Below are 72,089 nucleotides of genomic sequence, written 5' to 3'. Positions count from 1 at the left end.
GATAACTCAATGCATTGGACACATTCTGTTAATCAACAGATTTGTGAAGTTATTTTCCACTAGCTCATGTCAGCAGTTAGAAAAGCTCCACCATCTTCGTTCAGCACTGTTGAGTCCACATTCAGTTCTCTCTCTTATTGTGATAGCCTTAAATAAAGTCTACTTGCCTGTTGCTTATGTTGCTTGTCCAACAAGTTGGACAAGTTGCTTATGTTCTCCAATTCAGATTCCACATCTATAAGAGATTGACCCTAAAATCTAACCTGTTCATCCAGTTTCTAAATTACAGTGAGAAAACAGAAGAATAAATACATGTGTGAGTATCTGAAGAACATTAAATACTATGTTGTGAAGGAGTTATTAGTGTCTATAGTTCAATAGTTAAGTGCCAAATTAATGAATGTAGTAGCTCATTTTATAAATCAGTGTGTATAACAATTATCCACTAAAATATAATTATAGGCTAATTAATATACATCATCCATCTAAAATGATTTAAAAACTAGAAAAGGTCTCCTATTGCTATGACCTCAAGCTTTCCCTTTCTTACAATTGAAGAGAGACAATGAACCCTACATTGGAAGGCTTCAAGAATTTCTCACACAGAAAATAGCATCCTGTCTTATAGATATAAATAATTCAAGTTCTGGAGTCCTGCTTTTCTTCCTGGTGAAGGGAAATAGGAACACTGGGGGCTCTTCTCCTGAATTGTTTTCGTCCATGAAGCAGCTCATGAGACCCTAAGAGTTTTCCCTGTGCCTACTCTTGGCCATTTGATTCTGTGTCTTGTTTTTGAGATCAGCTTGCTTTCCCCCCTTCCTCTGACACAGACCTAAAACCACACACCTGCACCTTGATGGAAGGAGTTGTGTACAGGTTTAATCATCCTGTTCTAGGGCTGCAGGATCATGTTTAAAATATTTGGAAAATGCAGACCCACTTTAGAATGATCAAAGGGGTAAAAAAAAACCTCCTGCTCAGTAAGCTACAGAACAAAATGATACCACTCCTTCTGGTAAAGCATAATACAGAGGCTAATGGGAGAGAATATCAACTAACTGTCAGGAGACCTGAGTTCTGCTTGTCTTGGAAATAAGTTCTTTCTTAGTGATCAACCATTCATACAAAATGAGAACACATGGCTCTTCTCCATTGGAATCAGGACACCTTTGACTAGAACACATGCATGACTCTCCATTGCTGTCAGCTTCTCTAACATGCTCTCAGGTTTAGACCCCAGGTCCTTACCCTCTCTCCTCTCATCTCCCACCTTTCCCCAATTCTCTATGCTTTTCCTACACTCACCATCTTCAAGGACCTCAGAGGACCCAAGTTCTTTACCCTTCCCAAATGCTGTGCCCTTTCTCTGCAATAATCCATAATCTTCACTACCTCACCCCATGTCTTCTTCAGCCAACTAGTTTTCTGTCTTTGTTACAGAGGTATAGTCTGGTTACTTTCATGAAAATCTCTTCTGAACCACTTATAGGTGCAACGTCATACATTGTGTGATTGACTAACTTCTCCTGAACCGACCATATGGTCTCCCAAGCTAGAGAATAAGTTCCCTAAGAGTACAAGACATTTGCATTTTTATTTATTGTTGCGTTCCTGATACCCGGCATAGGCCTAGACTCAGTGAGCATGTTCTCCATCGGTGCCATGGAGAACAGCTGCACTTGAGGTATCCTCAAACAATCTGTAGATATTAAATAGGTGTGTGCACAGCACATAAATTCCAATAATCAATCTCTGTGTGCAGCAAAGAATGATGGCAGATGCTTATTTTCTTAACAAAGAAGGAACTGGCATTTATTAGTGAAAGCCAAGAATCATGGACCACTGCCAGTGGTTAGGTGGTGATTTAAGTGTTATGCTTCCATAAATTCTTCCATCCTTACACAGCTCTGTGAGGTAAGTGTTTATCCCAGTGTCATACATGACAAAACCAAGACATCAAGAAGCTGCCATTGGCTGTAGAGCTTATTTAGCTCCTTATACCATTCTATGCAATACACACAATGTGAGGTAGGAAATGAGATAAAATGGAGGTACAAAGACTACTGTAGCTTAACCACACTCACATAAAGTAGTGAATTAGTAAGGCTAGTAAAGGACACAGAAATAGTACAGGCTCGGGATGCCTGGGTGGCTTAATGGTTGAGCATCTGCCTTCAGTTCAGCGCATGATCCTTGGGTCCTGGGATCGAGTCCTGCATCGGGATCTTTGCAGGGAACTTCCTTCTCCCTTTGCCTACATCTCTGCCTCTCTCTGTGTGTCTCTCATGAATAAATAAATAAATCTTTGAAGAAAAAAAAAAGAAATTGTACAGGCTCATCTGACCACATAGCCCACACCTGAGAATATCATTTTAAAAAAATACTGAAGTAATCCAAAATAAGATATACAAAGAGTAAACAGGGAGCTAAAAACAGGTTTGACAAATAGAAAACAAAATATAATATGGTGGGTTAAAACCAATCAAGTTAGTAATCACATGAAACCATTAAAACAAATGGTTTAAATATATCAGTTGAAAAATCCTAAATTGCTAGGTTAGATTTAAAAGCAGATCCAAATATACTGTTTACAAGAAAACAAACAACAAAAACAAAATAAAAACCCTCTCACTTTAAATATAAAGGTACAGTTATGTTAAAATAAAATGATGGGAAATGATATATCAAGCTACACTGATCAAAAGACAGTTAAATGGCTTAATTAATACCAAAGTGTATTTCAAGGCAAGAATATTGCCATGGATTGAAAGAATCATTTCACTAATAGGACATAATAACACAAAACATGTATAAAACTAGTTACAGAAGTTCAAAATTCATGAGCAAAAATGTATGGAGCTACAAAGAGACAGATACATCCACAACTGTAGTTGGATGTTTTCACACTGCTCTCCCAACAGCGAACAGAACACTTATAAAAATATGTGACAAAATATCAATAAGGATATTGACAGATTTGAAAAGTGGTGTCAACCTTATTTATCTAATGGAGTTATAAAATCCTCAGTCCTTCAACTACATACTCACATTCTATTCACATGCATATGAAATCTTTACCAGGATAGAGTATAATCTAGGCAAAAAAAAAAAAAAAAAGGAAAGAAAGAAAAGAAAGAAAAATCCTATCAATAAACAAAAAATTTCAAACACAAAGATTGTGTTCTCTGAGTACAGGGAATTAAATAAGAAGTCAACAGAAATGTGGAAAATCACCCAATATATGGAAACCAATACACTTCTCAGCAAACCACTGATCATATCATGTGTTGGCAAGGATGAAGAGCAATTGGAACTCTCATGGACTCATAGTGGGAATTTCTTAAAAATGGTACACTTGCTTTGGAAAGCAGTATGGCAGTTTCTGAACAGTTAAAGTTATTTGTACCATATGACACAGATGGTACACATCTAGGTACTTACCCAAGATAAATGGAAACATATGTTCATAGAAAAACTTCTACATAAATGTTCACAGCAGGTTTATTTGTTATAGGGCAAAAATGGAAATGACCCAAATGTCTATCAGCAGGTGAATGGATAAATAGATTGTAGTGTATCCATACAATCAAATTATTCAGCAGTAAAAGGAATGAACCATTAGTAATGAAAAAATATAGATGGATATCAAAACACTGTTTGAGTGAAAGAAGCCAAAAAAGAAAAGAGTACATATTGTGTGAGTCCATTTATACATTAAATGAAAACTAAAGTATCAGAAAGCTGATCAGTGGTTGCCTGGGCACAGGGGTGAAGGGATGAGAAATCGGAGAAGAGAAGGGAGGAAATAATTATAATTGAGGATTTCAAACAAGGAAACTTGTAGAGCAATAACTGTTCCCTGTCATGATTGTATTGGTGGTTTCATAGTGTGTGTCTATTCAAAACGTATCCAATTGTCCAAGTTAAATATATGCAATTTATTGCAATGGCTGTAATAACACAATAAAAATAGTTTTAAAAACCCTGTGGAAATATTAAAAAAAACAACCTACAGTGTTTAGAGGTACACAGTTACCTACCAAACCTATGATGAAAGGTAAAGAAGTAACGATACTTGATTCATAATAATTCACTAAGTTACATGTCTGTTCAATGTGGTTTTCTGTATCTGTTATATTTTATAATAGGAAGTTTAAAATTTTAAAGACTATAATGCCAAGTTACACCTAATCTTCCAATTCACTGTTTCTACCAAAGAACATGTGGTCAAGGGGCAAAAGCTTGAATTAAAAAAATTTATGATTATTTAATGTAGAATGTAATACATTATTAAACTATGTCTCAATAAAATAAGTAGGACTCCTCATTTATGTATTTAAGAATACTAGCCTTTTTGTTTGTTTGTTTGTTTGTTTGTTTCAAATGTTATTTTTTACTTCAAAAACTACTTTTTTAGAGCAGTCTTCAGTTTTTGGCAAAGTTGAAAAGAAAGTGAAGACATTTCTCATACGTGTCCTGCCCCAACACATGCACAGCCTCCCCTATTGGTATCCCCACCAGAGAGGTGCATTTGTTGTCATTGTAACACACCACTCACTCACTCAAATGTAACACATCGAAATCACTGAAAACCCATGTCATACCTTAAGATTCACTCTTGGAGTTGCACAATCTATGGTTTTGGACAAATGTATAATGACAGGTATCCATCAGTATAGTATCATAGAGTGGTTTCACTGCCCTGAAAATCCTGTGTTCTGCCCATTTATCTCCACTCCCCAAACCTCTGACAACACTGATCTTTTTCCTCTCCTCATTTTGCCTCTTCCAAAATGTCATATAGCTAGAATCATACAGTATGTATCCTTTTCATATTGGCATATTTTGCTGAGTAACATGCATTTAAGCATCCTTCATGTCTTGGCACGACTTAATAGCTCATTTCTTTTTAGCACTGAATAATATTCCTTTGTCTGGATGGAAATTTATCCAGAGTTCATTTACCCATTCACCTACGATGTCACCTGAAGGACATCTTAGTTCCTTCCAAGTTTTGGTAACTATAAATAAACTTTTATAAACATCTGTGAGCAGGTTTTTTTATGTGTGTGGTCACAAGTTTTCAACTCTGGTTAAGTGCCAAGAAGCTCAATTGCTGGATCGTATGGTAAAAGTATGATGAGTTTTGTAAGAAATCACCAAGTTATCTTCAAAACTGTTTTTTAAAAAATAATCTGTACTTCTATGTTTATCGTCATTTAATAAATTAATAAATCTCTAATGTTTTTATAAAGTATAATGCCTGTTTTTTAAGTCAAAAAGTATGGAAAAGTGCACTGAAGTAAACAAAAAAAATCACAATCACAAATAAAGTAATATTTCTAGAAATCAGAGGAAGGGATGATTGTCCAAAAAAACAAGGATACCACCCCTGGAACCACTAAAGGGCCTCATAGCATGTTTAGTTGTGATAATGGAACTCTCTTGGGCAAAAATCATCAGTTCATAATATTGATTTTTGCTTGTGACTAATGAAATCCCAGAAGCTCAGGAGCAAGTGGAGGTAGTGGGTAGAAAATTCTAAGGTAGATAGGGTTGCCATAATAACAGAGACAGTCATTTCAACCTCAATGATCTGAACCATCAGGAAAATGATCAAAGAAACAGGCAAAGGTCATAAATAAAAATGGCTTACAGAGGTACAGCTTGCATAGCATCACATGAAACAGTAATAAATTCAATTTTAAGTGACTGCTGGAGAAGAAATATTTGCACAAGACTTATCAAAAAATGGAGTGTAACTTGGAAAGGACATGAAGACAGTCCCCCAAAGAGTTCCAGTCACAACGATGATGTGTAAAGCACCAAAACTTGCTCTCCCAACCTCCACCCCACAGGAAAATATGTGCATGTCCTACAGCAAATGAGTTACTAAGCACACCATGGGAAGAGTGACTGGGGGAAAAATGTATTTTCAGCAAGAAATAAAAAAGTATTGGGTTTAAATGAAATGGTATTCTTGGAGCAGAGTAAAGTAGTAAATAAAGCTGCTGGTACAAATTCCTAAAACATTTCACGGAAACAAGGTGACTTGCACGTGGGACCTGAGGATGCAGCAACGATGATTAAAATCTCCACAAAACCTTCGAGCGCTGATAGCTGGAGGTGGAGACTGAGTTTCTCTAGACCAGCACAGTCCAGTGGAGATAAATTACAATCTTCATAAGTAGTTTTGGGTTGTCTGGTAGCTACAATTAGAAAAGTAAAAAAGTTTATTTTAATTATAAATTTTATTTGACCCAATAAAACATTAGGACTTACACATATAACCATTATAAAAGATTGAGTAATGACATAGTTTGCATTCATTTCTTTCATGCAATGTTTGAAATCTGATGCACCTTGGACTTAACAGAGCATCACAGTTCAGATGAGCCACATTCCCAGTGCCAAACAGATAGCCTTGTGGCCAGTGGCCACAGCTTTGGTCAACAGAGAGTCAGACCTTGGGAATCTATGGAGGTGTCCCCATGCCACCCTGGAGAACCAGGTACTCAAAACTAAAAAGTTGAGGGATTCACAACAACACAAGCTTCATTTGATTGCATTTCACATATTGAAATCTGCATAAAATTTCCTTTGAACAGAAGATTCCATCTCTAAAAATGTTTGAAAATCCCCATGCTAGACCTTCTATTGCAGGTAAGATAATCCAGGTTCCCAATGGGTAACTGATAGCTCATGGTTACCCAGCCAGTGAATGCAACGCTGGGTCTGAAGCTGGGTCCCAACCCCCTCTCCCTGGCCACTTGGCACCACCCATTGACAATGTGCCCACAGGAGCAACAAGTGTCCTGTGAGAGAGAATGAGAACATTTCAGAAGCTTATGGGTTGCCACAAAGCAACCATGAACATTAGAGAAGCTTCCTTCTAATTTTTGTTTGCTTTGTAAAGTTTCGTTTTAACTAGAGGTCAAGCTAGTCGCTATTTTTCTTTTGAAATATAGCTTCTGACTCACTTTTTCTGAAATACAAAAAGAAATAAAAAAGATCCAGATCAACCTACCAACAGAAGAGGAGGCCTGCTTGCTTTTGTTTATTTTGGAACATTTTTACTTTGAAGTAATTATAGATTTATAGAAGGTTGCAAAGAGAGTATTGGGAGGTCTCAAGAACCCTTCACGTAGCTTCTCTCCAAGAGTTACGTGGTACATAATTATAGCACTACCAAGACCAGGATATTGACATTGGTGCAATGTGTATAGTTCCATGTAATTACCATGATTTGTGTAGTTTTGTGTAACCACGACCATAGTCAAGATATGGACTCATTTTATCACCACAAAGATCTCCTTAGTGTCACCTTCCACTCTTCCACCATCCCCAACTGATGGTAACCACTAATCTAGTTCTCATCTTTATAATTGGTCACTCTGAGAATGTTGTATAAATAGAATCAGAGGTATAGATCCTTTTGAAGTTGACCTTTCTCACTCCATGTAATACCCTGGCCATACTGTTCTCCATACTGTTCTCTGTATCATTAGTTCATTCCTTTATATTGCTGAGTAATATCCCCTGGTATGGAGATGCCATGGTTTGCTCAAACATTCACCTATGAAGGGACATTTATTTTTGTTGTTTTTAGCTTCTGTCTATAAAGATGAAGTTGTTATGAGCAATCATGTGCATGTTTTATGTGGACATAAGCTTTCATTTCTTTGGGATACATGCCAAGGTGTGAAATAGCTGACTGATATGGCCGATGTATGTTCAGTTTTCCTAGAAATTGCCAAATTATTATCTACAGTGGCTGTATCATTTTAGATTGCCATGTATGAGAGATTAACATTTTTAAACTTTTTTCTTTTCATTTCTCCTCCTGTTTTTGTTATAGTTTAAGGGAACATTGATGCTTTCTGTGTACTGAATATTGTGAAGAAATTATACATGCCTATGAAATAAACAGCACCACAGAAAGTGGCCATTTTTGGCAAGGCATAGAGATTCACTGCAGAAACCAAGACTGCTAACCCAGAATGCTAAACTACTTTATTTCAAATTGTGTAGGGTCTGGGTTGGCATTATATGTGTTTCCATTTGATTTCTCACTGCTCTATCAGAGAGATATTTTTAGTGTTTGTCTCATTGACCTAGAGATACAGCAGAGTGAAAGGAAACCTTTTGTATTTGCATCCATTACTGTTCCAAGCATTATCAGTGAGGTAATGATGAAACGCCCTCTTCCACTCACTGGGCAGCATGTTGCCATAGCAATAGAGCATTCTATACAGTCGATCAATTCAGCTGGTCATTATCCCAAAGTAGCTGACCACTAACATATTTTGAAAGTTCTTGCTCTATGTTGTAATTGAACCAGTGAATTACATTGGCCTTGGCACTGGGAACTCAACATCACATTTATATAGTAAAGGGGAATTAAAAGAAGAAAACAGGTCTTGGTTAGCATTTACCTGAACAGGAAATTTTAATTAACTCAGTTTATCAGATTCAGCTCATGGCTAATTTCTTCCCAGAAAGAATATGTTAGCTTGCTTAAGTATGTTAGTCATAAGTTATATACAACATTCTTTTTATCCCAAAGTATTATTTTAAGCCTATTCCCACTTTCTTTCCCTTGGTAGAGAAGCTCCAGGGAGGCAGGTCTTGGGGGATATAGCCTGGCTTGTTCACTGTGATCTCGTTGGCATCTGGAACAGTGTCTGATACACAGTAGGTGCTCAAGCAAAGCACAGGGTTCAGAGGGTGGACTCTGGGACCGTTGGCCCAGGATAGACTCCTACTTATAGGCCATGTGGCCAAGAGCAGGCCAATCACACCTCTGTGTCTCTTCACCGTGGAGTGCAGTTCATAGGTCAGTGGCCATACAGTGAGGTTCTCTGTGCAGAGGGCCTGCCCATTGCCTGACACACAGGGCATGTCATGTACGCACCCACTACTAGTATTTTCTTGCTACTTCTAGCCTACGGATTATAAACCCTACTCAAGTTCTGTGTAGAAAGAGCAAGCTGCTGCCAGTCCTCGCCACGCCCGAAGCTGGAGGGGAGAGGCTACCTCTCTTCTAACAACTTCCACTGCCTTGCACAAAAACAAAATCAAACAAAATGCTCTTTTAAGCATGCAAAATCATAAGCTGATAGCTTAAAAGAAATTTGCCACTACATTTTCTGTGAATGGGAACCAAATTATATATAAAACAAGAGCACAGTTAGTCGAGTCCTCTGGGTGTCCTTTCTAAGCTCTCATCCAGTTCTGCAGCTTAAATGTAACTCCAGCTAGACTGAAGATTATTCCGCTAAGGAGGCAATTCAAGGTTCTGAAAGGAGATTACTTGCCTTAGATTTATTATATCTAAATTACCCAACAGCCACCCCATTGGCAGAGTCGGCAGCCCTTCCCTGACAGTCACCGGGTGGGAACACAGAGTCTAAATCAGCCTCACACCCCAGTGGTGAAATTTCACTGCGTCTGGTCCCATCAGTGTGAGTTGGGATGGTTGAGAAAAATCTGTGCTAAGCACTTTTACAGTACATTAATTTAAAAGAAAAAAGGGAACTGTCTACTCGGTAGAATAAGAAAATCAAAATGTCATTTTCCTGAATTGCTACATTATGCTAATTATGAGCTCTCCAAGTTATCTGGGAGAGTTTCCCAATGCTTTCTTCAGGCATGAATTTATCCATTCCTGTGGCTCCAAAGCTGGGCTGAGGTCACTATTACTGATTCAAACCTTTCTCTTTACCTTCAAAGAAAAATCCTCAACTGACTGTCAGACCAACCACAGGCAACTGGAACTCAGGATGTTCAAAACTCAGCTGTGTTTCCTCTCCATTGGCCCACATTTGTTCATACATCTGAAATCCTGAATTCGCTTGTTAGGATACAAATTTTAATCTGACACATCTTACCCTTTAGCTTCATCTCCTGTCTTTCCACCCACAACTGCAGCTAACTTCAATTTCTCGCCTTTTCCAGAATATCCCATGCCTCACTATGACTATGTCTGTGCACCGTCTGTGCCTTCATCCAGCAAGATCCCTCCAGACCTCCTCCACCAGACAGCCATCTCTTCATCTTCTAAGACCAGCTCTCATACTTCTCCTTTGGGAGGGGAATGTGTTTCTGACCCTCCTGTGGGGTCCGTGTTCCCAAATCTCTGTGCTCATTGGAGGTTATTCTTACTTTACCTAACATGGTGCATTGAGTCAAACTGTAAGGAAAGTATCTCTTTTCTTGTATGGATATGATTTTCTATGAGGTCAAGTGCTAAGTCTTACTCTCATCCGTAATATTTTTATTTTCTCAGCACATGGTAAGCTGTCAGTGAATGATTACATAAAGATTTCAACTGAATCTGTGCCTCAGAAGTCAATCATTAAGCTAAGGGCTGAACTTCTATCTTTCAATCTTCCTGGTTATTACCAAAAAACTAGCAGAAGAATGATCGTATTAAAAATTCTATCACTGGGCAGCCTGGGTGGCTCAGTGGTTTAGTGCCACCTTCTGCCCAGGATGTGATCCCGGGGTCCTGGAATCGAGTCCCATGTTGGGTTCCCTGCAGGGAGCCCACTTCTCCCTCTGCCTGTGTCTCTGCCTCTCTCTCTCTGTATTTCTCATGAATAAATAAATAAAATCTTTTTTAAAAATCCTATCACTTATTTTGATAACTTCAAGGGTCTGAAGTACACAGGTTGTCCCTAAATTTCTGGGCACCCCTCTTACTGTGCATTCAGCTGAGTTACTTGACAGAGGAGAAGCAGAAATAAGATGGGGTCAGGAGCAGAAATTTGAAAAGACAGGCATGACAGGAGATCTATAGGCACAGCAGATTGGTTCTCAAATCTCAACCACCATAAAGGCCCCTCAGTAGAATTCCTCAAGGAGAAATTCCAGGCCCAACCCCTGAGTGGGGGGCTCAGGAGGTTTGCTACGAGGCTTGGGGACTAATGTCATTAAAAAGAATTCTAGGTGAATCTAACACAAGTGACAGAGGATGTTTGTTTGACCAACAATGAGGGGCTGTTGGTTCTAGTCCACATCATCAAAGATGCTGACAGTAATGGTCAGATGTAGACACGCCTGGAGATTTGATGACTATCCATTAACTTCCCTAAGCTTTGTTAGCTACTACATGGAAAGTGCTTAGCACAGTGTCTGGACCCCAGGGAGCTCTAACTGCTTGAGCTCCAACTGGTGAGGAGGAGGAGGATGCCATGGCCACAAGCCCTCCTTCTACTCCAAAAGCTCTTCCTTTCCTATGTTAAAAAGTAGCTCCTAATAGATCAGAAGTGGATATTATGGACCTTCTAACAGGCTACATGGTAGACTCACTTATGGGGCTATAAAATATTACAAATGCCTGGATCTTGCCTTCTTTTGCAGATACTTGATGTAACTGGTCCAGGTATCAGTATTTTCCAAAAAATGTCAAGGTGAGTGTAATGTGGAGCCACTGTTGAGAACTACTGACATCTGTAGCAGGGGAGAGTAACAAGAGAATTATGGGTGATATACAATTAATGATTAGAGAATTAATCCAGTTTTCTTCATCATCTAATTTGGTCCTAAGTATTAAGCCATACACTTCAAAAGTTTGAAAGTCCTATACTTCTCCAGTATGTTTGGGAGACTCTACAAGGTCTACAATTCTTGGGGCAGACGTGGAGGTGTGTGAGGCAGGACTTCTACTCTTTGCCCAGCTTCAACCAGTATGGGCACCTGACAGCCTCCAGCTATTAACTCTTTCAGGGACTGCATTAGCTTTCAAATGAGGTCAAAATGTTGTCAGAGAAGTCCTCGGCCTGAGAGAGACAGTGGTAACCGTGGGCATGTTATTCTCAGGAATTCCCACATACAATGGCTGGGCAAGGCAGTGAGACAAGGTCCTCGCCATTTCTGCTCAATTTCTCCAATAGAAAAATTTGCTTGAAGATCCACTGTGCTAGCAAAGCGCAGATCTGTGCCAGGGTCTGATGCTCCCCTTGCCCAATCCTGCTTCCTTCCTTTTTCTTCCCACAGGTGTCACTCCCCACAAAACCACTGATGCCCCAGGTCCATGTCAGTGTCTACATCTAGGAGAACCCAAACTGCAGTATGAACAGAGCCAGAGCAACACAGTAGTGAAGACATATACGTGTACAAATCCCAACAAAGCCAATGGGTAAGTGATGGAAGATGTTTGAACTTAAACTCGTAGGTAATAGACTTTCTATGTGCATCTCCTCCTTATTCTCATTTAAAATGTCACAGAATAGTTATTGTGATTACTATTTGACAGATACTGAAACTAAGACTTACAAGATCTGGAAACTTACTAATGTCACATGGCTTATAATAGGTGGAGGAAGGATATGATCTCAACTTTTTTCTGAAAGTAAAGCTTATCTTTTTTCCCCAGCACTCCATATTCTTTCCAGTTCCTCCATGTCATAACAAGTTCCTCTTGGTCTTAACTCCTAATACACTAACTTTCATCTAAAGACTTACATTTAACACAAATTTGCACCATTCCAAAATGGCCAGATATAATCACTCTCAATACCATAACTTCAAACACCATGAAGTTAGGAACCATTATCTATGTTTCTTGTATATCTTGAACTTAACTTAGTAAATATGGGTCCTCTATCCATGCTTGCTTGTTAACTATGTATATAACACATATATAATGGGGTTGGCCATGTTCAGGGAACTGGATGACATCCAAGACATGTAAACATGTTGACTATGCTGGGTGGCATCTGACAGATTAGCATATGTTTGAGGTATTCTCTCTTCAGAAGCCAGGCTGTGTAATGTGCATGTGATTGGAACTTTACACAGGACTTGTCCGGCTTGCTCACCTGTCATCATTCTCCTATCGTTTCCCATCTGTTACTCCACAAATGAAAACTTTGTGTGTCAGATGGTCTCCCCTTCCCCAGTCGGGCAGCTGGAGTCGAAAATGTAGCTGAGCAGCTTTGGCATGGCCTCTGATCAGGACTAGAACCCTTCTAGTTTCTCATTACATTCAATCCAAAAGGATATGAATTATAGTAGACTTTGCCTCGTGTGAAAGCTATAACACATACTGATGCAGTGTTATTTTACTTTGACACATGAAGTTCTGCATCTTAAAATTTAACAGAATGAAGCATCTCAGTATCCTCATTCTGTACTTTGACTACTGAGGACACTTTGCTCTAATATTTTTTACTTTGTAGTAGAGTTAAGTCTGAGATGTAGCTGACTTGAGTGCCAGACAGGGAGTTTATTAATTAGTAAAGTGAAAAAGGTCACAGTTATGCAGTGACTCTGCATACATATCCTTGCATTGTGTAGCATACTTTATACATTCAATAAATATTTAAAACAAAACTGTGTTGTAGTTGGAAGCTCTGGATATCCCTTAAGCTCAAAGGTTTTATGTTGACTATCAGGAGATGGGCTCCATGATGTTATTTCAAAATAATATGGTTCAGGGGGCTAATTATACCATATAGGAAACAAAATAAAAAAGAACCACAAAATGGGGGGCAGGGGCGGTATATACTCAGAGCTTAAGTAAAATGCCTTTGTGGGATTGTATGTTGATCAGTGGCCACCAAACTCTGATTCTAAGAAGGTCTAGAAGGTCTTGGAAATACGAACAGTCTTTCCTTATCATTTTGCATCTCACTACTCACTGCTGTCAGAACTTTGCAGTGCCTGAACTAAAGAGGCTTTAGTCTTCCCAGATCCTGCCCAGATGGGGAAATCTATGAAAAGAATTGGGAAAATGAATGTACTGTCTCTTAAGTAAAGATCATATTAGACCCTTTTCATCGTAATGTATGCCAACCTTTCCACCATGACTTTGGCACATTGAAGGTATTTATATTGATAAAAATACACCACATTATTTTTTTTTACAGATTTAAAATTATAGGCAGCCACTCCTGCTTTCTAAACACATGCAAATAGCTGACACAACCTGGAATAGAAATGACCCAAGAGCTGTATAATTGGTGACCTTTAGGAGACCTTTAGGAGAAGGAATTGGAGGAGCTGAAGAGCATCAGTCACAGGAGGAAATGAATCACCCTGAAGACATTTGTCAGGAGGAAAGGGAGAAGCCCATCGACCAGAGGAGGGGGATGTGGCTGAGAGTTTTTTGTAGCTGAACTACTGGATCAGATCCTGGGAGAGAGTGTCATATAGTGGGGCCCAAAGGCACCAGCCACATCGGGTTGGCAGCGGGAAGGTACAGCATATTGGCAGAAACCAGGACTCCAGTCCAGGACGGTAAGCAGGAACGAACCCTGGGGTGCTGTCCAGGGGTAACTTCACGTATGAATGGGCCAACCCAAGCTCCCAGTCCCTGGACTGATGCTGTTTGCTGAAGCCACTGGAGTTCACTGCCTCACCCCTCATGCTGGTGTTGGGGCTGTGGCACCAGTCGTTCTAAAGAGCCCTGTATTGGGGGCCTAGGATGAATGGCCCTCCCAGTTCTCTGCCTCCCAGGCTACTCTCTCTGTCCTTTAAAGAATACTCATTCTACAAATTTACAACCTCTTTTGGCTTCAGCCTCTCAGTGGCAGGCACTAGACTCCCTTGGCAAACACTATATTTTTGTGCTACTTTCCTGTTCACGCTACTTTCTAAGAATTAAATGATGATATACAATTGAAAAAAAAAATCAGGCTCACCAGACACACACAGTTTCCTTCATGGCCTGTTCTGTCCCCAGAATCTTAACAGAGTTTTCTTTCCAGTTCCTTCCTTTGGTGGACAAGAAAAAAAAGGGGGGGGGGGCGGGGGGGATGGGCTTGCGAAGTGCCTTGTGACAGACAGGGAGTCAGATCCCCAGCTAATCAGTGTCCTGTCCCCTCTCGTCCGGTTCTCAGCTCAGCTGCCAGGGTCGGAGCCAAACCGCAGCTGGACAGAGTGAGCCCTGAGTGCTCATGTTCATTCAGGAAAGTGAAGTGCTGGCTTCTCTCCTAGGAAAGAAGGGGTTTCTTGGCTTGATGGAGTCTGGCGAGCTTTGATTTTGACAGCAGGGAGGTACCTGAGACAGAAGAGCTTGGACGGTCAAAGAAGACACCCTCGATTGCGTGTGCGTGTGTGTGTGTGTGTGTGTGTGTATGTAAATTGGAGAGAAAACAAAACCAAAGCTGACTGGGGACAACTGCTGTGTGTGACACAAGGCCAGGACTTTAGGCAGCTTTGAGATGTGGTACCAAAGCTGTACGCCTGTGTGTCTGGCCCCTGAGCCAGCCCTTGGGTTTAAGCTCCTAGAACCAGCTCATTGACAATACCACCCCCGCCCCCCAAATATGTCTTTATTCATCCCTGCTTCCCTTCCCCTACCCACTGGGCTCGCTGTGCTAGACTAGGCTCCAGGGACGTCCCGCCTTTGTCCCTGTTCTTACGTGTATTCGTTTGTGACCTTTAGCTCCACTTTCCGACCACGGTACGTCCATAAAGACAGTATTACACTTAAATGAAGTATTCCTTTTTGTAATCGCATTGTAGAAGGTAAAGGAATTTAATAAAGCTACCGTATGATAATGTCCACACACACACACAAAATTTTTTTTTTGTCATAACAAGATTTTATTTCTATGAAAAGGTAATTGTGCAGTAGTTACCAGGAAAGCTGAATACAATAACATGTAGGCTTGGGAACAGTTTTTAAATTTGCAGCAGACATCAAAGAAATTGTATATGAATTTCTCAAATCAGGTTTTGAAAGACAGCTTTTCAACATAATAAAGACACACAAATACAAACCTAAAACACCTCTTCCCATTCTAAAATATTTATTTTTAGTCCATACGTACTATGAATAATCTTGTATTAAGTATCTGCTGCAACATTCATTTTTTTTTTTCACCCAGACACTGAGTGTATTTGTGGGGCTTAGGGAAACTGAACAGGGAGCCCGACCGACGGGCAGGCGCCGGGAGCCCTAGAACTCCTGGCTCTCGTCCTCGCCGTCCGCGGACTCTGTTCCCACTTCTTCATAATCCTTCTCCAGGGCAGCCAGGTCCTCTCGGGCCTCCAAGAACTCTCCTTCCCCCATGCCCTCGCCCACGTACCAGTGCACAAACGCGCGCTTGGCGTACATCAGCTCAAACTTGTGGTCGAGGCGGGCCCAGGCCTGGGCGATGGCGGTGGGGTTGCTCAGCATGCACACCGCCCGCAGCGCTGCACCTTGGCCAGGTTTTTTTTTTTTTTTGGACTCAACTCGCTCTATAATTATAACATTTGCAAACACATATTACGTTACACACTAAAACAACGGAAATTAAATTTTTTTGGGAAGTTCAACAGGAGATCTTTTGGCTCGTTTCATCACAGTGGGGTGGAGAGCCTTCTCGGTGTTTAAAGTCGCCTAACTTTTCTTTCTGTGCTTTTTATATTGACATCTAACTTGCCCACTTTGGTTGTGAGGCGGTCAAGAATGTCATCTTGCTCCTCAGTTTCCGTCTGCATCCCCAGGGCTCTGTGCTTCAGCCGGCCTGGTCCCACGGGTAGCTCATCCACATGCCTGTGGATCTCCCGGTGACAGGCTCGAAGGTGGGGGTTCCTCGGGCAAGCCTCGGTGCTCGCCTCCAGGGAAAGAGCCTGAGCCCTTCGGCTTCCCGAGGTTTGGGTGGCTGCCCTGGATGGCGCCTCCTGTGCTTTACTGGTACTTACGCTCCTTTCAATCCGCTGTTAGGCTGGGGGGCAAGGGTGCCTTTCTGTTCGGGGGGCGTCTCTGCTGGTTTGGACTCGAAGTAATCGACGAACCCCCCCAACATGCTCTTAGGCTGTTAACGTGCTTCTGGCCGGTCTCCGAATCTTGATCCACCTTGTCCCGCATCTTCCCCGGCGTTCTAAGACCCCCGAGGGCGGACGAGCTCCTCTGCAGACGCGACGCCGACCTCGCCGGACTCGCACAGGAGGGGCAGGGACCCTCGGTGCCGGCGGCCCTGGCCTGGGCCACGCGCATCAGCTCCTGCCCACGTGGCCGCCTGTCCGCGCGCGTCCTTCCACGGGCCGCCGGGCGCCCTCATCCTCCGCGTCGTCGTCCCACGGCTCGTCCCGGCCTGGGCAGGGGGAGGAGGTGCGCGGCCGCGGCGGGGAACGGTCCTCCCGGGGCCCTCGGGGCGCCCCCGCCTGCGCGCACAGCTCGGCGCGAGTCCCATCACAGGAGATCTAAAAGTGAGGGCTTTTGAGACAAAGGTGATAAGACATAATACACTCGCGCGGACCTTCATAGTTTTCAGAGTATGAATTCCTTTGATTTTAGTAGGATCCTTCAGTTCCGTGGGGCTGAATCCTACCCACGTAGATACTAAGATACACTAACACATGGCACAGCCAAACGTGCGGTGGAGCTGAGAGTAGTATTCACGCCTGCTGACTCCCCCGACTCCCCATGAATTTAAACAAAGATACTGGGCCCTGATAGGGTGACATATTAACCATATAAGTTACCTCACTATTTTATTAAGCTGTTTGCTCTTGATGACTATTAAAACTAACCTAAATGCAAATTAAAATAATAATAATTATAATCATAAACAAACAAATAAAATGCAGCTGTATTTCCTTAAATTAAGATATGGGATCTTAAGTGATGAATGTTCTAATGCCATAGGGCATTTTTGTCTTCTGCTTTCATTTACATTGAATAATTTTTAAAAAGTTCTCTTGGAATCTAGAAAGAATCACCTCCTTCTTTTAAGGTCTACTCTCCTAGCAACTTTCAAATGTATAATGCAGTGTTATTAACTATAGTTTGAGGATTATTCCTTAAAATAAATGAATAATAGAGGAAAAAAACATATTTAGAATGAAAGTATAATCAAGTCAGTTATGAGCATAGTAAGTAACCCTCAAGCGTGATATAAAATATTTGGTGATCTACTTCCCACCAAGTAGAGATTAAAATAAAACTTACTTTTCCACTGGGTAGAATTTTTAAAAATAGTTTCTAAGTACTAAAATTGAGAATGATAGTGCATTAAATTGGGGACAGAGAAAGAAAAATCTGGCAAAAAAGTTAAATTGCTGTCTAAATAGAAATAAGATTTTTTTTTCTCCTAATTGTTCGGGTATATTTTCCTAAATTAATCTTCTCCGTTTTTAAATCTAAGCTATTTTAAAATCAGAATGTAAGTTAATATTTAAATCATATCAACTATCAATTTTATTCAGTATGTTTAGAAAAGCTATATACAGATCTTAAAGAATACATAAATATAGCAAAAGGGCTAAATAACTGTCTGGAAGCAGTTATTATACAGGGAGGCTTATCAGCAGGCTGGAGACCACCCTCCTTGGAAAGCCCTGCTTGCTAGTTCACACCTGGCAGGAGTTTGGGACCTTGGCTGGTATCGATACAAAATTCTCCCTAGATGATGTGCCTATGTTCACGCTATGCCTATGCTGTTTGTATAAACAATGTAGTTCATGCTGAACAACTGTCTTCTTTCTGGGAGACTACAATGTTGGTACAAGATAGTAGAGGGTGCCTACATAAGCCCTGCCCCCCAAAAAACCTCTGGTCAAGAGTGTCTAAGTAGCTTCCCTCTAGAGGGCACTGTACTCAGCTTGTCATAACTCATGGCTGGAGGAATTAACCTCATCCCATGTGACTCCCCTGGGAGAGAACCCTTGGAATTTTGTGCCTGGTTTCCACCAGACCTCTTCCCCGTGTATCCTCTCCCTTTGCTGATTGTCCTTTGTTTCCTTCACTGTAATAAATCTCAGTTATGAGTTCAGGTACATGCTGAGTCATGTGAGTTCTTTTGGCAAATCACTGAAACTGGGGATGGTCTTGGAGATCCCAGACCTAGACACCACAAAGGAAAATTTTTTTTTCTTAAAATAAAAATACTAGCTTACACATATATGATGAACAATTTTGCAAATTCCCATGCTATTATTTTTAAAAGATTGCTCACATCTGTTACTTATCACATCAAGGGAAGTGTTAACATATCACTGGGACAGAGTTGTAGGCACTGTAGGAAACAGGCTGTCGAGGTCCTCGATTACTGAGAAAGAAATTCTGTGCTCGAGGTAGGCAGTATAATTTGTAGGTTGTGTAATATTTTTAAAATGGTGATTGTGGTTTGTATTTTAAAACTACTCAAGAATGGGGATTCCTGAGTGGCTCAGCAGCTGAGTGTCTGTCTGCCTTTGATTCAGGTTGTGATCCCAGAGTCCTGGAATGGAGTCCCACATCGGGCTCCCTGCATGGAGCCTGCTTCTCCCTCTGCCTGTGTCTCTGCCTCTCTCTCTCTGTGTTTCTCATGAATAAATAAATAAAATCTTTTAAAAAAGAATTTAAAAGCAAAACTACTTAAGGATGTACAATTATTGATAAGTGTGACAAAAAGGACAATTCAATGTTGGTTGACATTTTGAGGGATTTGTAATGTTGAGTGATTGTAATGTGTGAAGAGCTGCACAGGTAAAGATGCTGAGAAAGCATTAGTGACCTGCAAACACCTGCCAGCTCATCAGTGGCAGAGCCGAGCCTCTACGCTAGGCGGTGGGATGGCACAGCTCCAGCACCCAGCCACTGTGATTCATTGTCCCACACTGTGAGCTGCCATGGCAGCCAGCAGAGGTGCCACCAACGCAGACAGCCTTGTGTGATGGATGCCTGTTAGCAGTAGCTACAAGCACCCACCTTTCACTGTCCAGTGTCCGAGGGCTTCATCTCCCACCTGTGTTCACGATGCTTCTGTGTTACCATGGAGAGTAAATGAGGGGAGACTATCTGTGCGTTAGTGCGAAAGAGCGGGGTGATGCGGAAATGTGCAGAGGCTCTTCTGCCACCTTTACTTTCATGACTTCCAACTCAACAGTGTGTAAAATGCCAAGTTCCTATCACGTTTTTTACAGTTCTCTCTCTCCACTCTTCCACCCTCAGAAATAGCTGATGAGGGGAAATTGAGTGGGAGAAAGAATTGCTGCTTATCCTTATCTCCTGAATCATGTTAAATAATTTTATGTTATTTTCTGTACTGTATCTGTGCATCTAAGAAAGAAGAATAACTTTTTTTGTTGTTTTTTTTTTTCCAAACTCCTGCTAGATCTCATTTTCGGCAAGTATCTTCTATTTGATCCTGGAAAAAAGTGACCTCAACATTATTTTTGGGATCTAGAGGACATTATCAAGGTGCTTCTGAAGATGTAAAAATTGCTCATGACTGGTATAACATTTGATACATACATTTGCCTGACCATTGCTTGATTCTCGTTAGGCAACATTTCTTTTCACATGTGATTTCTTTTCAGATGTTGTAAGTACTCCACCCCCCTCCACTTTATTGAATAAATAACATAATTATATATATGCCAGTGTACATATACTTTGGGGCTCTGATGAACATTTTCTGAGAAGGGTAGTAGGATGAAAACAAGTCTAGGAGTAATGCATGTGGGAATCTGAGTCTCCGTGTTTTGCTAGTGAGACACACCGGCTCCTCATCACTGCTTTCTTCCCTACAAATCATTCACCTCTCCCAGAGCATTTCCATGCCCAACACTGCAGGCCACACAAGGTCTGGACAGCACTGTAGTGGGCATGCATCCTCTGTTCTGTTTTGTCTCTATGTGTAGGCATTTAAACCAAATCGTCGCTAACATATCAACGCACCTATGGTGGGGCAAGTCAGCTGCTCCCCAGTTAAAATGAGTAAGTGCAAGAAAAATAAAAGCAATTATTTATGTGTAAAAAAATAACCCAACAACTTCTTGCTGCTTTTTTAGCTGGAATGTATAGGCACAGAAATGTTCCATCCTCTAATCAACTCAGCTAGTGTGGAGTGAAGACTTGCCCATGAAATGGCCCAGTGAGCATGGACCTGACTGTGACTGTCATTATGGCCTGTAGCCAGGGAGCATGGCCCTGAGCAGCAAGTGTCATCAGAGACATTGCATTAAAAAATAATGGGCTCAGTGCTTGGAATAAGAGAGATCCTATTCTCACAGATTATTCCTCAGATGTTGGAAAGAATGGCGAAAGAGCAGGGCTGGCAACTTCAAAAAGAGAAATAGCAAAACATCATCATCATCATCATCATCATCATTATTATTATTATTACTATTATATCTCTAGATTGAGCAACTCTGTTAAAGGCTACCACCTTAACACACCAACTACTCACTTCTTAGCCTTGATATTTTAAAAATTGCAAGGGCTACACTTAGTCTGTGCCCTACTTCTTATTAGATCTTTATCTTGGGCAAATTATATAAGCTCTCTGACTCAGTTTTCTCATCTATAAGATGGAAGTTAGTAATAATAGTATCTACATCTACTGCATAGAGGCAATGGGGGAATTTTGTGAATTAATATAACATTAGCAAACAAGTGGGATGACATCAAACTTAAAAGCTTCTGCATGGCAAAGGAAACTATCCACAAAATGAAAAGTCATCCCTACTGAATGGGAGAAAATATTTGGAAATCATTTATCCGATAAAGGATTAATATCCAAAATATATAAAGAATTTCAAACAGCTCAATAGCAAACAAAACAAAATAAAAATAAAAATGGGCAGAAGGGGGCACATGGGTGGCTCAGTAGTTGAGCATCTGCCTTCAACATGGGGCATGGTCCCAGGGTCCCTAGATCGAATCCTGCATTGGGCTCCCTGTAGGGAGCCTGCTTCTCCCTCAGCCTATGTCTCTGCCTCTCTCTATGTGTTTCTCATGAATAAATAAGATCTTAAAAAAAAAAAAAAAAAAACAGGCAGAAGGTCTGAATGACAGTTTTCCAAAGAAGACATACAGATGGCCAACAGGTACATGAAAACTGCTCAGCATCATTAATCATAAGAGAGACACAAATCAAGACCACAATGAGATCTCACCTCACATGTGTTAAAATGGCTATTATCAAAAAGACAAGAAAGAACAAGTGTTGGTTAGGATGTGGAAAAAGAGGTAGAAAGTGTAACTGTGTCTATATGACATAGAGTGAGCACTACACACACACACACACACACACACACACAGAGCTACTAAATTATAATTAGTAGTAGCTGATTTTAAAAGTTTGAATTTAAGCATCAATTTGTACTGAACCATTGTCCAGCTCCCAAACAACATACTTGAGGTATTTGACAGTTATCATCAGTAGCAATGGCGACTTTAAAGGCCAAGAGGGCAATCTATCTTCATTTCTTCTGGAATACTAATTACTATCTCTTTGGTGACTCCGATGTGCTAAAATATTTTAGATAAAGGACAATAGCTACATTAAATATGACTTTATTCTAGAGGATGGTACACATCAAAAATCAGTGAAAAAGGAAAAAAACCCTATCATTTTTAAAGTAGCTTTATTGAAAAATAGTTTACATAAAATAAAATTCATTCATTGGAAGTGTACCATTCATTTTTTGGGTATGTTTACAGTTAAGCAACCATCAACGTGTTCAATTTTAGAACATTTAATGGCCTCAGAAAAAAGCCCCACAGCCTTTAGTAAATGCCTGTATTTTCCCCCAGTCCCTCATCCCTAGCCCCAGGCAACTGCTAATCTACTTTTTGTTTCTATGGATTTGCCCATTGTAGACACTTCTCATAAAGGAAATCAAACAAATTCTTTATCAGATATATGATCTGCAAATATTTTCTTCCATTTATGGGTTGTCTTTTCACTTTTTCAATGGTCCCTTTGAAGAGCAAATATTTTAATATTGATGACAGCCAATATGTAGGCTTCCCCTGCTCTCTGAAAGTAAGGTGCTCCTTTGAAACCTTCTGTAAGCTGAAATGACACAAAGAAGTAAACACCATTTTGTAAAAACAAAAATCCTTTTTGGATTTTTTTGTTGTTGTTGTTGTTAGCAAAAGCAGATACTAACGTGGGTCTTTTGTAAAAGAAAAGCAGCACAAATTGGACTTTTGGATAGTAGGGAAACTTGTATATATTTTTGTTTTGGTTTCTTGTGCTTGGGTGTGATATCAAAAAAAATGATACCTGTTTTCTTCTAGGGATTTTGTAGTTTTTATTCTCACATTTAAGTGGATGATCCATTTTGAGTTAATTATTGAATATGATGTACAGTAGTGATCCAACTTCATTCTTTTGCATGTGGATGTCCAGTAGTACTAGTACCATTTGTTGGAAAAATTATGCTTTCCTTCTTGAATTGTCTTGGCACCTTTATTGAAAATCAATTGACTAGGGCATCTGGGTGGTGCAGTCAGTTGATCATCCAACTCTTGGTTTTGGCTCAGGTTGTAATCTCAGAGTCATGAGATCAAGCCCAGTGTCGGTCTCCATGCTCAGCGAGGAGTCACTTTGAGATTTTCTCTCTTTCCCTCTCACTCTGCCCCTCTTTCCTCAAAGCCCATGTTCTTGCTCTCTCTCTTTCTCTCTAAGTAAATCTTAAAAAAAAAGAAAGAAACAAAATCAACTGACTGTAAATGTGAAGGTATATTTCTAGACTCTCAATTCTATCCAATGATCTATGTGTCTGCTCTTATACCACATTGTCTTGATAGTATAGCTTTATAATAAGTATTTAAGCTGGAAAGCATGAGTCCTCCAACTTTGTTTTCCTTTTCAAGATTGTTTGGTTTTCAATCAAGGCAATTTGCATTTTTTTAAAAGATTTTATTTATTTATTCATGAGAGACACAGAGAGAGAGAGAAAGGCAGAAACACAGGCAGAGGGAGAAGCAGGCTCCATGCAGGGAGCCCGACTCAGAACATGACCCTGGGTTCCCAGGATCATGCTCTGGGCTGAAGGTGGCACTAAACTGCTGAGCCCCCCAGCTGCCCACGCCAATTTGCATTTCTGTATGGATTTTAAGACCAGTTTGTCAATTTCTGCAGGAATGCCATCAGGAATTTTGATAAAGGATTGCACTGAATCTGTAGATCAATTAGGGTGGTACTATCATCTTAACATTATTAAATTTTTTGATCCATGAACATGAGATGTCTTTCCATTTATTAAAGTCTTCTTTGTTTTATTTCAAGAATATTTTCTAGTCTGAAGAGTATAAGGCTTTGCACCTGTTAATTTTGTTTCTAAGAATTTTATTCTGTTTGATGCTATTATAAATGGAATTTTTCTCAATTTAATTTTTATTCTTTGCAAATATATAGAAATACAATTTTCAGCTTGTAAAATAACTCTTTTGTTAGTTTTAATTAATTTTTAATAAATTTCTTAGACTTTTCCACATACAAGATCTTGTATATGGAAATATAGAGATAGTTTTTCTTTTACCTTTTTAATTTGGATAACTTTTATTTAATTTTCTTGTCTAATTGTCCTGCTAGATCCCTAACAGGGTGATGAATAGAAGAAATGAGTGTGAATGTCCTTGTCTTGTTCCTGATTATGGAGGAGGAACACATCTTTCAGTAAGTAAGTCCAGTAAGTCTGATACCAATCTATTTTTTTCATAGATTCTCTTTATCAGATTGAGTAGGCTCTCTTCCATTTTTAGTTTGTTGAATTTTTTTTTTATCACGAAAGGCTGTGAATAATATAAAATAACTTTGGTATCAATGGATATGATCATGTTTCCTTTGTCCTTAATTCTATTCATGTAGCATACTACATTAATTAGTCTCTATATGTTATACCTACCTTGCATTCCTTGGGTAAATTAGGTTTGGTTGTGGTGTTTGATCCTTTTTATATGTTGCTGTACTTGGTTTTCCAGCATTTTGTTGAGGATTTTTTGTGTCTATATTCATAAGAGGTATTTGTCTATAGTTTTCTTCAGATATCTTTGTCTGGTTTGAGTATAAGCCATCTCTTTTTTCTGTTTTTTTTTTTTCTTTTAAGATTTATTTGCTTATTTTGTTTTTTTTTTTTTTTTTTTTTTTAAATTTTTATTTATTTATGATAGTCACAGAGAGAGAGAGAGAGAGAGAGAGGCAGAGACACAGGCAGAGGGAGAAGCAGGCTCCGTGCACTGGGAGCCTGACATGGGATTCGATCCCGGGTCTCCAGGATCGCGCCCTGGGTCAAAGGCAGGCGCCAAACCGCTGCGCCACCCAGGGATCCCTATTTGCTTATTTTGAAAGAGAGAGAGAGCATGAAGGTGGGGCCAGAGAGGAGCAAGACAATCTCAAGCAGACTCCGTACTGAGCACAGAGTCCCATGTGGGCTCTATCTCAAGATTCTGAAATCATGACCTCAGCCAAAATCAAGAGTCCAATGTTTAACCAACTGAGCCATCCAGATACCCCAGAGCCATGTCTTCTTTTTTAAATAAAACTTCATCAGGGAAATTTTGAGTTGAAGATTCATGTAAATAATAGATGAAAGAGATATGACAGGCCTAGGAGTAAAAGAGTGATATGTAACTCTTAATATCATTGTTCCCACTCAGAACCCATTAGCGTAAATGGGCTTTCTCCAAATCATGATGGGTTACTCAGTACATTTGCAGAATCCTGTCCACCAGCAGGCCTGCAGTGAGCTGCAACTTGGAAAAACAGCTTTACAGTTGTGCAGTGATTAACTGTGGCCCACTGTTAAAATAAACTTTTCCTGGGATGTGGAAAATGATATTTTTCACTTGAATATATATCATTGTAAAAGTCATATCTTTTCTTTTTTCTCCTTCTTTCTCCTCTTCTTCCCTCTATCTTCATTTCCTTCCTTCCTCTTTCCTAATAAAAGATATAATTGCCAGTGTTATAGAACAATTCTAATTAATTAACTAAATAAAATTTTCTTTCTTTTCTTTCTTTCTTTCTTTCTTTCTTTCTTTCTTTCTTTCTTTCTTTCTTTCTTCTTTCTTTCTTTCTTTTCTTCCTTCTTGATTAGTTCAAAACTAGCTGCAGAATAATCCCACAATGACCATTTTTATGTTGGTTTATAATATTTTCATCCTTTTTTGTAAATATGACTCTTAACCAAAATGTATTTTATACAATTTATATCTTGTCGCTTTTAAATGGAGGTCTCCTTTCTAATGGGCATTACTGAGGATCATTTTAGATAACCTCACAATGGTCATTAAGATTAATAATAGATTATTACAATGCTTAGGATGGATAGAACTTATGTCCCTGAGAGTAGCTGAGTAATGAGAGGCATTGTTTTTATGTGATTCTCTCAGATTTACCTTTAGATATAATAAGTACCTCCTCAGAGAAGCTGAGAGCATGAACTTTGCTAATGAGACATTTATGAGCAATCAATGCAGCCTTTACTTAACCAACTACCTGAAGACAAGAATACCTGAAATTATAATTATGAAGGAACTTATCCTTGGAGACCAAATAAAAGTCAATATAAAGAAAAAAGTATTTTTCGATTTCCTATGTTGGCCAACTCTAATTAGTGCTAAATAATAGCTGGATGGTCGAGATGGAGAGAAAGAAGCTAATTGTTAACCATCCATCATTCTCATCCTCATTGGCATTATTTTAACTAATCCAAACTATTAAAAATAATATTTAAGCACATTCAGTGTACACTTTAGATTTCTGAAGCCTGAAAAACCTAAAATCTGTTTGACATTTGGAGACAACTTTGAGATTTAAGCAATATTCAGATTGTAGTTCTAATTACCCAACTTTAGTCCAAATCCTGAGCCATAGAAGAATAAAATAAGACCAATGAAATATGCAACCTTTTCAGAATTAAAATTGAGTGTAGAGAGAGGAATAGAAAATTTGGATAAGAAAGAAGATTTCTTTCCTAAACTAGTACATATGTGTAAATGTTACTACATTATGATAAAGTGCTGAACATTGCCTACTTAGTAAGATGCACTTACAGTAATACTGGCCTAAGTCTAGTAGAAATTGGTTTAAATGGTCACAAATTAGTTTAAAGGCTTTTATGAACAACATTTTTCATATAATGTTGCCAATGTGAAAACTTTTACTAGTTAATTATGTGAATGCCTCACTATCTTTCTGGAATTTTGGAGAAAAATCCTGACCCTGAGTATTCTAAGTATTCTCTAAATTTTATTACTGGGATTTAGAGCTTCATTTTAAGACTCTTTGACATAAACATTTAATTAATTTTTTAAATCTGACCTTAACTACAGAAAAAGAATAGTGACTCAAAGTGAGAGAGAAATAGTGTCAACCACAGCAACCTTCTTATCTTTGGTAAGTTGAGTCTTTAAAGGCAATCTTCACAATGAGCTACTGCACTTTGAGTTGAACTATAATTTTTTAAATTTCATTTAGAAATTTATTGATTATACAATGTTGACTTTTTAAAAAAAATACTTGTAGGCAGCATTCATGTATTTCTGAATAGACTGGAGAAGAACCAGTTGACTCGGTCTTTATTGAATTGCTGACCTGTGGTCATTCACGTGGCAGCTTGTCTTTAGGAATCTCTAACTTTCAAAGGTAGGTCCTTAACCTGCACCTGTGGGTTCCTCAGATCCCTTCCTGGCCTTGGGCCCACAGCATGCAGGGAGCAAGATGGCACAGGCTCAGTGCCAGCTCATCTCGCCCTGGCTGCTCTCTGGCCCCTTGCCTAGTTTTAGTGACAAAGCCTTCAACATCTCTCCGGAGTGATGTTACAGTCTTTCCTCCAGTGTCTGAGTTTCGTCCTGCCTCCTCTGACACATACACCTCCCAGGAATCAGGGACTGCATATATGCCCTGTGATGGGTCCTGCTCCATCTCCAAACACCAACCTGCTGCCTCCTCCCCCAACAACCCCTACCCCTGTCCCCAGTCCTCAGTCTCCTACTGTGATTGGAACCTTCACCATGGCCTTCATGGTTGAATGATGTATCATTGGTGTTAGGTTCAGGCTGTCTCTCAAATATTTGGATCCTACTTATGGAAAGACAGTGAATTTTGTAAATACTCATAATTTGCCTACTCCATGAATGAAAGTTGGCTCAGATGCCACATAGATCACAAACAAACCCACCAAAGATTCAGAGAGCCACACTGGAAAGTCAGCAAGCAAGCCAGCAGGCTGAAGGACTCTGGATTTGCCCATCAGTGTGGGGCCCATCATCTCAGAAGTGTTACAGTGGGAGCCTGTTTCCCAGTCTCCTGTGATGTTTGTTATTCCCAAGCTTTCTTTTATCACTTTGCAACTCTCCGTTGCATGTGGTTTGACCTAGAACATAAATGGAAAGACATGGTATTGTTCTATGACTTGCTTTTGTTCACTCACATTATTTCTGAGACGTATATCATGTTTGTGCAGGTAACTAAGATTTCTCTTCATCTTTTTAAAATATTTTATTTATTCATGAGAGAAAGAGAGAGAGGCAGAGACACAGGCAGAGAGAGAAGCAGGCTCCAAGCAGGGAGCCCAATGTGGAACTCAATCCTGGGACTCCAGGATCATACCCTGCGCTGAAGGCAGGTGCTCAACCACTGAGCCACCCAGGCGTGCCTCTTCATCTTCATCACTGCAGAATGCTCCTTTGCATTCCTGAATTTTATGTTATTGCACTGACTGATATTTAGGTTGTCTATTTCATTTTACTTTTGCAATTATGACCATCTCTGTCTGCATCTTCTGGGCCAGATGTTTCTCCCAGTCAAGGCTTTTCAGTCATGGCAATCATAGAAATTGGCACTATCCATACAAAACAGTGGGAAACAAATAAACCCACCTGTGATGGTCACAAGAATGGAAACCTTGTCCAAGAGTGGAAGGGATCAATATCCTGGTGTACTTGCTGCCTCCTCCCAGCCCAAGGGTTGAGGACCTGAACTCTGGGGATGGAGCTGCTGGTACATCATGTATGGACTATTCAGCTCTGTTACAATACTCGAAATTACTGTCCAAAGTCTTTTTGCAAACCTCGTGATCTTCATTATACTTGATCCAATTAGTTAGATCATGAAAACACACATAAGATGGATGTTTCTATGACTTTGAAGAGGCAGGACGGGACAGATAGGATGATTCCTTAGCTCCAACCCAGTGCACTGCCCTTCTAAGTAACACTGAGCCCTCCATGTCCACAAGACAAGGCCCCAGTCTTCCAGACATTGGTCAAGGCTCCCTCCCTTACATTTCCTAATTTCCTTTCTCTGTCTGGAAAATGGCTCTTCATCCTTCAAGGTCTTGTTTAAAAGGATAGGCTTTCCCTTCTTCATTCTTCCTTCAAATACTGATTATGCATTTCCAGGCCTCAGAAGCACTGTCTCCACTCTACTTTCCTAATGGTGCATAGTGTCCTATGTGATCCTTCCCTCCTTCCTGCCAGGCTAGGGGCCAGGTTGGGGGTGGGAGGAGGAGAGCATGATATTGAGCCAGCTAGATCACCCTGGAAAGTTCATACTTAGACTGGAAGAGCATGGCAGCTGAACTTCAGAACTTATAACTGAGTGCACATCATTCACCATAGCTCACATGTCCAGATCAAGAGAAGGTCCTTCCAGTAACTCATTCGTTCCAACCAGAGTAAATTGGTGGGCACTATGCCCAGATCCAAATATTTGAGAATCTCCCAAGTTTGACATATTAGTAGCAAAAGCAGCTAAACCAAAACATAGCCTAAAGTAAGTGTTCAACAAATATTCCCTAAATGAATAAATGAATGACTAATTAGTATTTGTGTCAGAGAGCAAATGGTTGGCATTTCTCAGGTAATAGAAGGTAATAGAAGGACAGTATCTCCTGAGCAGTCTACCTGTAGACCTGAGCAACCTGTGGTCCCCTGTTGTCATAATGGAGCTGTGCCCTTTGAGTGTGAGAAATAAAAAAAGGCTGTTCCTGCTCTTAAGCCACCTATCCCAGTGCAATAGCATAATTACACTTTTATCCTAATAGCTGTTAATGTGAACAAAATGACAACAAATGGTGCATAGGAACAAAAAGCAATTTGGAGTCTCTCCCTGTTACCTGGCTGGTCAATGAAGCCGAGGAGGTGTTCCTGGATTCCAGACTGTATTCTTCTTCACTGACCTGGCACCCTCACTATGACTCATGAAAACCTGTCTGTGGCCATGGCCCTAAGAAACAGCCACAGGTGAGGAACAAGGATGCAGATGAGATGAGACAAGCAAAAGTATAGTCACAGAGCTGAGAGGAGAGAAGAATCAAGTAAGAAAGCAATTTTGCAGACACACAAATGGTCAGCACACCTGTAATCCTAAGAGTGTAAAGAGAAACTGAGCAGCTGTCTGGATATGACTCGGTCATTTAGAGAACTCCACTCATCAACATTCCAACATTACCATTTACTATTTTGCCTCCTGCTCTGAGAACACCTTCAAAGAAGTTGCAAAAATACCAACACAGATACGGCCCGAAAACTGTGCCTAACTCTGGCTGGATTTCCAACAGCAGAGAGACATGAGTGCAGCAAGAAAATGGACCCAGAAGTATCTAGGAATGGCTGTTGGACTCAGCAGCAGGGAAATGCCACATGAACTTCAAGACGCCCCGTAAACAGCACTAGGGGCAGGTCTAGTTCACTTCCATTGTTGCGTAACACTGACAAATAAAACAAGTCAGCTTTTAAAATGGCCATTGGCAAGTTTTCTCCAATGTGTGTCTGTTCAAGTAAAACCAAAGTGTGAGCGAATAAATTTATCTCCAAACCTGGTTTCTTTTTCAAGAGTCCAAACCCAAGATTCCAGATTCTTGCGAAAGATGACATTTTTTTTTTCAAAATGCAACATTAACTATGTTGCAAGTGTTCAAATGAAAAGATCCAGAAGTTAGCCGAGACATAAAACTTGTAATTTATGGAGAGGGGGACAAAGTTCATTTATAAAGATAATGAAGAATTGTCAGGCTAGTCTAAATAAACTTAAATGCAACCTGGGAGTCGAGCTTCTAGTAGAACTTCTTATGCGGCTGTCCTGTGTCACTGTGTGTGGTTTAGAAAAGGGACCGAGCCTTAAGACCCCATATACCCATAGTTTTGTCCTGCGAGAAGGTGCCCGGTCTCACTGTAAATAGCTCTTCTCCTTGAATTTAACAACCTTGCTGGCAAGAAATAGAGCAGAAGAGTTCTGTATATTTATGAGCATCTTTGTGGAAAATCCTAACCTCTGATTGGAATTAGCAACATCTTGATTACATATGCCACATAATTTCAATTTGTAAATAGCCATGAATTAAAAACAAACAAAAAAACCCAAGACTGTGGTAAAGTCCACTGCAGCCCCAGAACAACAGATCGACAGCCTGGGATCTCACTGTTGCTGAGGCCTGAGCTGATTCCCCTCACTATGGTGTCCAGGAGGAAGACTGGTCCAGGCATGAGAGTATGCCAAGCAGACTCGGCATTCAACTTTCTAGATGGTTGAAAAGTATTCAGTGCTGGAGCACCTGGGTGACTCAGTGGCTGAGCGTCTGCCTTCAGCTCAGGGCGTGATCCTGCAGTCCCGGAATCGAGTCCTGCATTAGGCTCCTTGCAGGGAGCTTATGTGTCCCTCTGCCTGTGTCTCTGCCTCTCTGTGTGTCTCTCATAAATAAATAAATAAATAAATAAATAAATAAATAAATAAATAAAATATTTTTTTTAAAAAAAGAGAAGTAACCAATGTTGATAATGATTTCATTTAGGAGTCATAATTTAGGCACATTTTTCTATTTGACTAGATTTAGATTTTGTTCAAACATATTATGTAGAATAAAAATCTTCATATGGGTATTACCATCCCTGAAGACATGTTTTAAACAGTGATTGAACAAGCTGACTCTTCAAGAACTTAAGTGCAAACCAAATTTCATTAGAAGTCACCAGAAGCTTCTAAAATCCTGTATAAGCACAATGAAAACAAACATCAGGGATCCCTGGGTGGCGCAGCGGTTTGGCGCCTGCCTTTGGCCCAGGGCGTGATCCTGGAGACCCGGGATCGAATCCCACATCGGGCTCCCGGTGCATGGAGCCTGCTTCTCCCTCTGCCTGTGTCTCTGCCTCTCTCTCTCTCTGTAACTATCATGAATAAATAAAAATTAAAAAAAAAAAAAAAGAAAACAAACATCACAGTCAAATGGCCCATGTGCCAGAAAGAGATTGTGGCTGGTTCATTAACTACTGCCTCCATTCGAATGTAAGCTCCCAGAGAGAAGGACGCTACCAAAAAGTTCACCATCAGACTCATCAGGGCTCAACTGAACCACAAAATAGTAAAAATCCTATAAGTTTTAGTGACTCGGTGAACAAAATAAAGTAATAAATGAGTGATTACAGAATGAGGGGTGCAAATTATACTGGGACCTGAGGAATAAATAAATTATTTGCCGAGCAGAGAAATGGTATAAAAGGGGAGGGAGTGTGTATAATTCCAATGTGGGAGGACCAAATGCGGGGAAATGCTGGGCAAACTTGCTGAACTGGGAGGAGGTCCCTGAAACTGGCCTCCAGGACCTCAAGCTGCATGTACAATTAACAGAAACACAGAACATTCCTGGACTTCTTACTGCACTACTGCCTTATAGTACTTTGGAAATGGAACAGTCTACCTGTCAGACCTAATGAGGATTTACCCCAAGATCTTTTATAAGATGCTCTGTTCCTTATCCCAAGGGAATGGTTCCAAGAATGCTTCCACATACTATCCTACAACAAAAATATTTTGCTATATTATCTTTTGGCCAAAAGGAAATTACCATGACAGACACAGCATTATGCTTCACTTAAAAACATCATCTGACCTAATGCTCAGTTGTCTTCAATCACCCAAATTAAAACAGTCTTGTCAAGAAATGACTTATCTTATGAAAAGTGAAGAAGCAATAGCGAGGTACTAAGTATTGTTTTTCCAATTACAACAAAGTTTGAAAGAGAGAAAAAGAGAGAGAGAGAGAGAGAAATTTTCCCACCACTAGCGCAGAGGATGACAAAGATACAGGAGTGGGGTAGATTTGCTTGACATTGAAATTGCATGTTCTCAGAGCGAACCACAAATTCAGAAGACGGTAGGAAACACCTCAGTGGACGCGCCAACTCCTACCTGTGGCCAGATAGATGATGTGGATGAGCGTGTCTCTACCCTGCCCCACATCGATGACCATGTGGGAGAAGCGGCTGTTGTCTTCCATGAAGGAGGGGGCCGAGGTCACCGGCTACACCACCTCGTGCATCAGAATGAACTTCTGAGCGTCCTGCAGGTTCCTCTCCGTCAGGTCCACATACAGGCCCTGCTCCACCGTGCCACAATGCAAGGGAAGGCAGGCCGTGACTGGGACCCCCACAGGCCAGCTGCACCCCCCACAGCTGCTCCCCCCCATTCTGGCCAGAGGGCACCCCGGAAACTGGGTCATTGCTTGGTGCAAATGTGCCTGCTTCTCTGGCCCCAAGTCCCCATCTTCAGTGTCCCCTCCCATTCTAGATTTGAACTCTCATCACATTCGGGGAGTCTGTCGACTCCATTATAAAAACAAATGGCCAGGAGTGAAAAAAATGTCACGTGGAAGTTATTGCTGACTGTAATTTGAACAGCATATGCATAAAAACTCCTCAGCATATTTTAAGTCACTTGGGAGCTGTCTGTCTAAATGTGTATTAGTATATCTGTCTGATAAATCAGGTGCCCAAAGTGAAAATGCAGCAATCAAGAACATCATTTAGATTTATTACTTTCTCTATTGGAGCCTATAAGGGCCTATAAGGCCATGAAGAGAGAATTATTCTAGTTTCATGTGGAGAGGATGTAATGTTGTTGCAACGTCATTCACACCCGCCGTAAAAATCCATACTTCCCTTATTGTCTTATATTGTTATTCCGAGTTATAAGAAATAATAAAGTCACTAGAAATCTGAGAAACGTGCCAAACTTTGCAAAGCAGGAAGAAACTGGGCAGGAGAGAAGAGGAAAAAGAAGGAAAGAGGAAAAAAGATAAAGAAAGAGAGAGACATTTTGAAGGAGAGGAAAAATACAAGTAGGGAAGTGGAACCTCAAAGGGGACAGAATGATCTGGAAATTGCTGGGAATTTCATTCCTAGTTGTGTTGCAGAGAAGCTGGGAGTGTATCACATGTGATAAATTCTAGCAAGAAGGACTAAAAAGGCATAGGAAAGAAGGGAAAGCTTTCCTGGAGCAGAGGACTTTCAGGACTACCCAAGCCTTTAAAATTCATTTATAAGCTCTAAATCCTCTAAAATGATGACTGATACTCATCGGAATCTTGCATAGGTTGGTTGGATAGGAATACAGTTCCTTGTGTGTAACAGTAAGAAGCTGCCATTTATAACAGACCAATCTCATCCTGGCTTTCAATAATAGATTAGAGGTACAAGACATACATACAATGTGTTTGAAAAGTAGAAATATATGTGAAGTACTTGATGCAATGTTCTGCATGCTACCAGATGGGGGGAAAACTGAGGAATTCTACAATAATTTCCTGCAGATCCATGTTGCTGGGTGTATCAGCTGTCCGTGCCTCTGTCTTGCAGAGTCGTATTCATGGGATAAATGCCCAACATGCAATTGTCGGTTTGTATGACGGTTACATGTTTAGCTTTATATGAATCTGCCAAGCTGTTTTCCAGAGTGGCTACACCATTTTACATTCCCACTGGCAATGCATGTACGGTTTCCCCTGCATCTTTTTGAACATTTTATATTGCCACTCTTTTCATTTTCACCATTCTAATAGGTGTTCAGTATTATCTCATTGTGGTTTCAATTTGTGCTTCACCAATAGTGAAAGGTGTCGATGGACATCTCTTCATGCGCTTAATTGCCATTGGTATATCCTCTATGGCAAGATATCTCTTCATGTATGTGGACATTTGCAAATTGAATTGGTTTTTGCTTTTGTGTTCTTTCTTTTTTGCTGTTGCATATTTAAATTTTCTAATACATTCTAGTCCGTTATGGATGCATGGTTCATAACTATTTTCTCCCAGAATATAGTTTGGTCTTTTTTTTTTTTCATTCTCTTAACAGGGTCTTTTGAAAGTAACTGTTTTTAATTTTGATGGTGTACGAATTTGTTGATTTTTCTATTTATGAATTGTTTTTAACATTAAGTCTAAGAACTTTTTGCCTAGCCTTAGATCATGAAATTTTTCTCTTATGTTATTTTTCTAAACTAAGGGTTTTACAGTTTAAGATATGAAGTTAAGATCAAAAGGGTTTTTTTGATTGTTTGTTTTGTTGTTTTTGCCTATGATTGTAAAATCACTTCAGCAGTATTTGATGAAAAAATGTACCTTTTGTCTATAGAATTGCTATTATACCTTTGTCAAAATTCAATTGGGCAAATCAGGGCTTTTCACCTAGACAAGCTAGGAGGGACCCATTTCTCCCTGCTCCTCACTGAGCACAACTATAAACCCTTGGAAAATGCAAGAGGCATCCAAAGGAGAATGCTAAAAGATGGCACAAGGATGACCTGACTTGGGGTGCAGGATGTCTTACAACCCTGTATCCAACGGAAGAAAGCAACTCAGGCCTGACACCTGCTGACCTCTGACTTAGCAAAAGAAGGTCTTCTTCTCCAGTTGAATAGGAGTAGGAGCACTATTGCAGTGGGGTGATAAGGACCCTCCCCAACAGTAAGCAACCAGGGGAAACTCTGTTTCCAGCAAGTGCGATTTCTCTCCTCTGTTGAGAAATACTTAGATGGACATGCAGAACCAGGGAGAGGGGCCTGGCCACAATAGGCAGCCTGGCCCAGGAAGACTCTTTGACTCTATTGAACTGAGACTCCACTCCCCCACCTGGAGACACAAGGGCAATCACAGTGCACCAGTAAGAGTGTCCCACAACAATATTCATCCAACTTGGGAAATCCTCTCCATTCCCCAGAGGTTAGTGGGGGAGGAAATCTTTCCATAGCAAGTGCCCACCCAGGGAAATCTCTTGGTCCTGCAGGTCTGAGACTCTTCTCCCCACCAGAAAAATACCCTACATCTGGTCTGGGGAAACACTTTTTTGCTCCATCACGCAGTACCATCAGGGATTTGGGCGTGGGGGTAAAGGGCTCAGGTAGCAGCATGTGCACCAAACAGATCAAAATGACACCATTATTGCAATAAAGAGCAAACGACCCTTGGAATCACAACCCTTAAAGCAGTTCAGGACCTGCATGCTAAACCTGAACAGAATGACCACATACTGAAATTAACAATCTAAATAAGGATGCCTGAGGGGCTCCTGACTCTTGATCTTGGCTCAGGTCTTGATCTCAGGGTCATGAGTTCCAGCCCTGTGTTGGGCTCCATGTGGGGTATGGAGCCTACTTAAAAAAAATTTCTTTTAAATCTAAGTAATACCAGAATCTCTTAATGTAATAGGCAAAATGTCTAAGATACAATCAAAATGCACCTATCCTACCAAGAACCAAGAAAATTGCAACTAGAACTGAAAAAAAAAAATCAGCTCACAATGACACTGAGATAAGTCACATGTTGGATTTATCTGACAAGCATCTTAAAGTGGCTGTCATGATAATACTTCCACAATCCATTACATGCTCTCTGGGAACAAATGAAAAGATAGAAAATCTCATCAATAAAATAAAAGTCACAAAAAGAAGGACCAAATGAAAATTATAAAACTGAAAAATGCAATAATGGAAAATTTCTTGAAAAATCAGTGGGTGGGATCAATAGCAAAATGGAGATGACAGAGGATGAACTTGAAGCCAGATCGATAGAATTCGTCCAATCTGAGCAACAGAGAAAAAGAGACTGAAAAAATAAATAAACAGAAGGGAGCAGAGCCTCGGGGACCTGTGGGATGAAAACAAATGACCCAGCACGTTTGTTCTCAGAGACTCAGAAGGAGGGGAAAGAGAGTAAGGCTACAAGAGTATTTAAAGTAATAATGGCTGGGGCAGCCCGGGTGGCTCAGCAGTTTAGCACTGCCTTCAGCCCAGGGCCTGAATCCTGGAGACTCGGGATCGAGTCTCCTGTCAGACTCCTGGCATGGAGCCTGCTTCTCCCTCTGCCTGTGTCTCTGCCTCTCTCTCCCCTCTCTGTGTCTCTCATGAATAAATAAGTAAAATCTTAAAAAATAATAAAGTAATAATGCCTGAAAACTTCTCCTATATGGCAAAAGATATACAATCACAGATTCAAGAATTTGAGATATTCCAAGTAGGAAAAATGCAAAGAAATCTATACCAAGACATATCATAGTGATCTGGAAACCAAAAACAAAGGAAAGCATTTGAAAGCAGCCAGAAGCTTCTCCCCAACAAGGAGGGAGACAGAGCTGATAAAACTGTGCAAAGCTTTGAGCAAACTCAAGGGAAAATTGGGAATTATAGACACTTCCAATTAAATTTTATTGTTAACATTTAAATAAAGCAGAAGAGTGCCAGGAGAAAACCTGTAGTTAGGTCAGCTGGGTTTGTTGCTTGTTGGGTCAAGGGTGAACCCATACCATGGAGAGTGGTGAGTGTCTCGGGGAGAAAGGGTTAAAATGAAGCTATTGATATACTTGGCATCTCCCACAGTAGGGGCATAAATATGCCAACTGTGGAAGGAGCCTCGGTGTCCATCGACAGATGAATGGATAAAGAAGATGTGGTCTATGTATACACTGGAATACTCCTCAGCCATAAGAAAGGATGGATACCCACCATTTGCTTCAATGTGGATGGAACTGGAGGGTATTCTGCTGAGTGAAATAAGTCAATCGGAGAAGGACAAACATTATATGGTCTCATTCCTTTGGGGAATATAAAAAATAGTGAAAGGGAATAAAGGAGAAAGGAGAGAAAACGAGTGGGAAATATCAGAGAGGGAGACAGAACATGAGACTCCTAACTCTGGGAAACGAACAAGGGGTGGTGGAAGGGAAGGTGGGTGGGGAGGTGGGGTGACTGGGTGATGGGCACTGAGGGGGGCACTTGATGGGATGAGCACTGAGGGTTATGCTATATATTGACAAATCGAACTCCAATAAAAAATATACAAAAAATAAAATGAAGCTATTATAGTATTTGGATTTTAGTTATGTAGTTCAGGGTAGGGTCTAAGACTGTGTAAACTGGGTGGCACAGGAAGCTGGGGTGACTCTAGCATTAATTAGATAAAGAAATAACAGTCACTCCTTTAGCAGGAGGAGGAGGAGTCTGTGATACTCTGTGTGTGTCCTGGTGACTGTCTGGGCCATTTCTGGATGCTGTAACAGAATATCCAAGACTGGGTGGCTTACAAACAATGGAACTTATTTCTCTTAGTTCTGGAGGCTGGGAAGGCCAGGATCACGGTGCCGGGGTGGTCAGGATCTGGTAAGACAGCCGACTTCTCCTTGTGTCCTCACGTGGTGGGAAGCGTTTGAAAGAGGGTCTAGGGATCTTTTCCAGGGCACTAATCCCATTCATGAGGACTCTACTCTCACAACCTAATTGCCTCCCGAAGACCCATTTCCTTGTATGGTCACACTGGGGGCTGGGCTAGGATTTCAACATATGAACTTGGGAGAGACACAAACCTTGATTCCGAAAAAGTGACTTTGCTTTTGTCTATGCTTAAATGAAAATTATCTAGAGGCTTTGTTTTGTTTCATTTTCCCACAATGTCAGAATCAACCAGTTTTATATGAGATTGTTTACATACAATAGGAGAGTAACATGGCCTAGCTGTGAACACCAGGGCAGCTTCCAGATGTTCGGAGCTGCCACTCTCTCTCTCTCTCTCTTTTTTTCCTTTTCTCAAATGTTATTTGCATAACATTCTGTTGTATATGCACTGGACCCATTGATGCCTTTGCAAACACAGTTGTCCCTTAGATTTATTTTTTAAAACTCTAACAACTAGATTTGATTCTTACGTTGTTTTTTTTTCTAAGACATTCCGACTAATAAGCAAGTGAATGAATTTTACCATGTAATTAGGATAATTATAGCAAAACAAGCTTTAGTATTCATAATCACTAGAAAGGTACAGATAACAACTATATCTCTTAGAACACATTTTCAGGGATAATTAGGTATCTGCTGGGGTAATTGAATTGCTTGTATGCTCTGGTAGGTTAAACTGAATTGTACCAATTGACATATAATTAATAGAGTGATTGAAACACATCGGAGAGCAAGAAGAGCTGGTAATGTCAGAGTGAGACAGTTACAGTCTCTCCTAAAGACTGAATGTAGAAACCACGCCATCTGACCTGGAGCTCCTGTATCCAGAATATGCACACACACACACACACACACACACACACACACACACACCATGGTAACCAAAGAGGACATCAATTGTGTTACCAGTGTTCAAGAACACCAAATTGGCAACTCTTGTATAATCCCTGGATTACAGTGGTGTGGCGGGGACTGGCTGGAGAACAGATGGCAGAGAGAAAAAAGTGTCCAGGTGGAACCGAATCTCAGAGCTCCAAGGGCTCTCAGGAATACATAGAAAAAGTGAGAGGAAATGGCAATAACTCAGAATCTTGATTAAGAAGAGTGTCGTTGGAGAGCGTGTGACCTGGCTCTGGACACACCGTTTCAAATAACGCCCTTGTGACTCCAGTGTGCTGAGCACTGTGACTTCATGTGTCTGTCATGTGTTTAGGGTCCACCGTACCAAACCACTTCCTGCCCAGATTCTCATAGAGGTTTGTCCCACGTCATGAGAGCCTCTTCCAATGGTTATAAAGCTCCCCCCCACCACCTTGCCTATCTCCAGAAAATCCTTTTATGAAGTTATAAAAGAAATGCTCAAATGTCATCCTACTAACTAAGCAAGAAAAGACCATGTTGTAGTATATAGATGCCCCTTTAGTCAAGGAGCCAGATGATATTTGGGAACGCTTGGGCTGCCCCGTACAGTTGGCCTGGGAGGACAAGGACCAGACTCAGTGTGTCCTACTGTTGGAATGGAAAAGTTCCGTTTCTAGAAAGCAGAGCTTCCTGAAATTAAGCCAGCAGTGTCTTATCCTTTTTCAAAGACATGAAAGAAAAGGAATAATATTTAAGCCCACCATGGCATCATGGAGCCATCAGATGGCAGCTGTCTGCAGTGGCCGCCAGTCACCAATACAATCTGTTTGGAGACCGACGTGAGGAGCCTTTAAATCTCACCACAAAGGATGAGAGGATACAAACTGTTTTCCCTCCTTACTTAAATATTTAAAGTCTGTTTCTTGCTAAAAGGCAATTTGCTGCAAATCTAATTTGTGTCACTTCTGACTTAATCAAAGAAATCATAAAGCAGGCTTTCCCTAATTTACAATGAATGTAAGTGAAAGAGAGCTGAAAGGACTTTGTGCAGAATAGATGTGCTAACTAAGCGAGGCTGGAAATAGGCACAAGAATATGTCAGCCTGCGTAATGACGTCATGTGCTGTGTGTGTCTGGATAAACGTCTGGAGATGCAGCTTTTGTCACATGTGTTTGGGTAGTTTCCTGAAGAACTTCACGTGCAGAAAAGGAATTAACACATAATTTAAGGATTTTGTTTTACTACTTTGTTTCCCAAATGGTCGTATAAAACAAGGTCTCTGAGATTACTCAGAAAAGATCCAAAATTGACAGAAGCACTGGGCATTGAGAGAATGAACCACCGCAAAGAGAGTGGGAAAGAGTCCAGCATGATTGGTTGGCTACCTGGTGACATACCTAAGTTTCTTCACATCACGCTTCTGTGAATATTTTACAGAAATATTCTAGTTAGTATGGCTTATGTTTCCTGATTTTATTTTCAAAATTACAAATGACTACTGTCGGGGCACCTGGGTGGCTCAGTGGTTGAACATCTGCCTTCAGCTCAGGGCATGATCTTGGGGTCCTGGGATCGAGTCCCACATCGAGCTCCCCACAGGGAGCCTGCTTCTCCTCTGCCCGTGTCTCTGCCTCTCTCTGTATGTCTCTCATGAATAAATAAATAAAATCTTACAAAAACAAAAACAAGTGACTACTGTTGTTGTTTATAATTTAACTCACAGGATCAGAAACAGCAGCTCTCAGAAGTGCAGAAAACATTTAATAGTCAAAGATTAAGAAAAATAATTTTGAAAATATTAACTTGAATTCAAAGATTCTGGAAGCGTTTTATACATATTGATAAAACTAAAAGGTCTAAAGCTTTTGAAAAAAATAAAGTTTAATGGAAAGAAATATCAGATAGCAATATCGTCTGGTTCCTATCAAATGCCATCTCCAGCATTCAACTAGAGAAGCATCCATTTCATTGTTTGGGCCTTGATTCCAAACTCTTGGAGGAAAACTGGTTTTGAGAAACTATGGAGTTTTCATGAGCCGAGAGAAAAAGAAGGTAGAAGTACCCTGAAATAACTTCCCAAAATTAAGTGTTTACTGTTGCTTTATAATGTTCACTAGAAAAAAAAATATATAGATATATAGATATAGATATTATTTGGAGAAAATTTACTAAAACGTGTAGGCCTGAATATTTTATATGTAGGGTGACCATATAATTAATGATCCAAACTAGAACAACTCTGAGAAGGAAATAGGATGCTGTGATAATTCAAGGACAATGAAATGTGTAAACCAGGACTTACTCTTCTCCAAATTAATCTTCAGACAATCCACATTTAACCTTCTTGCTGAGCTGATATGACGATAGTATATTTCCATGAAATACGCCGAGGTTTTGTGTGTCGAGGCTTATCTTCTTTGTGTGGGCTCCATGTCTTATGCTGTAGATTTCCCTGTGATCAACTGTACACAAGCCTGCCCCTTTGCCCTCGTGGTATTTTGCTGATAGCACGAAGGCAGCTAATAAAATGGAGGGGTCTGTGAAACCATTCTAACTTGAATATGTGAGTTGAAACTCCAATGTTTTGAGTGACTTACTCTCATAAGGACAGAGCTTGCATTGAAAGTCTGGAAGGGATTTCATGGTTCCTCAACTTTCAGGCACTTAGTGCTTGATGAATGAGCCAAAGAGACAGACTATTACAGTATTTTTTTAAAGCACCAAAGAAATGGATCCCTGCGTGTCTTTTATCACATGTATGTACACATAAAGAACTTTATTAAATTGACACAGTATTCGGTTTGGGGTTTAAAAATCCTGGTTCATTCATCTTTTGGGCAAGCCTTTAGCGACCAAAGAAAGACTGAATTTTTTCCAGTTTTCACATGTCCGTTTTCAATGGCAAAATGTGGCTTGGGTTAGCCTTGTAACACTAACCTGATGTGTTTTGAAAAACTCCAACTTGGGGAGAGAGACTAGGGAAGGTGGTGATGTTGGTGTCTGTTAAAATATTTTGACCAAACCCGGGGAGGCCAGGAGCAAGCAGAGAGGGAAGAATAGGAAAAGCTCTGCAGTTCAATCCACGTTGAAACCTGAGCACATCCTGGGGGCCAGGTGCATGTCTCTTTCCCCAAGCCTGAGCCTGCTCATCTGTAAAATGAGGACAAGCCTGGAGAATTGTGTGGAGGACTATAGATGAGGTGTAAAGGAAGTTTCCCTATACCTGGCACATTATAGTTTGTTTTTAAGATTTTATCCATTCATTCATGAGAGATACAGGGAGAGAGGCAAGAGACATAGGCAGAGGGAGAAGCAGGCTCCCTGCAGGGGCCTGATGTGGGACTGGATCCCAGGACCTGGGGTCACTCCCTGAGCCAACCACGTCCCCTTAGCTGGCACATTGTAAGTAAGGGAGGCACTTTCATTAAAGTAAACTCTGATGCTATGACACCAAACATGACTTGCAACAAAATTTCTGAAATGCATCTGTCCTACCCAATATAGAAAATCTGCCTGATGACTCCTGATGAAGCCAAATGAGGCCCAAAATGTAAAAAAGAGAGTTTCACACATCACAATTCTTGCCCCAATATGCCCTGTGTCCACATCGTTAGCCTAGCCGGCTTAAACTTTGGGCACCAGAAATCAGGCTTCAGCTTCTGCTTGTGGATTTTGAAAAAAAAAAAAAAAAAAAAAAAACAACAACCCTGTTCACAAAGACACCCCTTTTCAAGCATTTCTGCAAAGATCAAATACATGCCCAGCCAGCTGGTACCCAGTCTTTCCTCATCTCTGTGTTGAATTCTGAGACTTTTCCTCACAAATATCCTTCATTTCCAAATCCCATTTATCTTTGCTTTGTTTTTCCTCCATTTTCTCTTACCACTTATAAATTTCCAGTGTTAGCAAATGTCACAGGTCCAGGAGGAGCCTAGGACAGGCCAAGTTCATATCTTTGAGCACTGAGTTGTGTGGAGTCTGCCAAAGGGGCTCTCATTTGCCCTAGGACAGAGCCCCAGAAAGCCACCCTAGCCTGGCCACAATGGTTGGATGGATGGCTGCAAGGTGTGTCGGCTCCCAGGGAGAGGTGCCAGGCTCCACCAAGCACCTGTCTTCACAAAAATCATAAACAATTTCTTGAGTTAAGCACAGATGGGATTTTCTTCCTCCAACTAAATTACCTTTAATTACTAGAAAGTTAATGATTGTTATTTTTAAACCATAGAGAGTCTACTTCATGCTTAGCTCACATCTTCAAAACATTTCAAACCAGGGCAATTAAGTATGCTTAAGAGTCTTCTTTATTACAAATAATAGATCATAAAATGACTTTGTTAAACTAAGAAGGGTTGTAGATAAGAAATAAGTAAGTGAATTTCATATACGATCATTTAATATGCAGTCATGACCCTGAGAAGGAAGGAAGCAGTGGAGTTCATTGTGACTACTGTGGACAGAATAATAATGTTTATTCCACATATGGAAGAAAAATTAGGAATCCTCTGGTGTAGGCCAAATGAAGATCCATGTTGAGACAGTAAAGTTGTGAGACAGATTTCCTAAGTTCCCACCGACTTTTCAATCCACTGACAGGCCGGTAGCTCACTTGGAGCTCAGGAGCTCAATCTTAAATTCTAGTTTTAAGGAACCATTCTTGCTTCTCTTTACTTGGAGGCATCTCTACCTTGGGTATTATTCATTAAGCGTTTACTTCTTTTTAGTAATCCTGCCTTACTGAATCATGTAAAGAGGCTTATTAACTGATTAAGATTACAAGGCATTAGATTAGTTTAGGTATGTCCCTTAGCACATACATTTGATTTTTTTCTTTTTTATCTTATTTTATTTAAATTCAATTAGTTAACATATAATGCATCATTAGTTTCAGAGGTAGAGTTCAGTGATTCATCAGTTGTGTATAACACCCAGTGCTCATCACATCAGGTTCCCTCCTTAATGCCCATCATATATTTGATTTTTTTTTAAATTTTTATTTATTTATGATAGTCACACAGAGAGAGAGAGAGGCAGAGACATAGGCAGAGGGAGCAGGCTCCATGCACCGGGAGCCCGACGTGGGATTTGATCCCGGGTCTCCAGGATCGCGCCCTGGGCCAAAGGCAGGCGCTAAACTGCTGCGCCACCCAGGGATCCCCATATATTTGATTTTAACAGTGATTTTGGCAAAAAGAACAGATCTTTTCGAGACTCTGATTTATCATCAAACACATCACTTATGTTCCTGTTTCCTTTAGTGATATATCCAGATGATTCCACTCCCCAAATAGATGATTGAAAAAGCAGTTGAAAATAAGGATAGATGAAAGATGGAAAAAGTAAGATTTGTCACTTCTTGCCCTCTTGCTTCCCAATTTGTTTTAAAAAGATCAATGTATTGTTTTCTTCTTGGTCATAAGTAACAGAGAATTTTTCCCCTTCTTGTTTAGCCTTTTTAATATTTCTGCTATATCTCAAGATGGTTTGTTTCTCTCTTATTTATCCAGAAGTTATTGATTGAGTCTGGACTATGTTCTAGTCTATGAGTAAGATGCTGGGTGCTCGAATGAATAGGATGTCACTCTGACCTCAAGAAGTTTATAAAACTGTAGTTTATTCATTCTTCATTAAAAAAAAATAGTGTTTCTAAGCACTTGGGATCCATTGTGAGCAAAACATAGACATATACCTACTTTGTGGGACTTGCACTCTAATGATGGGAGAAAAACAATAACAATAATCATAAAAAGGAATACTTTTGTGGGTACATTAGAAAGTGATAAGAGCTATGGAAACAAATGGAGGAAGATAAGAGGGGTCAGAACTAAGCGGGTGCTAAGCTGGGTGTTAGAACATCAGAGAAGAAGGTATCATGGCAGGCCTCACTTAGAAAGTGATACTGAAGCAAAGATCTGAAGGAATTGGCCTGCTGGAATTTCAGATGGTGGGAAAGGCAAAGACAAATGTCTGGCACTCTAGAGAAAGAACAAGGAGGCCAGTGTAGCTGGCGCTGTGTGAATATGATAGTGAGAGGGGACATGTTGGGGAGGAACTAGGGGAACAGAGGTCAGGGCCTCAGAGTTTGCCAAACTTGAAAGAGGGGCCCATTGCAGGTGTCATGCAGAGGGCTAGTCAAGAGTTCTGGGCCCATGGAAGTAAGACCACACTTAGGGAGGTGATTATGGGTAAGAGAGAACTGAATGAATCAAAAAACTGCTAACTCCACAGAGCATTGAAGGAGGAGTGGAAAGGACCCAAGAGGAAGAAAGGAAGAGATGAAAATCAGAATTGACACCAACTATGAGGGAGCTAAAGTAAGGAAGAGTACATTGCCTTCAGGAAACAGCCTAGTGCTCCTCAAAGGAAAACAAGGGGTATGTGTTGGGGGGGAGGTCCTAAGAGCTGAGGTTAAGGAAGCAGGCTGCCCCTAGAGTAGTAAAGGCCAGCCAAGAGGAAGAAGAAAATAGAGCTGAATAATTTAGGGTGGCCACTGACTGGTCTCACATGCTCATGCCCTTGTCCTTGAGGGTAGCAGACAGGTCTTCCAAATGTTACAGGAGGAACCATCACATGTGCTGGTCATGTGTGCTGCCAGTACAGTGACACAGGACCGGTGGCTGAGGCAGTAAGGCAGCATTGGTGCCATAGGAAGGTGTAGTATGTGAATCCCAACCCTTGTATCCAAAGGACCAGCTTCCCAAGGGGATATTTCTGTAACTGTGAAAAATACTCATGCTAGAGTTTCCAAACAATGTGATGAGGGTCACAAGAACCTTAGCAAACCCTTACTCAAGACTTCCTGCAGTTGGGCAGAGCCTCATGCTGGTCAGGCAAAATAACGCACCTGCTAGTCTAGGACATTTGCCTTGAGGAACAAGGGTCCCTGAAGGGCCTGACATCATCAAATTTCCCCCAGACTAAAGTGACCTATGAATGTCTCCTGAAGACACAGTCTTTCCCCCTATGGTTGTCACTGTAACTTCTCCAAGACAATGGCATCAGAGTGTCTTTTTTGCCATTCTTTCAACTCAGTATTTTGAGGGAATAATTCAGAATACCATCCTCACAAGGGAGCAAAAAGTGATTTAAGACCAGCCCTCAAATAGAGTGAGGGACATCCCTTCCTCTAAAGCTATGGGGCAAGAAGAGAGGGGCACATAAACGTAAGCAATGTTTTCAGTGACTTGTGTGGTAGATTGATTACACTAATGACCTAAATCCTCCTTTGTCCGTATGTCCATAGCCTTTGCCGTGTTACTCTGCAGTGTCTTCCTACACCAAGGTTGGCTGTGGAATTTGCTCTGGTCAATAGGATGTCAGCAGACAACACAAGTAAAGCTTAAAAATGTGCTTATTTTTACTTCCTCTCCAATGTCTCTGTCTTCACCAAAGAGATACCCAACTAGCTGCATGGGACAGAGCAGAGCCTTCCCTGTCATCCCAACAAAGTCCATCCTCATTCAGCCCATCTGGGCTGGCCCTGGATGCATGATTAAAGCCAACCTGGCTCAGCTCTAGATTAGATGAACATCATAAACCCACAATAAGGAATGTCTGTTGAAGACCACTGAAATTTTTGGTTGTCTGCTATGTGGCATTGTATGGTACTAGGGAACTGATATTTTCAATTGAGAAGAGTAATTTGAATTTTTCTGTATTTAAGGTTAACATATAATTTATGGTCCAAACCAGGATACATTAGAGAATGGAGGAATAATTTTAATAAAGTTAATAATTATGCATAATGAGACTCTTGCCTGGCAAAGCAGGATATATATAGTAACCTTGAATTTATCTAAGAATCTTCATTTATTGTTGGGAAAATGAAATTATATGTAATGAATATAAGCATAATAAGGCTAAGACAGAAAGCCTAAAAATTTGACAACTGCAGCTCAAGAAAATGTCAAGTTTTGGTCAGAAAGTAAGACATTATGGTTTAAGGTTTTGGCAAGAACTAATATCTCAAGAACTGAGAAGGAAAGTCTTGCTGGTGTGGACCTGGATGGATGGTTGGATGGATGATGCATGATGGAAGAGTGAATGGCTGGGTAGGAAAAATGCCAGGCATGTTGCTGGTATAGGCAGACTCATTAAATGTTAGTAATTGAAGAACTAAGAACCGAGAGATATCCCATTATTTGGTAAATTGTTCTACAGTTAATTTAATCTCAAGCAGTGACCACAAAAGGAAGGTTTTCATTTTGTTTGTTTTGTCTGTATTTTTTCCCCATAGTTAATGGGCTCAATCGAGTTCTCCTGATGCTTGAGACAATCTTCTTTCTATAATCTGAAAGGGTAAAATGGACTTAATGTACACCATGGCTCTCATAACGGAGTACCATATACTAGGTGCCTTGAACAACAGAAAGTTATTTGCCTTGAACAACAGAAAGTTATTTGCTCTCAATTTTGGAGGCTAGAGTTTTGAGACCAAAGTATCAGCAGGGTTGGTTTCTTCTGAGGTCTTTCTCTCTGGCTTCTACATGGCCATTTTTTATCTGTGTCTTCACAATCTCTCCTCCCTGCGTATCTGTGTCCTAATTTCCTCTTCTTATAAGGACACCGTATTAGATTAGGACTCACCCTAATGACTTCATTTTTACCTTAATTATCTCTAAATGCCCTGTCTCCAAATATAGTTACATCCTGAGGTGCTTTGGTAATAGGATTTCAACAGATGATTTTGGGGGAACAAAGTTAGCCCATAACACTGTATGATGCCCAAGGCAAGGATTCTGATCCTCACAATTTAGGAGCAGCTATTATGATGATGAGTGGTAGCTTCCTAGGGGCTCTGAAGTCGGCTAAAGTCTAGATAAGGGCGAACAGTGATGGGAATTGTGTGAAATGTGCTTTGCGGGGACCTGGGTACAGGTAACAACACGCCAAGAAGGGCAGGAGAGCTCAGGACCCACAGCTGGTTGGCCAGAGCAGCAGCAAATCACACAGCAGAGACAGAGCATGACAAGATGGAAAGAGGAGGCTTTAAGTGTTGAGATTCAGCCACTCAACTAATGCTTATTAACTGCCAACGACATGTCAGAAATTGCATCAGACATTGGGCAGTTAATAATCTCTCTTATTCACTGAGTACCTAATGTGTGCCAGGCACTGCATATACATTCTCTTCATTTTCCTCACCAATGTAAGCAGGAGGAAACTGAACCTCAGGAGGAAATCCACTCATCCAAGTGGATTGTGATTAAACTCTAGGCTCTGTTGTTTAGCTCTAACCTGCGTGCCCCCAAGAGAACTCAACCTCTGGCATATGGTGGTCCACAACATACGAGGGATGGAGTGCTGGCGTAAATGCTAAAGACAGACAGGGACAGGACACTTGGAATCCCTGAGACGAAAAGACCCCCTGAAGAGGTTCTCCAAGGGTGCCGTTTGCATTTTGTAGGCAGTGAAGGAATGCAAGGACAGACAAAGGAGATTGTGGACAGCTGCAGAGTGGAAGAGGCTGCACAACAAAGACATGGGCAGAGAGTTTAGACTTCATCCCAAATGCCAGACTGGCAGCCTGCAACTGGATTCAGCCTGCAGAAATATTTTATTTCATCTCTACAGTATTAGCCTCAAGATGTTAGAGAAATTATGTTCCAATATTTCAGAAAGATTTCACCAAAAAGATAGCAAGTTTTTTACCCATTTAGTAAAATCCAGATAACTAGGCAAGGCTGGTCCTGCATTCCCCACAGCAACAAAGGCTAAGCTTTCCTGGTGATCAGGTTTGCCACTGCCCTCACCACTCCTTGGTCTGGTCCACTTATGCCGCTTTCCTAACTGGCTCCTGGAGATGTTTGAGTTTGTCATGTCTGTGTAGATGATAAAGGGCTTTAGGAAAATTTTATAAAGAGAATTATGATCAAATTTGCACTTAAAAAAAGGTGGCTGCACACAGAGAAAAGAAGTTCCCTACAATAGAGATCCCATTCATTCATTCATTCATTCATTCATTTTTGGTTACACATTCATTTATTCTCTCATCCTCAAGGCATTTACTGGGTATCTACAGGCACTTTGGATGTAATGTTAAGCAAGACAGAAAAGACTCCTTAATGAATTTAATTTCTAGTAAGAGAGACAGCCAATTAATCACCAAACGAGTCATAATTGCCATGATCACGAGTAGGGATTCCTGCTAGGAAGCAAAGAGAAAGTTGATGGGACGGGGATCCCAGGAGGCTCCTTGGACAGGGTGACCAGGGAAGGCTTCTCCAAGGACAACCTGGAACAGGTCCTTGCAGACTGAGAAGGGAGCTCCTTGGGTAAGAATGTCTCAGTGGAGTAGACAGCCTGGGCGACTGTCCAGAGTAGGAGAGGATGCGGCTCATGGGCGGAAGATGGGGAGCGGCTGGATAAAGGAGGAATGGGTGGGCAGAATGGATGCACATGCGGTCCATGAGCAAGCCACTGGTGCCTCCAAGGAAGGGAGTGGGCATATTTTTCTTACAGAAAAGCAAGCATGGAAATGTTTTTAAGCCTGGCACTAACATGATTTGGTTTACTTTTCTTTCTTTTTCTTCCTTCCTTCCTTTCTTCCTTTCTTTCACAGTCAGAACCCAGATTTGGCTTTCTGTGTGTTTGCTCTTTATGAGTTGGGTCAAGAAATCCTAATATTGGGATCCCTGGATGGCACAGCGGTTTAGCGCCTGCCTTTGGCTCAGGGCGCGATCCTGGAGACCCGGGATCGAGTCCCACGTCAGGCTCCCGGTGCATGGAGCCTGCTTCTCCCTCTGCCTATGTCTCTGCCTCTCTCTCTCTCTCTGTGTGACTATCATAAAAAAAAAGAAATCCTAATATTACATTAACAGGATTTGCCTTTATCATAGGTAACTTTTCAATATTTTTGATAGTTTTTTTGTAAAGTGTTTTTTACAGTGACAAAATATATATTACATAATATTTTCTACTTAGCCATTTTTAGTCGTAAAATTCAGCAGCATTCATTATATTTACAATGTTGTACAAGCAGGTCCACTATCCATTTGCAAAATGGTCTAAGTTTTTGAAAGCTCATCCTGGCTGCTTTGCAGAGAGTGGGTTAGAGAGAGCCTAGTGCATGGCTTCAGGCAACAGATGGAACATCCTGACCAAAGACAGCATGGGGAAAAAAAAAGAAAAAACAACACACATCTGAGAGGCATGTTAAAGATATGCTAGCCACAAGTCAGTTGTAGAATGAGTATGGAGACTCAATTCTTGAGCAGCAGTGATGTGATATGCTGCCTTGGGTTCTGGTTCCAGGGATGGGAGAATCACAGAGCCTCTGTCTTACATAAGAAGGTGAAGAGGGAGGTGCGTGGTTTGAACTTGCTGAGTTTGTAGTACCATTAGGACTTTAATTAATTTAGTTGGAAATAAACATGCAGATCTGGAGCTACATCTGGGAGATGAGGGCCGGGAGTAGAGGCCAAGCTACAGTGAGTAAATGAGGAGCCCAAGAAAAAACATGCAAAGTGAGGGGGAGCAGGCCAGGCAGGTAGGGGAGGAAATTTCAGGGAACAAGTTGTGTTTCAGGTCTGGAAAAAGAGAGTCCAAACCCGAAGAAGTGCCAGAATGGAGGGACTGAACCAGTTATGACCAGTACAGTGAAGTTTTCTGAGAAACTTTAAGGCAAAAATAGCCGTCAATGTTGTCAAAGACATCCAAGAAGCCAATTATGGTAAGGGCTAAAATAAATAAATAAATAAATAAATAAATAAATAAATAAATAAACAAACAAACAAACAAACAGATAAATAAATAAAAATCATTCCTTAATTTCAGCAATTTGACATTATTGGTATAGGGAGACTTCAGTTAAGGGATGGAGGTCAGAAGCCAAATCAGTGGGATGGGCAGCAACTGGGATGTTAAGAAGTTAAAAATAGTAAATTCAAGAAACTTGGCTGTGAACAGCAGACGAGTGATGGAGGAAAGTATCATTCCGTTCTCCTGAGGTTTTTACAGAAAAGAGAAAATATTTATTCTCTCACCAGGAGGAAACACAAGTAAAATCTGAAGGTCCTACCGTTTCTCACAGCACCCCATGAACCATCCGTCTCCAAGCAACTCCACCAGCAAGCAAAACTAACTTGATCTTCATCTGTCAGACTCTCGTGTCTTGGTTGAAATTGGTCTGGATTTTGGTCAGAACTGGTTAAAAATTGGGACGCCTGGGTGGCTCCATGGTTGAGCATCTGCCTTTGGCTCAATGCATGAGATTGAGCCCGCATTGTGCTCCCTGCAGGGATACCACTTTTCCCTCTGCCTGTGTCTCTGCCTCTCTCTCTGTCTCTCATGAATAAATAAATGAAATCTTTAAAAAAAGAAACTGGCTAAAAATTAATTCATAAAGAGAATGGGTTTTTATTTACTGGCTTCACAAAAGCAAGAAACAGGTGAGTTGTTTTCAGCTTGTTGAGCTTTGTTTGCTGTATTGCTAAGGGATAAAGAGGTCTGAGCATGTTTTTAAATGAGTTGACGGGAGAGGAAGTAGTTCTTGGAGAGGAAGTAGTTCTAGCTGAAGCAGCAAGAGCTGACCAAAGCTCCATGATGCTTGAGTAGGAGAGGACGCAGAGAAAAGACTGACTATGGGCCGAGGACATTTCTTGGTCTGTCCTGGGAGAAACACCTGCCTTTGTCTGTGGGCTGGTGTTTCTGTTGGCTAGCAGGAGCCTGGAAGGCCCAAAGGTCTCTAAGGAAGTACCAGGCAAGAAGAGGCAGCTGGAAAGCAAAGAGGCTGAGGATGGAGGAGGGGGATCTAATTATCACCTCCCCAATGTTCTGAACTTCCCTACATGTAGGTAGCAAGTCCCTACATAGCAGAGCCTGGAAGCCACAATTATCCATAACCTATTCAAAATGCCTATCCCATTTTTCCTGTAGGGTAGATCAATCTCTGAGTTTTAAGATATCTACCCCTCCATCACATGGCTCTGGGTTTAAGTGAAAAGACGAAGACCTCCTTCCTTTGACAGAGACCTGTTTAAGGATGGGCTTGTGATGCTTGTGGCCAAGGAGATGTATGGCATGGTCCGCTGGGCGGGGCTGCTGGGAAAGGTTTCTTCATGAAAAAAAAAGAGACCTGCAGAAGTAAGAGTTCCTCTGGATTTTACAGATGTGATACCCAGATTACATAACCGTGTTGCATCTGCCCAGGTAACTAGTCCAAGGACCAAGCTGAGGATGGCAGAGTGGAAAATGGGAAGGACATGGGGTTCTTTCCTTTTGAGGCAGTAAATGAAATGACATTGTAAACTTCCAGATATGTGGAATAATATTATGCCCTTCCTGTTTAAGCAATTTCGAGCCAAAAGCACTTTAACTGATATGCCAGTAGCTGCAAATTTCATTAGAAGTGTTGCTTATTTTCCTTCCCTGAGATCTAATAAAGAACAAAAAAAGGGATATCAACTGATGATAGAAATCCTTGACACAGGCAGCCCGGGTGGCTCAGCGGTTTAGTGTTGCCTTCAGTGCAGAACGTGATCCTGGCGACCCAGGATCAAGTCCCATGTCAGGTTCCCTGCATAGAGCCTGCTTCTCCCTCGGCCTGTGTCTCTGCCTCTCTCTTTCTCTCTGTGTCTCTCATGAATAAATAAATAAAATCTTAAAAAAAAAAAAGAAATCCTTGACATGACATTAAATTTCACACTTCTAAGTATACTACTTATGCTTACTACTATATGTAGTATACATGGATATATAAGAGTATGTGTAGTATATATGTAGCGCATATATATAGTATGTATGTAGTATATCAGAGATTAAAAGATGAAACTTGTACAGAAAAAAATAATACTTAAATTTATGAATAATTAACCCATTATAATTTCCCATGTCTTCTGTGATGTTGGAAAGGGAGTTTGTATTCCTTATACAACAGAGCCATGTGGAACCCTTCCATATTAACTTCTCAATATTAAATATGTAACATTTTAATTTCTTTAGTTTTTTTTTCCTTTAGAAATTTTAAAATTTGGGGCACCTGGGTGGCTCAGTGGTTGAACATCTGCCTTTGGCTCAGGTTGTGATCCTAGGGTCCTGGGATTGAGTTCCGGATCGGGCTCCCCACAGGGAGCCTGCTTCTCCCTCTGCCTCTGTCTCTGCCTCTCTCTCTCTCTCTCTCTGGGTCTCTTATGAATAAATAAATAAAATCTTAAAAAAAAAGAAATTTGAAAATCTGCCTCTAAACACTAAGGAATGGGCACCATAGAAAACTAAGATGGGTAACTGGAAATGCCTTAACATTGAGCCATTGGGAGTTGCACTGCACAGAGCAGAAAGGGGATAAGGTATCCAGACTTTGGGAAACAGTAGGAGCATGTCCTGAGAAATGCATGGAGTTCCCTGCCTAACATGAGAAGAGCCACGGGCTAGTAGGGGGCATCTCATTCAAATTACTCAACTGCAGAGTAGAAGGAAAGACCAAAAGTTATTTCTCCATGGAAACTCCTTTCACAATGCCAACAGTTTACATCTACCAGCATCTTAGTGGAAGTATTTACAACAAGCTTTCCAGAGATCAGGAAATAAATGAAAGACATTTTATACTCTGACTTTGGCAAAAGTTAACAGTGTGTAGTCCTGGATAGACAATGAGCCCTTGTGTGTGTGTGTGTGTATGTGTGTGTGTGTGTGTGTGTCTTTTTGCAGTCACTGGAATCCATGCCATTAAACCACACAGCATTTACAAAATGTAAAGTTAATACCATTTACATGAATAAGATTATTATATATTTTTATTACAAATGCATAAATGATCTTTATAGGTTTTTCTTCTTAAATAAGCTGACTTAAGTATTAACAGAAATAAAGACCAAAATAAAGGATTAGTATAGATTATTTTCTCTTCAAATAAATTTCAAATATAGTAAATATCCCCAAATGATGTGTGGTGTGTGATGGGACTTAAATATTTCAGGAAGACATCCTGATATTATGTAGATATTTGTTGTGAATTCATCATTCCAAATGCAGTTAACCTTGGAAAACTCTTTTTATGGGGCAGGAAAATCTTTATTACTTATGTCACCAATAGGTATAATGGCATTGTGGTTAGAACCGAAAATTTTAGAGCTAAATCCTTTGAGTTCATGCTTTGGATCTACCACTACGACATTTGTTAACTGAAACAACTTACTCCTATGCTTTTGAGTTTCTTTTATAAAATGGGACTAATGGAATTATCTGTGAGGTAATACACTTAAAGCATTTAAAACTGTGCTTGGAAAATAATAAATGTCCCATAAGAGTTAGCTATTAGCATAATTATTTATTTCTAATAACAAAATATTAACTTGAAAATAATGAACAGAACACAGTAGTTCATAAATAATACTTAAGATTAGTTGAACAATTAGGAATTTTACAATATTTCTTTATTATGTTTATTTTAAAATATTAATTAGTACTATTAAGTTACTTTTCTAAAGCTGCTGTAACAAAGTACCAGAAACTGAGTGGCTTAAGCAACTGGATTTTTCGTGGTATCTCCTAGTTTAGGAAGCTAGGATTCAAGATCAAGTTGTTGCCAGGATTGGTTTCTTCTGAGGGCCATGAGGAAGAGTCTGGTCCATGATTTTCTCCTGGCTTCTGATGGTTTGTGAAAAATCTGTGGTATTCCTTAGCATATGGGAACATCATTCTGATCTCTGCCTTCATCTTTCTTTCTTTCTTTCTTTTTTTTTTTTTTGAGAGAGAGAGAAACAGAGAGAGACAGAGACAGAGAACATGAGCAGGGCAGAGGGAGAGAGAATCTTAAGCAGGCTCCACACTCAGCGCAGAGCCGGACTCAGGGCTCGATCTCAGGACCCTGAGAGATCACAACTTGAGTTGAAATCAAGAGTTGGTTGCTTCACTGACTGAGCCACCCAGGCGCCCCTGATCTTGCCTTCGTCTTAGCATGGGGTTCTCCCTGTATGCATGTCTATCTCCAGGTTCCCACCTTTATGAGGGAATAATCTCCAAGTGCTCTGGGTTAGGATGTCAACATATCCTGGGTTAGGATTTTTACAGGACACAGTTTAACCTGTAACAACAGGGAACTTGTACAATTCCATTTTCGCTGTGATAAACTACCTATTTTTCCAATGTGTGTACCCCATATTAATTTGTTAGTTACTCATAGGCTGCTTATCCAATTTGAAAACATTTTCTTCTTTTGAACTTGGCTGTTTGCTACGTTACTACTTACTAGTACCTCACCAACTAAGTAGAATAGGAGAAAATCAATCCGCTTTCGGGCCAATTGATTCTTCAGTAAATAGATTGAAAATTGCTAGTTAAAAATTGAATTTGAAAATCAGGTTTAAACAAATTACTCATGCCATGTTGTGCTGAAGATTATTAATAATCCAGCCTTGATTATAAATCATGAAGTATTTATTCAAGCTGACAAGCCATTTTTTTAATTAGGCAGTAACTCCTTTGTGTACAGACACACTTTTAAACTTGATGTTTAAAACCACTGTTTGGGTTATCCTTGAATTTGTCAATGTTCTCCAAAGAAACAGAACCAACGGGAAGTGTATGTGTTGAGATTTATTTTTAAAGAATTCATTCACACAACTGCAGAGGCTGGCAAACGTGAAATCTGTGTGGCAGACTAATATTCCACAGACTCACAGGACTGTTGACGTTGCAGCCTTAAATTCAAAGGCAGAATTACCTTTTCCTTGGGGGCTTCAATCTTTTTCTCTTTAGACCTTCAACTGATTGAATGAGGTCCACCACTTATGAATGGGAAAGTTTTATAATAAGTTTTTTCTGTACTACCATAATGTTTTGCATAAATTTATGAGTGAGCACATCACATTAAACTGTAACCAACTGTACACTTAGTGATTTAAATGTTAATGTCATCTAAAAAATAGTTTCACAGGGATCTCTGGGTGGCGCAGCGGTTTGGCGCCTGCCTTTGGCCCAGGGCACGATCCTGGAGACCCGGGATCGAATCCCATGTCAGGCTCCCGGTGCATGGAGCCTGCTTCTCCCTCTGCGTGTGTCTCTGCCTCTCTCTCTCTCTCTGTGTGTGACTATCATAAATAAATAAAAAAAAAAAAAAAAAAACTAAACTAAAAAATAGTTTCACAGTGATATCTAGGCTGGTGTTTGACCAAAAACATATGGTCATATGTTTGACCAAAAACATACGGTCATATGGTTACCATAGCCTAGCCATGTTAACACATAAAATCAATCATCATAGTTCTCTATTATTATGTTCTGTTAAGACCCAAGAAAAGACATACTATGTGGTCCACAGACAGGAATACAAGTGTTGGTTTCACAGGTTAATAAGTGATCATGATCCACCAAAAGTGTCCATATCTAGTTTTATATTGTTCTCCCAAAAGTAAAAACAGAATAGAACAGCATGTATTCAGAAGGAACAAAGGAAAATAGTTAATAAATTTATCCAAATAATTAATACAATAGTATTTGACCATTAAATGTTATATTATGGTTTTGGGAAAAAAAATAACTGTTAATTAAACTGTCACAGGGTCTCCAGTAAAGTATTTCCATTAAATTAGATCAATGGAAAGTATGGAGGCAATACTTAGGTTCCATTTAATTCTCAAAGTATGTCTCCTATTTTGATGAATTCAGATTAATAGTTATCTGGCTAATTTGTTTATAAGCCTAAACTATCTTTATAAAATAGGCATACTACTTCTAGGCTAAATACTGTTTTTTATACCAGGAGGAAAGAAGTCACAGCTAGCCTCCTCTCCAGTAACTACCCTGTATGTGCTGAATCATGTGGTCCAGACATGGCAAACAGCTCTCCATTGCCAGATGAGTCCTACCTGAGGAATGGGGCCTCACATATTCCCATCTCACAGCCACTGCCTTTTGTCCTTCTGAAAATTAGCTCATAAACACTCATCAGCTATCCTCTGATTCCCCTAGAGTCCTAAATTCTTCTGTACTACCATAATGTTTTGCATAAATTTATGTACGAGTGAGTACATCACATTAAACTGTAACCAACTATACACTTATCTGTCTTTTGCTGGGTTGTGTTGTTACAACTTGGCTAAGCTTGTGAACTATATTTCCCAGAGTCCTGTTACTTGAGTAGCTTTCATTATACGCCTCTATATAAAGGGTATTAAAAGCAGTTTGTTTTCAGCTGGCAAGATCAACAAAACTGTATTAACTCTCCAGCCCTATGTAATACTCTAGTTCACAGGGATCTTGGTGGTCTCTATGTCCCACAATAGGTTTATGCTGGCCGTCTATATTGATATCATACTGACCTGATCCAGTGAGCAAAATGTAGCAAATGTTCTAGATACCTTGTCTAAACTCATACATGCCAGAGATGAGAAACGGACACCCCAAAACATAAGGCCCTACTACTTTGGTAAAACATCTAGAGGTTCAATGCTCTGTGGGTGTGTTGAGGTATCTCTTCCAAGGTGAAGGCCTTTGGGATTCATAGTGTGCTACTCTGACTTATTTAAAAAGAAACCTAAAAGACTATCAGTTTTGAATGAAGACCAGATCAAAATATTGTTCTGCAATAGGTCTAGGCTACCAAACAAATTGATCCACCACTGGGGCCTTATATCCCAGGAGGTCCAAAAGTGCTTTTAGTGTTTATTACACATGGAAATACTATTCAGAGCATTTGGCAAGTTTCTACAGAATCACATTGCAAAACTTTAGGATTTTGCAGCACAGCTTTTTCATCCTCTGCAGATGTGTTCTCTGATAGCTCTAGCTTACACCCTCGCAGAGACACGATACCCGAATATGCGCCATAAACATTCCATGTGCTCTGCTTTTCAGGAATGGAGAGATGCCTGAGCCACCAAATAAAGTTGAGTGTGGATAGCAGCACACTACCATCAGGTTGAAGTTTTACATAAGAGATTTGGCTTAACAGGACCTGAAGACTTACACCTCTCCTCCTGCTGCATCGCCGCCTCTCTTTCAACCCACACGTGGTCACATGGGGACTTGCTTGTGACTTGTTGGTGAAGGAAGAAAAAAAAAGTCAAGCAATTTTAGAGACAACTCTGCATAGTATGCTGGCATCACCCAAAAATAGACAGCGATAGCATGACATCCTACTCTAGGGGACCCTTTTGGAGCCCTGATTTTCAGGACCATAAAGTACTGTGACACAAGGAAGCCCTTTCAGTGGGCAGACCTTCAAGCAAGGCCCCAGGTGTTTATTTTCTCTGGCGGGGTAAGAGGCTGTTCAAGGTACATATCCATACTGACTCAGAAGCCTAGGCTAAGAGATTGGCTGGGAAATCATGAATCATTCCTTCAAAGGAATAGCATTGGAAAATGGGTGACAAAGAAGCCTGGGGAAGAGGCGTGTGGCTAGATTTCTCTGAAAGGCCACAGTATAGAGATATTTTCATCCTGTTGTAAATGCTAGAAAGAAATGCAGGAGGATAGGATGGAGTATGTAAAAAAGTTTAAATCTTTTTAGGCCTTGGAGAGCAGTCACAGTTGTTTTTAGAAACTTATAGTTATATAGAGCTCTTCTCCAAAAAACCCACACACTGTAATACCGTATGATTTCTAGAAGTTCAGGAACCTTCTAACGTAACTGTATCTATTAACTTCTTTGATTCAAGGTCAAAAAAATCTTTTAAATAATACAGATCTGAGAGGGAGGGGCAAGATGGTGGAAGAGTAGGGTCCCCAAGTCACCTGTCCCCACCAAATTACCTAGATAACCTCCAACTCGGCCAGAAAAATCTACGAATTCGGCCTGAGATTTAAAGAGAAAACAGCTGGAATGCTACAGTGAGAAGAGTTCGCGCTTCTATCAAGGTAGGAAGACGGGGGAAAAAGAAATAAAGAAACAAAAGGCCTCCGAGGGGGAGGGGCCCCGCGAGGAGCCGGGCTGAGGCCGGGGCGAGTGTCCCCAGGACAGGAGAGCCCCGTCCCGGAGACGCAGGAGCTGCACCAACCTTCCCGGGCGGAAAGGGGCTCGCAGGGAGGCGGAGCAGGACCCAGGAGGGCGGGGATGCCCTCGGGCTCCCGGGGACACTAACAGACACCTGCGCCCCGGGAGAGTGCGCCGAGCTCCCTAAGGGCTGCAGCGTGCGGCGGGACCCGGAGCAGCTCGGAGGGGCTCAGGGCGGCTCCGCGGAGGGGACTCCGGGGCAGGAGAGCGAATCCATCAGTGCAGGCCCGGGAGCACTGGGCGCAGGAGACACAGCCCAGGATCCAGCCTCCCCCCGGGACAGGCAGAGGCCGGGAGGGCCCAGGACAGCAAGGACGCTCCTGCCCCGAGCTGAGCAGATCAGCGGCCCCGCCCCGGAGCCTCCAGGCCCTGCAGACGGAGAACTTTGCAGTTACTGCAGGAGCTGACTCCAGGGCTGGAGAGCTGGTCGCCACCTCTGTGGTTGTTGTTCCTCCTGGGGCCTCAGGAGGGTAAACAACCCCCACTGAGCCCTGCACCAGGCAGGGGGCAGAGCAGCTCCCCGAAGTACTAACACCTGAAAATCAGCACAACAGGCCCCTCCCCCAGAAGACCAGCTAGATGGACAAGTTCCAGGGGACGTCAAGGGACTTAAAGTATACAGAATCAGAAGATACTCCCCCGAGTTTTTTTTTTGTTTTGCTTTGCTTTTTGATTTCTGTTTGCTTCCCCCACCCTTTTCTTTTTGCTTTCTTTCTCTTTCTCTTTCTTTTTTTCTTTTTTCTTCCTTTTTCCTTTTTTTTTTCTCTTTTCTTTCCTTCTTTCTCTCCTCTCTTTTTCTCCTTTTCCCAATACAACTTGGTTTTGGCCACTCTGCACTGAGCAAAATGACCAGAAGGAAAACCTCACCTCAAAACAAAGAATCAGAAACAGTCCTCTCTCCCACAGAGTTACAAAATCTGGATTACAATTCAATGTCAGAAAGCCAATTCAGAAGCACTATTATACAGCTACTGGTGGCTCTAGAAAAAACCATAAAGGACTCAAGAGACTTCATGACTGCAGAATTTAGATCCAATCAGGCAGAAATTAAAAATCAATGGAATGAGATGCAATCCAAACTAGAAGTCCTAACAACGAGGGTTAACGAGGTGAAAGAATGAGTGAGTGACATATAAGACAAGTTGATGGCAAAGAGAGAAACTGAGGAAAAAAGAGACAAACAATTAAAAGACCATGAGGATAGATTAAGGGAAATAAATGACAGCTTGTGGAAGAAAAACCTACGTTTAATTGGGGTTCCCGAGGGCACCGAAAGGGCCAGAGGGCCAGAATATGTATTTGAACAAATCATAGCTGAAAACTTTCCTAATCTGGGAAGGGAAACAGGCATTCAGAGCCAGGAAATAGAGAGATCCCCCCCTAAAATCAATAAAAACTGTTCAACACCTCGACATCTAATAGTTAAGCTTGCAAATTCCAAAGATAAAGAGAAGATCCTTAAAGCAGCAAGAGACAAGAAATCCCTGACTTTTATGGGGAGGAGTATTAGGGTAACAGCATACCTCTCCACAGAGACCCGGCGTGCCAGAAATGGCTGGAAGGATATATACAGGGTCCTAAATGAGAAGAACATGCAAACAAGAATACTTTATCCAGCAAGACTCTCATTCAGAATAGCAGGAGAGATAAAGAGCTTCCAATACAAGCAGGAACTGAAAGAATATGTGACCTCCAAACCAGCTCTTCAAGACATTTTAAGGGGGACTCTTAAAATTCCCATTTAAGAAGAAGTCCAGTGGAACAATCCACAAAAACAAGTACTGAATAGATATCATGATGACACTAAACTCATATCTCTCAATAGTAACTCTGAACGTGAACAGGCTTAATGACCCCCATCAAAAGGCGCAGGGTTTCAGACTTGATAAAAAAGCAGGACCCATCTATTTGCTGTCTACAAGAGACTCATTTTAGACAGAAGGACACCTACAGCCTGAAAATAAAAGGTTGGAGAACCATTTACCATTCAAATGGTCCTCAAAAGAAAGCAGGGGTAGCCATCCTTATATCAGATAAACTAAAATTTGCCCCAAAGACTGTAGTGAGAGATGAAGAGGGACACTATCTCATACTTAAAGGATCTATTCAACAAGAGGACTTAACAATCCTCAATATATATGCCCCGAATGTGGGAGCTGCCAAATATATAAATCAATTAATAACCAAAGTTAAGGCATACTTAGATAATAATACACTTATACTTGAAGACTTCAATCTAGCGCTTTCTACACGATAGGTCTTCTAAACACAACATCTCCAAAGAAACGAGAGCTTTAAATGATACACTGGACCACATGGATTTCACAGATATCTACAGAACTTTACATCCAAATTCAACTGAATATACATTCTTCTCAAGTGCACATGGAACTTTCTCCAGAATAGACCACATACTGGGTCACAAATCGGGTCTGAACTGATACCAAAAGACTGGGATCGTCCCCTGCATATTCTCAGACCATAATGCCTTGAAATTAGAACTAAATCACAGCAAGAAGTTTGGAAGGACTTCAAACACGTGGAGGTTAAGGACCATCCTGCTAAAAGATGAAAGGGCCAACCAAGAAATTAAGGAAGAATTAAAAAGATTCATGGAAACTAATGAGAATGAAGATACAACCATTCAAAATCTTTGGGATGCAGCAAAAGCAGTCCTGAGGGGGAAATACATCGCAATACAAGCATCCATTCAAAAACTAGAAAGAACTCAAATATAAAAGCTAACCTTACACCTAAAGGAGCTAGAGAAAAAACAGCAAATAGATCCTACGCCCCGCAGAAGAAGAGAGTTAATAAAGATTCGAGCAGAACTCAACGAAATCGAGACCAGAAGAACTGTGGAACAGATCAACAAAACCAGGAGTTGGTTCTCTGAAAGAATTAATAAGATAGATAAACCATTAGCCAGCCTTATTAAAAAGAAGAGAGAGAAGACTCAAATTAATAAAATCATGAATGAGAAAGGAGAGATCACTACCAACACCAAGGAAATACAAACGATTTTAAAAACATATTATGAACAGCTATACACCAATAAATTAGGCAATCTAGAAGAAATGGATGCATTCCTGGAAAGCCACAAACTACCAAAACTGGAACAGGAAGAAATAGAAAACCTGAACAGGCCAATAACCAGGGAGGAAATTGAAGCAGTCATCAAAAACCTCCCAAGACACAAAAGTCCAGGGCCAGATGGCTTCCCAGGGGAATTCTATCAAACGTTTAAAGAAGAAACCATACCTATTCTCCTAAAGCTGTTTGGAAAGATAGAAAGAGATGGAGTACTTCCAAATTCATTCCATGAGGCCAGCATCACCTTAATTCCAAAACCAGACAAAGACCCCACCAAAAAGGAGAATTACAGACCAATATCCCTGATGAACATGGATGCAAAAATTCTCAACAAGATACTGGCCAATAGGATCCAACAGTACATTAAGAAAATTATTCACCATGACCAAGTGGGATTTATTCCCAGGACACAAGGCTGGTTCAACATTTGTAAAACAATCAATGTGATTCATCATATCAGCAAGAGAAAAACCAAGAACCATATGATCCTCTCATTAGATGCAAAGAAAGCCTTTGACAAAATACAGCACCCATTCCTGATCAAAACACTTCAGAGTGTAGGGATAGAGGGAACATTCCTCAACATCTTAAAAGCCATCTACAAAAAGCCAACAGCAAATATCATTCTCAATGGGGAAGCACTGGGAGCCTTTCCCCTAAGATCAGGAACAAGATAGGGATGTCCACTCTCACCACTGCTATTCAACATAGTACTGGAAGTCCTAGCCTCAGCAATCAGACAACAAAAAGACATTAAAGGCATTCGAATTGGCAAAGAAGAAGTCAAACTCTCCCTCTTCACTGATGACATGGTACTCTACATAGAAAACCCAAAAGACTCCACCCCAAGATTGCTAGAACTCATACAGCAATTTGGCAGCGTGGCAGGATACAAAATCAATGCCCAGAAATCAGTGGCATTTCTATACACTAACAATGAGACTGAAGAAAGAAATTAAAGAGTCAATCCCAAATACAATTGCACCCAAAAGCATAAGATACCTAGGAATAAACCTAACCAAAGAGGTAAAGGATCTATACCCTAAAAACTATAGAACACTTCTGAAAGAAATTGAGGAAGACACAAAGAGATGGAAAAATATTCCATGCTCATGAATTGGCAGAATTAATATTGTGAAAATGTCAATGTTACCCAGGGCAATTTACACGTTTAATTCAATCCCTATCAAAATACCATGGACTTTCTTCAGAGAGTTAGAACAAATTATTTTAAGATTTGTGTGGAATCAGAAAAGACCTTGAATATCCAGGGGAATTTTAAAAAGGAAAACCATAGCTGGGGGCATCTCAATGCCAGATTTCAGGTTGTACTACAAAGCTGTGGTCATCAAGACAGTGTGGTACTGGCACAAAAACAGACACATAGATCAATGGAACAGAATAGAGAACCCAGAAGTGGACCCTCAACCTTATGGTCAACTAATATTCGATAAAGGAGGAAAGACTATCCACTGGAAGAAAGACAGTCTCTTCAATAAATGGTGCTGGGAAAATTGGACATCCACATGCGGAAGAATGAAACTGGACCACTCTCTTTCACTATACACAAAGATAAACTCAAAATGGATGAACTATCTAAATGTGAGACAAGATTCCATCAAAATCCTAGAGGAGAACACAGGCAACACCCTTTATGAACTCGGCCACAGTAACTTCTTGCAAGATACATCCACGAAGGCAAAAGAAACAAAAGCAAAAATGAACTATTGGGACTTCATCAAGATAAGAAGCTTTTGCACAGCAAAGGATACCGTCAACAAAACTAAAAGACAACCTACAGAATGGGAGAAGATATTTGCAAATGACCTATCAGATAAAGGGCTAGTTTCCAAGATCTATAAAGAACTTATTAAACTCAACACTAAAGAAACAAACAATCCAATCATGAAATGGGCAAAAGACATGAAGAGAAATCTCACAGAGGAAGACATAGACATGGCCAACATGCACATGAGAAAATGCTCTGCATCACTTGCCATCAGGGAAATACAAATCAAAACCACAATGAGATCCCACCTCACACCAGTGAGAATGGGGCAAATTAACAAGGCAGGAAACCACAAATGTTGGAGAGGATGTGGAGAAAGGGGAACCCTCTTGCACTGTTGGTGGGAATGTGAACTGGTGCAGCCACTCTGGAAAACTGTGTGGAGGTTCCTCAAAGAGTTAAAAATAGACCTGCCCTACGACCCAGCAATTGCACTGTTGGGGATTTACCCCAAAGATACAGATTCAATGAAACTCCGGGACACCTGCACCCCGATGTTTATAGCAGCAATGTCCACAGTAGCCAAACTGTGGAAGGAGTCTCGGTGTCCATCGGAAGATGAATGGATAAAGAAGATGTGGTCTATGTATACAATGGAATATTCCTCAGCCATTAGAAACGACAAATACCCACCATTTGCTTCGACGTGGATGGAACTGGAGGGTATTATGCTGAGTGAAGTAAGTCAATCGGAGAAGGACAAACATTATATGTTCTCATTCACTTGGGGAATATAAATAATAGTGAAAGGGAATAGAAGGGAAGGGAGAAGTGTGTGGGAAATATCAGAAAGGGAGACAGAACATAAAGACTCCTAACTCTGGGAAACGAACTGGGGTGGTGGAAGGAGAGGAGGGCGGGGGTGGGGTGAATGGGTGACGGGCACTGAGGGGGGCACTTGACGGGATGAGCACTGGGTGTTATTCTGTATGTTTGCAAACTGAACACCAATAAAAAATTTATTATTAAAAATAATAATAATACAGATCTGTGAACAACTAGAAATCCACTAAATACAAGATTTCAAAAGGAAGTTAAAATCATTGGGGCCTAGCCCCCAAGTAAGCAGGATACCTAAACATATCAGAATCTATTCTGTCTCCCACCTAGTGTATTTTACTCTTTTTGCCTTGCTCTTTAAATAAAGAACCATAAATTTTGTAAATGATCTTAGAGATCAACTAACATAACTTCCTTTGACTTAGGTTTCATTGATGAAAAATCAAACCCAAAAGACAAAGTGAAGTACAATCATGACATGTTAGAAAAATCAGACATAAAAAATTATAACTGATATCTACACTGTACTTAATTTCTTTATGCCAGACACTTTTTTCTAAGTTTTTTATATACATTAAATCATTTGATTCTGATACAACCCTACTACCACCTACAAGGAAACTAAGGCTTGAGAAAGAAATTAACTTGCCATAAGTCACTTGGTTAGCATGTGATCAAAGTTCTAGATAATGGGGTCTGACATAAATAGGAGTTAGGTGCATAATTAACAGGGTGGGGTTTTTTTTCTTTTCTTTTCTTGGTCTTTCTCAATAGAACTATTTGATGGCAGAGGGACTAGAACTCCATTTTCCTAACTCCAGAGGGTTTTTTATACCCACAAGCTTGCCTTCCTTGATGTCTCTTCTCATCCCTCAACCTGACCACCATTAGACAATAATGCATGTATATTTAACTAAATGCAATTCACTCCTTTTGACTTAAAAATCAGAAGCTTCCCTTGAGTCCATTCCAGCTCACAGGTTCCCTATTACCTCTTTGTATTTTTATCCTCCCCAATTTCATATTAGTAGAGAAATTCTTTTGATACTAGTTAAAATAGTTTTCTGTACCTTTCAATGATTATAAATGCTAATTTATACATTTTCATAAATTTATATTTATATATCAAAAGTATGGTCTATTTTTCTTTTTTCTCACTATTCACTCCCTTTATTTTTTTAAAAGTTTTTAAAAGTTTTTATTTATTTATTTATGATAGACATAGAGAGAGAGAGAGGCAGAGACACAGGAAGAGGGTGAAGCAGGCTCCATGCTGGGAGCCTGACGTGAGACTTGATCCCGGGACTCCAGGATCACCAGGATCACACCCTGGGCCAAAGGCAGGTGCTAAACTGCTGAGCCACCCAGGGATCCCCTATTCACTCCCTTTGACTGAGATCTAGCCACCCAACATATTTAGGTGCACTTGAATTGATATGAAAAATAAACTAATCCTCTCGAAGAAAATAAAGCAATTCTGTCTCTTTCATCAGTGATTCTAATATCTTTTATTGTGGTTGCTATCATCACCATCACCCCTAACAGAATACTGCAACTGTTCCCCCAGGTCAGTGAAGAGCCTGCGCTTCCAGAAACTGCCAGCTTCCCTTTCCATGAAAAGGTTTAGCATTCTTAACCATTTTCTTATAATTCAAGTACTCCACCTCTTCGGGACTTCTTCTTTAGAGCATTATGGAAAAGAGGGAAAACACTGCTCATATAAAGTCTTCCTAGACTCTAAAACATCAAGCTTCCAAATGTTTCTCTGATCTTAGAAGTTATAACCAGCTTACCTTGAGAAGAAAATAATGTTTATCATAAAGTCAAATAGATGAAATTTTATCAGCAATATGAATTAAGGAATTTCAATAGTATTCTGGGCTGAAAACAATCAGAATGAGGGAATAGCCAATTTTCTAGTTTTCTAAACAAAGTGTGGGTCTTGGTAGCAAGTGATTTAAGCAAGTAGCAAATAAGTTTTTCTAAGTTTACTGATTAACTCAGAAACTTGACTGGGAGAAAGTTTTTGGTTGCCAAGTAGGAGAGAGAACTTTCTGCCATTACATCCAAAATGGGCTTTGAGGGAATCCATTTTCTACTGAGTATCACAGAATTGCTCGCAAAGTACATGTTGCTCTAGGACTTTGTAAGAAAATGATTATTGTGCCCAAGAATCTGAACATTTCGGAAATTTTATCTAGGTCTTCATCAGAAAAAATAAAAGGTGTTTTTATAGCACCTTTACCCATTTCTATAATCAGAGGTAGTGTCTGATCAAGAAGCACCAGCACATTGCACCTTGGCTTACTAACATCGGCCTTAAGTTAGAAACTATCAACTGAGAGATGTTGCTCATCTAATTTTTAAAAATGGACTGTATATCCACTTCTTCAGCCCAGAAAAGTGTACAAAATGACACAATACCCTTTGTAATAAATTCCTCCAATTTTTCACTTTGCATTCCAGGGCTGCAAAGCTGGACTTTGGGAGTTCAATCATACTTTTTCCAATACAGACTGTGAGTATCTATGAACTCTTTCAAGCCAATCTCGGCACTCTGCCATGAGGCTCACTGACAGGTTACTATAGGGACCCATAAGCCACAGAGTCAGGCTTACAAAGCAGTCACCAAAGCAGCATTCAACAGTTGTTGGGATTCAAAATGAAGTTATAAACACTAAAGATGTTATTCTCTAGAATCCCTTTTTCTTCCATTTCCAAAAATTGTAAAAAGATTTCCACTGCAGAATTTTCAGCAGTGTCTCTGGTGATCTTTTTATTTTAAAGTCTACTGTAACACATCTATTCATCCATGTGTTTATTCTCGTTTGCTCTATCCCCAGTAGTGTACTTGCAAAAGCAGCAGCGCACCAACTCGATGAGCTCCTTTCCATTTTCTGTCCGGGAACTTTTAACAGCAGGTATGAAAAATTTGAGCCTGAAAGATGTTGGGTGTAGAGAAAAGAAGCACGGACAGAGCTGTTTTCTGCGAACATGACTCACAGGTTGATTTTTCAGAGCAGCCAGATGTCCCCATGGGGCAGGACTAGCTACATTTAAAAGATTCCTGTACAACGTCATCCAAATCATGTTGTTCTCACTTTCTCTTGAAGAGTACCTAAAGGAAAAAAAAAAAGAAGAAAAACTATATATATAGTATGGTTACCTACTGGAAAAGATTCTAATTCAAGAACATACCTCATTCAACAAAAACGATCAGTGCTTATGAAATACGCGTCTGTATCTAAAAATTGAGCAGAGTCCACACTGGGTTCTAAGCGCCAGGACAGGACACCAGGGACTCCGATCCCCACATCCTAAAGCCTAGAGATGCCTGGTGCCTGGTAAGGGCACTAACTTCAGGCACCAGTGCAGTCGTCCAGCGCCGAGGCTGCGCCCACCGCGGGCTGCACGTGACTCGGGAAGCACGCGGGGCCACGCCGGGCCCCCCGCCCGGGCCCCCCACGCCGGGCTCCCCCCACGCCGGCCCCCCCCACGCCGGGCCCCCCCCCGCCCGGGCCCCCCCCCGCCCGGGTCCGGCGGAGGAGCTCAGCCTCCCCCTGCGCGTCTTCGCAGCCTGCGCGCGCTGCCCGTTCGTTGACAAGCCAGCGCTGTTGCTCAAGAGCGAACTTAAGGAAAAAGGTGGCTGCAGACGCTCGATGGTTCTTTGGGTCGCACCGTCAGGTTTCGCGCAGGTGAAGGCAGGAGGGGCGCTCCCAGGTACGCCGGCAACCGGGGGTCGCCGCCAGTTAGAAAAACCTCAGCCTCAGCCAACAGGGGAAAGAGGAGATCGGGACGGCGCGGGGGGCCGAGGCGGCGGCCGGTCCGGCCCTGGAGCGGCAGCGAGGCCCCAGCCCAGGCCCGGCACCCAAGGGCACCCGAGCCCGCGCCCGGGAGAGGAGCCCCCGCGCCCCGCCGCCGCGTGTCCCGAGCGTCCCGGACCCCGCAGCCGCCCAGGCACCGCCCACACGCGGAGCGCGCGGTGATTGGCTCCCGCTCCCCTCGGGTCACGGGCCCGGATTCTTATTGGTCCCGCGCGCCGAGCGGGCGTCCCGCGAGATGTGCGCAGGCGCGGCGGTGAGGCCCGCCGGCTCCGCGCTGTCCCCGGGCTCCTCCGGCCGGCGCCCTCGGGTGGGAGCCCCGCGTGGGCCGTTCCCGGGCGGGGCGTCAGCTCAGCTCGGCCCGGGGGTCCTCTCGCGGGTGTGTCGGGAGCCTGGGCCCCGGGGCGCCGACCCCGCAGGTCGCTGTGAGCCCGCGGGGCCGCCGGGAGGGGGAGCTGCTCCCCGGCCTCTCCCGTGCGCGGGCCCTGCGGGGGTCGGGGGGCCGCACACCTGCTGGGTGCGGGGGGGCGGTGCGGGGGGCCCGGGGGTGGCGGGGGGGCTGCGGGCGGTGGGCTGCGGGGGGCCCGGGGGTGGCGGGGCCTTCCTGTGGTCGGCGGCGGAGGGCAGTGATGGGAGCGCGTGGCCGCGGAAGCTCCAGTGTCCCGCATTCGTTCTGCTCCAGGCGCTGTCCTGACGCCCAGGAACAGAATTCAAGTCCATGTATTGAGTGATTTTTTTCTTTTTAATGTGTTGTTCACCATGATGATTGTACCAGTTATTTTCTTTAAGACTTAATCTGCTCTTAGTCAGGTGTCCAGAGGAGCATAAACTTAGTTCCAACTCCTCCTGGAAAAGCCTAAGTTATGTTTTTGAGTTTCAGCCTAAACCTTTCTTCGTGACTCTTACCCGACACTCCCCACGATCCAGGCGCTGTGATGAGTAGGAGAGTTCTGCGAAAGAGTTTTATTTCAGTCTTGATTATCTGCTGTGGAAAGCAGAATTGTTAGGACATGTTTCAAATATTTTTCAGCAAAAATAGCCTCACTCTTGGAGAGTAGAGGCGAGCTCATTTGTGTACTGTGATTACTTCGTTCAGCGTTAGAATGGAAGATCCATCAAGAAACCTATGCATTTTAATTGAATTTTTCTTAGTTTAAAAATTTTACTTATTCACGAGAGGCACAGAGAGAGAGGCAGAGACACAGGCAGAGGGAGAAGCAGCCTCCTGCAGGGAGCCCAATGTGGGACTCGATCCCAGGTCTCCAGGATCACTCCCTGAGCCACCAGTAGAAGCTCAACTGCTGAGCCACCCAGGTGCTCCCCAATTTTTTTCATTACCATGAGGCTTATAGCAAGCAGAGTCTCCTGGCATGCTATGACAATTTTTAAAACTTTCCTTAAGGAATGGTCACTTGTGATCTCATGTTTATGTCTTTGCTAGTGAGGAGCTGTTTCTCCAGTCTCTGGATGTCTGTTCCTACTATTCATCCGATGCCTGGTTCTTAATCAGGGCAAGTCGTCCAATTTTTCATGGGAGCCTTTATAAATTATACATGTCTAAGTCCTACCTTCCTAGAGAATCTAATTCAGTACCTTTACTGTGGAACCGAAAGCCTTTGCATTATTTTGATAAGCATTTAGGGTTGAGGACCAGTGTTGTAAGTTGGTGCAGGGAATTTGCCTCCTGCTCTTTCCTGCTAATCATGTGACTTTGAGTCCATGCTTAATTTCGCATGTCACGTAAAGTAATTAATTTTTTTAATTTTTATTTATTTATGATAGTCACAGAGAGAGAGAGAGAGAGAGAGAGAGGCAGAGACACAGGCAGAGGGAGAAGCAGGCCCCATGCACCGGGAGCCCAACATGGGATTCGATCCCGGGTCTCCAGGATCGCGCCCTGGGCCAAAGGCAGGTGCTAAACCGCTGTGCCACCCAGGGATCCCACGTAAAGTAATTATTAACGAGATACCTGGCCCATGAGAGACCACTGGAATGGGACCTAGGATTGCTTATGAATGTACATGTTTCTTACCAAAGGAGTTAGTGGGAAAATAGGCTGAAGGAGAGAGTGGTAGTAAATCTGGGCTTGAAAGTGTAGGTACACGTGCTGCGGTGGTGTTCTGGTGGCTTCCCTGGACTGCTGTCCAGTCAAGCCTCTGCAAAAGTTACCGCCGGCGGATACATAGGACCTACATCAGTTTCGTGGTCTACATTGAGCCAGTTGTCTTTAGATTTCCATACATTTTAGACATTTCAGGCTCCAACAGCCAGCAGACACTTGTGTACCACAGATGATCTGTGAGCCACTAAATCACCCACAATACTTCAAAACTTATCCCATCAACACTCCTCCAACATGGATGCCAGGAGAAATATGTCTTAGGAAGACAGTGGTCAGCTGGGCTAAATGCTGCCAAGATATGGATTTGGCAACTCTCAGGCACTGGAGACTTGGGAAGGCCAGTTTTAGCAGAGGAGGGATAAACATCAGAGGGGATGAGGAGAAGGTGAATCATACAAAACACTTTGCAAAGTACTTTGCTAAGAGGTGCCAGGTTAAAATCAAATCCATTTATTCATGCATACAAAATACCAGGCACTGTTAATGAGTTAGGAGGAAAAAATGGGGCTAGGTAGGGGGCCGCAGAAGTAGGCTCACAAAAATCCCAAAAATGTTGAAGTGTAAGGAAACCAGGGAATAAGCCAGACCAACCTGCCCTAAGGTAACCAACAAAATCATGGGACTCTAAAAAGGGAGTGGCTCAGGTTGTGATCCCAGGGTCCAGGATCCCACATTGGGCTCCCTGCAGGAGGAGCCTGCTTCTTCCCCTGCCTGTCTCTGCCTCTCTCTGTGTGTGTGTCTCTCATGAATAAATGAAATCTTTAAAAAAAATAAAAAGGGAGTAAGCCATTAAAGATGTTATCACTAGTCCCTACTCAATGGTGATATAAATGGAGATATTAAAAAGGATTAGGTTCCCTGAATTAGGCTTTCAGTGAAAGATGAACCCTACAAGCCTTCAGTGGCAACCCTGTCAGGACCCCTCTCACTTCTGAGAGCTTCCTCTAACTTTGCTTAATAAACTTCTAACCCTTTACTCACTCTCCTGTGTCCACGAGATTCATTCTTTGACTCCTTGAGGCAAGAACCAAGGTCTCCCATGTCATCAGGATATTGTGGGATACAACGATACACATGGTATGTGTCCTACCCTCAAGGAGCGAAGTTACAAGACACTTAGGGCAGTGTTTTTTGGAGGGGCTGCCAGAACTCAAAGTAGAGGCCCTTTACCCTGTCTTAAGACCCAAGACATGTGAAACCACTAAAAAAAGGGCAAGACATCAGGGCGTCTGGGTGGCTCAGTCGGCGAAGTGCCTGACACTTGATTTTGGCTCAGGTCCATCCGGATCTCAGGGTTAGGAGACTGAGCTCCTGAGTTTGGCTCCATGCTTAGCAGGGTATCTACCTAGGATTCCCTCTTCCTCCCTCGGCCCCTCCGCCCACCGCTCCCACACACACTCTAGAAAAAAGAAAAAGGAATAAATGAAAAGGGTCAAGCACATATAAGTCCTCGATGTGTCTATTAAGAGGTATAGCAACATTTACATGGCACATATACTGTATTAAACATAATTCAAGTCATTAAATCTTTACACTTG

At 41.3% G+C, this 72,089-nt stretch overlaps 1 pseudogene; it reads right to left on the bottom strand.

Annotated features, from left to right (window-relative positions):
* Window positions 1-16,185: 16,185 nt before the first annotated feature.
* LOC112662685 (synaptosomal-associated protein 29-like) lies at window positions 16,186-49,142 on the bottom strand (annotated as a pseudogene).
* Between the last annotated feature and the right edge of the window lie 22,947 nt (window positions 49,143-72,089).

This window comes from Canis lupus, chromosome 34 (genome assembly GCF_003254725.2).
Source record: "Canis lupus dingo isolate Sandy chromosome 34, ASM325472v2, whole genome shotgun sequence".
Classification (NCBI taxonomy): Eukaryota; Metazoa; Chordata; class Mammalia; order Carnivora; family Canidae; genus Canis; species Canis lupus.
Note: the sequence above shows the minus strand (reverse complement) of the source record. Positions and strands in the feature narration are given on the sequence as shown.